This window comes from Sycon ciliatum, chromosome 1, assembly GCF_964019385.1.
Source record: "Sycon ciliatum chromosome 1, ocSycCili1.1, whole genome shotgun sequence".
Classification (NCBI taxonomy): Eukaryota; Metazoa; Porifera; class Calcarea; order Leucosolenida; family Sycettidae; genus Sycon; species Sycon ciliatum.
This window is the reverse complement of record NC_088643.1, coordinates 63,485,565-63,556,672: the sequence shown is the minus strand read 5'-3', so window position 1 is coordinate 63,556,672 and position 71,108 is coordinate 63,485,565. Positions and strand designations below refer to the sequence as shown.

Here is a 71,108-nt window from a genome sequence, read left to right as displayed (position 1 = left end):
TGACCGAGGGTCCTCGACGTCTGTCTCACCGTCCAGGAGCGACACTGACTCATGCTGCTATCTGGTGTTCACGAGGTGTTTGTCGCGCTGGAAACGGAGCGTCTCTGTAAGTGTGTATCCCTGGTGATGTTTGTGCCTGGAGAGCACTATATAAGTGGTGCTCTTCAGGCACAATCTGCCTCAGCCTACTCAAGCTCAACTGATGAGGGGTGAATTCCGAAACACTGTGTATTGAGCAGGGAGTGGTGCTTTCTTGCAGGTTTGCCGAGTCCAAGGTTCGATGGACTTCTCGTGTGCTCTGGATGGCAGTCGTGAGTCAGTCAAGTGTCAAGTAAAGTCGGCGGAATAGCGCGAGCTCCGGTGTGGGAAGCAAACCCTTTCTTACAAGTCGTCGCCGAAGTTGTTGTTGTTGTATTCTTTTATTTCAATTCGCTCAGGGCACAGGCAATACGGCCTTCTCACCGAAGAAAGGATTCTCCGATTCCTACCAAAACGAGAAATCTGCGATATGAATATGTATGAGAAAGATATGAGAAAAATGAATAATGTTGGATTACGATAGTTTACATGTTGTTGTTATGCGAGATTTCCCTGACGATTACAGATAAAGCGGAGGTAAATGTCCAGAAAGGATGCGAGAAACAAAAATGCAGCGTTCCGGAAGGTAATGGTGCACATACATAGAGCATACCTGTTAGGCAATAGTGCAGAGAAGAGGTGAGAACTTACCAACCAGGCAATCGTGCAGAAAAATATGGAACTGAAGAACTAGCGGTTCTAGAGGCTAAGACACAAAGAGGTAGGGACCAGCGACTCAATACAGTGTCAGATGGTGCTCTTGAATTCATCCTTTTGTGATACACATCTAACGTCAGCCGGCAGCTTATTCCAGAGAATGGCACCTTGGAAACGGATGGAGGACCGTCCAGCAGGACCCGGAAGAAAGGGGACACGTAAGAGCCATTTCACCTGTCCGCGAGTGGCCCTTCGGTCATGATCTTGAGAAGGTGCGGTTGGGGTGAAGAAAGACGAGAACAAGTGACTTGACAGAGAGTGCAGGCAACGGAATACAAACATGAGGAGCTTTCGCTGAAACAATCTGATGTCGCAACCACTACTTCCTTTGTATTATTATTCTTATATTTATACTTAAAGTATTACAAAATAATTGAGAGGCTTTGAATCGTTTTCATCAAAATCTAAATATTTGCCGGGTTGGAAGATGGGAACCACTCCCTGTTCAATACACAGTGTTTCGGGGCATTCGTCCCTCATCAGTTGAGCGTGAGTAGGCTGAGGAAGATTGTGCCTGAAGAGCACCACTTATATAGTGCTCTCCAGGCACAAACATCACCAGGGATACAAACTTACAGAGACGCTCCGTTTCCAGCGCGACAAACACCTCGTGAACACCAGATAGCAGCGTGAGTCAGTGTCGCTCCTGGACGGTGAGAAGAGAACAGACGTCGAGGACTCTCGCCCTGGGTCATTCACATCGCTGTCACCTCCAATTCCAAAACATGCAGCTAGTAGCAAGCTCGCGCTGGGCACAACAGTACGAAACAGTGGTCTTCGACGTTTGTTCTCACCGCCCAGGGGCGACACTGACTCACGCTGCTATCTGGTGTTCACGAGGTGTTTGTCGCGCTGGAAACGGAGCGTCTCTGTAAGTTTGTATCCCTGGTGATGTTTGTGCCTGGACAGCACTACTTGCAGGTATAAGTGGTGCTCTCCAGGCACAATCTTCCTCAGCCCACTCAAGCTCAATATTTGAGGGATGAATACCCCTAAACACTCTGTATTTAGCAGGGGTGGTGCTTCCTTGCAGGTTTGCCGAGTCGGAGGTTCGATGGACTTCTCGTCTCTGGATGACAGTCGTGAGTCAGTCAAGTGTTAAGTCAAGTAGGCGGAATAGCGCGAGCTCCAGCATGTGGGCAACAAACTAGCCCTCGGCGGATTATGCCGGCATAATATTTGGCATAATCTTGGGATTTCGTCAAAACATTATGCTCTGGCATAATATATTATACGGATTCCAACGTGTAAGGTCGGCATAATCTTTCGGTTTAGACAAAAAATATGCTTAGGGGCATAATACAGCTTTGTCAGAAAGCCTGCAGATGTTATTTTTTTAAATACCCCAGTTGCGACTCCTTGTCATAGCCCTTGGCGGATTATGCCGGCATAATATTTGGCATAATCTTGGGATTTCGTCAAAAAAATTATGCTCCGGCATAATATACGGGTTCCAACGTGTAAGGTCGGCATAATCTTTCGGTTTAGACAACATTAAATTTTATGCTTAGGGCATGGCCGTGTGTGTATGCGTGGTTTCTCAATCCTCTATGTACAGCGTGAATACATAGTGGAACCGAGCATAATTCAGCATAATTCCGCATATTTGTTGGCATAGTTGTGGCATAATCAAAAGCATAATTTGACGATTGGCCGAGCATAGTCCGCCAATGGCTACAACAAACCCATTCCTAAAAAATCATCCCCGAAGTCGCTGCCACTATTTCGTACTGTTGTGCCCAGCGCGGGCTTGCGACTAGTTGGTTTGGAGGTGACAGCGTTGTGAATGACCGAGGGGCCTCGACGTCTGTCTCACAGTCCAGGAACGACACTGCCTTGCGCTGCTATCTAGTGTTCAGGTTTTACAGTGCCGTTTCCATGGTTGTAGCCAATGAGCGACGTTCCCGCGGTGGCCTTGATGAGCCGATAAAGGCCCGCACGCTGTCAGCCTAGCTCTACACTACAGTGCAGGGGTCTGCGTCAGTTTTCCGTTGCCATCTCAGTTCATCTCAGGACCTTGCTTCCTTGCGTCCTTGGCTTTGGAGGAGAGTAGAGTACCGGGTAAGTACATGGTTGAAACCAGGTCTACAATCATGTAGATTGGGCGTGCCTGTAGACATGACCTCATGCCCAGTTCTGTTCATTGATGTAGACAATCATAGAGTTCTGGCAGGACTTTATGGCTGAATCAAGGCCGAGTGCATACGGCCAAGGGCGCAGGCCAAGGCGCGTAGCGCCGAGGCCTGCGCCCGCGGCCGTGCGCACGAGGCCTTGATGAAGGCGGAAAGTCCTGCCAGAACTCTATGATCGTGTTTCAGGTTTCCACTTACATCCTTTGAGCCGCGTAGACGGTATAACTATTAGCGCGATACCACATAGCCGGGTGGAGGTTGGGGACGTGGTGGCTAGACCTGTTGCCTTTTTTCTTTGCTCAATGCTCAAGAACAAGTAGGTATGGTTGGTCAGGGACGTGGTGGCTACACTATCACTCCTTTGCTGACACGCGATGATCTTATCAATTTTCGCTTACATCAGATGAAGGATGTAAGTGGAAACCTGAAACAGGATCATAGAGTTCTGGCAGGACTTTCCGCCTTCATCAAGGCCTCGTGCGCACGGCCGCGGGCGCAGGCCTCGGCGCTACGCGCCTTGGCCTGCGCCCTTGGCCGTATGCACTCGGCCTTGATTCAGCCATAAAGTCCTGCCAGAACTCTATGATTGTCTACTTCACGAGGTGTTTGTCGCGCTGGAAACGGAGCGTCTCTGTAAGTTTGTATCCATGGTGATGTTTGTGCCTGGAGAGCACTATGTACATGTACATGTAAGTGGTGCTCTTCAGACACAATCTTCCTCAGCCTACTCAACTACTCAAGCTCGACTGATGAGGGGTGAACACCCCAAAACACTGTGTATTGAACAGGGAGTGGTGCTTCTTGCAGGTTTGCCGTGTCGAAGGTTCGATGGACTTTCTGGATGGCAGTCGTGAGTCAGTCAAGTGTCAAGTCAAGTAGGCGGAATAGCGCGAGCTCCAGTGTGGGCAGCAAATCCATTCCTATCAAATCAACGCCCAAGTCGCTACCACTATTTCGTACTGTTGTGCCCAGCGCGGGCTTGCGACTAGCTGGTTTGGAGGTGACAGCGTTGTGAATGACCGAGGATCCTAGACGTCTGTTCAGTTCTCACCGTCCAGGAGCGACACTGACTCACACTGCTATCTGGTGTTCACGAGGTGTTTGTCGCGCTGGAAACGGAGCTACCGGCGTCTCTGTAAGTTTGTATCCATGGTGATGTGTGTGCCTGGAAAAGCATAATAATTATAACCCTCATTCCGGGTTGTGGGGTCCAAACGGACCCCAGGGATATGATTTTTGAAATATTTTTACTTTGCTGCATCACATATCCCTGAAACTTTATGTATTCCTCAACACCACAATAACGGAGATAAATAAATAGTCTGGGTTAGAGGTTCATGATGGATTTCACTTTTATTACGGAAAATATGGGCGGGATCCAAATGGACCCCAGTAACATAGACCACAGGGAAGTGCAACAATTGCGATAGTTTTGGTACTTATCTCCATGGTCACCGAATACATGATGACATCCACTGAAGTATGAGGCCCTACAAGAAAATGGTCTTCTACACTACTACAGCCATAATCCCTCATTCCATGTTGACCTTTTCCTACGTTCCCAGTATATTGGGGTCCTTTTGGACCCCAGGAACGTTTTGAGTGGTATTCTTCCAAAGTAACTTGTAAATAATCCCCACAAACTTCAGAGCTAGCTATCAACATAATAATGCAGTTTGGTCAAAGCATTGGTTTATGAGAAGGTAACACAGCAAGAAAGATTACATACCAGGGGCAGTCCTCAAACTCTGCTCTGACGTCTTGGCGCCGTCTGTCACTGGCCTGTTCAATGCCTTGCTGTCGTGCGGCAATGTGTCCTCAGCGTTCAAGCTAGCTAATGTCATCCCACTGCACAAATCTGGTGATCCATCGCTGCCAACTAACTTCCGCCCTCTATCCCTTCTACGCATACTCTCCAAGCTCCTAGGGAAGTTGGTTCAGAAGGAGCTCATCACCTTCCTGGACATAACAGCATCGTTATCAACAACGGTGAATTTTGGGGTACGATGGCGGGCGGGAGCAAATTTGTAGCTCCTGGCTCAGCAGCATCTGTTCTCTTCCCCAAGGATCCAGAGTGGCCCAAGGACCACGTTTTCTTCATTGAGGAACTATCCAAGAATGGAGTGAAGCCAGAGGAGTTGCTCCCGGTGGACTTACACGGAAAGCCAGGTTGGTGTGTGGCAACGTTGTCCTGCCCAGCTGTGAGAGATAGGATCGTGGCAAGTGGAGTCCGGATCGCCGGTAAGGATGTGCATGTTATTGTTGGAGGCAGCCAAGTCACTGTGGTGTCCTTGTTCGGCTGTCCCTTGCATTTACACGATGGAGCGTTAATCAATTCTTTGGAAGCACATGGGAAAGTTTTCGGTCAGCCGACAAGGAAAACGGTCAAGCATGGAGATTATGCTATCGAAACAGGAACCTGGCAAATTCGAATAAGCTTGCAGAAAGGAGTACCGAGTACGCTGGCTGCGTTTACACGACAACGCTGGGGGGCGAAAATCCTTTCGGATCCATGGTTCATTTACACGGTACGCGGAGCAAAACGTAAAAGTTGTACACCAAAACGGAAGAAAACCAAAACGCTGGCCAAGGTGGAAGAATTTGAAAACGGAAATGTTCTGCCGGATAAATTTGGGTGTGTAAACACTAAACAGTCGAAACGGTGTGCTGGCCTCGTTTTCCGTCACGTTTGTTTCGTTTTCGGCCGTTTACACGGATCCGACAATCCTAAAAATTTATTTTTACAATTTTCGTCATATGACGTGTGTTGTCGTGTGCCTGTTTTCAATCATTATTTTGAGTGTGATTGGTGCTTCCACGGCAACACTGGGCACATGACGAACTTTGGCGGATCCTTTGCTCTCGTGTAGCGTCCAGATATGCCCAAATGTCGTACCCTCGTCAGACAGCACTTCAGTATCTCCCAGTAAACAAAATCACAGTCACCACTTCCGCTGCATAGCTCGCTGAGCATCCCATTGCTTTGTAAGTTGTTAATCCCTTCCCACTCTGTGTACGTGCTCTTCATTTTCTTTTTTCTCTTCTTCCGTGGTTGGTCTCACCCTCTCTTCAATTCAATTGGCTGTCTTGACATGCCACGAGGTGCAGAAATAAATAAATAAATAAAATAAAAATAGTGCCTTTCCAGTGTTCTATTAGCACCCCTGGTTCTCAACCTATTGTTCTTCCTCTCCTTTGACTTGGAAAATCTCAGATTTTTGAGTTTTTTGCACACCATACTTAATAATTGTATTTTCATTATTTTATTGGTTTGGTGAGACTCCCATGATAGATATCCATTTACCTCTGGAGAATCCGTAAATAAACAAACAAACAAAAAACAACAACCCAGTTTGCATTCAGGCGTGGCCACTCTGTCGAAGACGCATTAGTCTAGACATGTCCAAAGCCTTCGATAAAGTCCAACATGTCAAGCTATTGCAGGATCTCCACAGTGTTGGGGTGTCCGGTACTGCCTTGGACTGGTTCGCCAGCTACCTATCCGGTTGCACTCAACGTGTCTGTCTTGGGTCGCGGACTAGCTCTATATCAGCTTGCACGAGTGGTGTCCCCCAAGGTTCGGTGCTGGGCCCCATTCTGTTCAGCCTTTACACCCGCGAGGTCCCCTCTGTAGTTGGCCAGTCCGAGTCAGTTCAATTCGCGGACGACATTGCGCTCGCGTGCAGCCGGCGAACAGCACAGGAGGTATCCGATGTCTTATCTGCTTCGGTTTCAATCCTTGCAGACTGGCTGAAGGATCGAGGCCTGATCCTCAATGCTGGCAAGAGCCAAGAACATATAGTGCCAATTCCTACCGGCCGTCAGCACACAGCTGATCTACAGGTCGTCTGCCATGCCACTTCACTGCCTAGTGCGCTAAGTCCTCGTTATCTTGGCGCCACAATCGATTCCGGCATGTCCTGGCACGCCCACATTGCCAAATGTTTTACACGCGTGTCGCAGAAGATCGAAGCACTCTGGCGAATGCGCCGCTGCCTGAATCACCAGTCACGCATGACCTACTTTAGATCGCTGATCATGTCTGACCTGCTGTATGCCTCAAACGCGTACTCTAGCTCACTGCAAAGAAGGTACCTTTCGCGTCTACAGTACAGGTCCTGCAGAACAGTGGGGCTCGTGCTGTCTTACTCTTACTCTTAGGCCGCCTTCCGTGGCCGTCTGCCCGCGACCTGTTGGACAGGCTGCGGTTCACAATGGACAATGGACTCCATACACTTAGACATAATGGGCAGTAGTGATATCGGTCGGTAGTTTCATGGGGCCTTTCTTGTGTACCGGTACGACGTTGGCAACTTTCCACATGGCAGGTTGATGACCACTGCAGAAGCACAGGGAAAACAGCTTGGATAGAGGCAGGGCCAGAGAGTCGGCACATTTTCTCAGTACTCTAGCGGGTACTGCACCCTGTGGTTTTACTTGCATTCAGGGCTCATGCCGGAATGTTGTTGAGTGGTTGTTGTAGCGCGATTTGAAGGTGTTGGCCGTCAGTCCAGTGTGTGTCTTGGTCGAGTATTTCTCATGCCGGAATGTTGTTGAGTGGTTGTTGTAGCGCGATTTGAAGGTGCTGGCCGTCAGTCCGGTGTGTGTCTTGGTCCAGTATCTCTCATGCCGGAATGTTGTTGAGTGGTTGTTGTAGCGAGATTTGAAGGTGCTGGCCGTCAGTCCCGTGTGTGTCTTGGTAGAGAATCTCTCATGCCGGAATGTTGTTGAGTGGTTGTTGTAGCGTGGTTTGAAGGTGTTGGCCGTCAGTCCGGTGTATGTCTTGGTAGAGTATCTCCCATGCCGGAATATTGTTGAGTGGTTGTTGTAGCGAGATTTGAAGGTGTTGGCCGTCAGTCCGGTGTGTGTCTTGGACTCTTGGTAGAGTATCTCTCATACCGGAATGTTGTTGAGTGGTTGTTTTAGCGCGATTTGAAGGTGTTGGCCGTCAGTCCGGTGTATGTCTTGGTAGAGCTTCTCCCATGCCGGAATATTGTTGAGTGGTTGTTGTAGCGCGATTTGAAGGTGTTGGCCGTCAGTTCCGGGACTCCGGTGTGTGTCTTGGTCGAGTATCTCTCATGCCGGAATGTTGTTGAGTGGTTGTTGTAGCGCGATTTGAAGGTGTTGGCCGTCAGATCGGTGTATGTCTTGGTAGAGTATCTCCCATGCCGGAATATTGTTGAGTGGTTGTTGTAGCGCGATTTGAAGGTGTTGGCCGTCAGTTCCGGGACTCCGGTGTGTGTCTTGGTAGAGTACCTCTCATGCCGGAATGTTGTTGAGTGGTTGTTGTAGCGAGATTTGAAGGCGTTGGCCGTCAGTCCGGTGTGTGTCTTGGACTCTTGGTAGAGTATCTCTCATACCGGAATGTTGTTGAGTGGTTGTTTTAGCGCGATTTGAAGGTGTTGGCCGTCAGTCCGGTGTATGTCTTGGTAGAGTATCTCCCATGCCGGAATATTGTTGAGTGGTTATTGTAGCGCGATTTGAAGGTGTTGGCCGTCAGTTCCGGGACTCCGGTGTGTGTCTTGGTAGAGTATCTCTCATGCCGGAATGTTGTTGTAGCGCGATTTGAAGGTGTTGGCCGTCAGTCCGGTGTGTGTCTTGGTAGAATATCTCTCATCCCGGAATGTTGTTGAGTGGTTGTTGTAGCCCGATTTGAAGGTGCTGGCCGTCAGTCCGGTGTGTGTCTTGTTAGAGTATCTCTCATGCCGGAATGTTGTTGAGTGGTTGTTGTAGCGCGATTTGAAGGTGTTGGCCGTCAATCCGGTGTATGTCTTGGTAGAGTATCTCCCATGCCGGAATATTGTTGAGTGGTTGTTGTAGCCAGATTTGAAGTTGTTGGCCGTCAGTCCCGGGACTCCGGTGTATGTCTTGGTAGAGTATCTCTCATGCCGGAATGTTGCTGAGTGGTTTTTGTAGCGCGGTTTGAAGGTGTTGGCCGTCAGTCCGGTGTATGTCATGGTAGAGTATCTCCCATGCCGGAATATTGTTGAGTAGTTTTTGTAGCGAGATTTGAAGATGGTGGCCGTCAGTCCGGTGTGTGTCTTGGACTCTTGGTAGAGTATCTCTCATACCGGAATGTTGTTGAGTGGTTGTTGTAGCGCGATTTGAAGGTGTTGGCCGTCAGTTCCGGGACTCCGGGGTGTGTCTTGGTAGAGTACCTCTCATGCCGGAATGTTGTTGAGTGGTTGTTGTAGCACGATTTGAAGGTGTTGGCCGTCAGTCCGGTGTGTGTCTTGGACTCTTGGTAGAGTATCTCTCATACCGGAATGTTGTTGAGTGGTTGTTTTAGCGCGATTTGAAGGTGTTGGCCATCAGTCCGGTGTATGTCTTGGTAGAGTATCTCCCATGCCGGAATTTTGTTGAGTGGTTGTTGTAGCGCGGTGTAAAGGTGTTGGCCGTCAGTTCCGGGACTCCAGTGTGTGTCTCGGTCGAGTATCTCTCATGCCGGAATATTGTTGAGTGGTTGGTGTAGCGTGATTTGAAGGTGCTGACCGTCAGTCCGGTGTGTGTCTTGGTAGAGTATCTCTCATGCCGGAATATTGTTGAGTGGTTGTTGCGCGATTTCAAGGTGCTGGCCGTCAGTCCGGTGTGTGTGTCTTGGTAGAGTATCTCTCATGCAGGAATGTTGTTGAGTGGTTGTTGTAGCGCGATTTGAAGGTGCTGGCCGTCAGTCCGGTGTTTGTCTTGGTAGAGTATCTCTCATACCGGAATGTTGTTGAGTGGTTGTTGTAGCGCGATTTGAAGGTGTTGGCCGTCTTTCCAGTGTGTGTCTTGGTAGAGTATCTCTCATAACGGAATGTTGAGTGGTTGTTGTAGCGCGATTTGAAGGTGTTGGCCGTCAGTCCGGTGTGTCTTGGTAGCCTATCTCTCATCCCGGAATGTTGTTGAGTGGTTGTTGTAGCGCGATTTGAAGGTGTTGGCCGTAAGTCCGGCGTGTGTCTTGGTAGACTATCTCTCATGCCGGAATGCTGTTGAGTGGTTGTTGTAGCGCGATTTGAAGGCGTTGGCCGTCAGTCCGGTGTATGTCTTGGTAGAGTATCTCCCATGCCGGAATATTGTTGAATGGTTGTTGTAGCGAGATTTGAAGGTGTTGGCCGTCAGTCCGGTGTGTGTCTTGGACTCTTGGTAGAGTATCTCTCATACCGGAATGTTGTTGAGTGGTTGTTTTAGCGCGATTTGAAGGTGTTGGCCGTCAGTCCGGTGTATGTCTTGGTAGAGCTTCTCCCATGCCGGAATATTGTTGAGTGGTTGTTGTAGCGCGATTTGAAGGTGTTGGCCGTCAGTTCCGGGACTCCGGTGTGTGTCTTGGTCGAGTATCTCTCATGCCGGAATGTTGTTGAGTGGTTGTTGTAGCGCGATTTGAAGGCGTTGGCCGTCAGTCCGGTGTGTGTCTTGGACTCTTGGTAGAGTATCTCTCATACCGGAATGTTGTTGAGTGGTTGTTTTAGCGCGATTTGAAGGTGTTGGCCGTCAGTCCGGTGTATGTCTTGGTAGAGTATCTCCCATGCCGGAATATTGTTGAGTGGTTATTGTAGCGCGATTTGAAGGTGTTGGCCGTCAGTTCCGGGACTCCGGTGTGTGTCTTGGTAGAGTATCTCTCATGCCGGAATGTTGTTGTAGCGCGATTTGAAGGTGTTGGCCGTCAGTCCGGTGTGTGTCTTGGTAGAATATCTCTCATCCCGGAATGTTGTTGAGTGGTTGTTGTAGCCCGATTTGAAGGTGCTGGCCGTCAGTCCGGTGTGTGTCTTGTTAGAGTATCTCTCATGCCGGAATGTTGTTGAGTGGTTGTTGTAGCGCGATTTGAAGGTGTTGGCCGTCAATCCGGTGTATGTCTTGGTAGAGTATCTCCCATGCCGGAATATTGTTGAGTGGTTGTTGTAGCCAGATTTGAAGTTGTTGGCCGTCAGTCCCGGGACTCCGGTGTATGTCTTGGTAGAGTATCTCTCATGCCGGAATGTTGCTGAGTGGTTTTTGTAGCGCGGTTTGAAGGTGTTGGCCGTCAGTCCGGTGTATGTCATGGTAGAGTATCTCCCATGCCGGAATATTGTTGAGTAGTTGTTGTAGCGAGATTTGAAGATGGTGGCCGTCAGTCCGGTGTGTGTCTTGGACTCTTGGTAGAGTATCTCTCATACCGGAATGTTGTTGAGTGGTTGTTGTAGCGCGATTTGAAGGTGTTGGCCGTCAGTTCCGCGACTCCGGGGTGTGTCTTGGTAGAGTACCTCTCATGCCGGAATGTTGTTGAGTGGTTGTTGTAGCACGATTTGAAGGTGTTGGCCGTCAGTCCGGTGTGTGTCTTGGACTCTTGGTAGAGTATCTCTCATACCGGAATGTTGTTGAGTGGTTGTTTTAGCGCGATTTGAAGGTGTTGGCCGTCAGTCCGGTGCATGTCTTGGTAGAGCTTCTCCCATGCCGGAATATTGTTGAGTGGTTGTTGTAGCGCGATTTGAAGGTGTTGGCCGTCAGTTCCGGGACTCCGGTGTGTGTCTTGGTCGAGTATCTCTCATGCCGGAATGTTGTTGAGTGGTTGTTGTAGCGCGATTTGAAGGCGTTGGCCGTCAGTCCGGTGTGTGTCTTGGACTCTTGGTAGAGTATCTCTCATACCGGAATGTTGTTGAGTGGTTGTTTTAGCGCGATTTGAAGGTGTTGGCCGTCAGTCCGGTGTATGTCTTGGTAGAGTATCTCCCATGCCGGAATATTGTTGAGTGGTTATTGTAGCGCGATTTGAAGGTGTTGGCCGTCAGTTCCGGGACTCCGGTGTGTGTCTTGGTAGAGTATCTCTCATGCCGGAATGTTGTTGTAGCGCGATTTGAAGGTGTTGGCCGTCAGTCCGGTGTGTGTCTTGGTAGAATATCTCTCATCCCGGAATGTTGTTGAGTGGTTGTTGTAGCCCGATTTGAAGGTGCTGGCCGTCAGTCCGGTGTGTGTCTTGTTAGAGTATCTCTCATGCCGGAATGTTGTTGAGTGGTTGTTGTAGCGCGATTTGAAGGTGTTGGCCGTCAATCCGGTGTATGTCTTGGTAGAGTATCTCCCATGCCGGAATATTGTTGAGTGGTTGTTGTAGCCAGATTTGAAGTTGTTGGCCGTCAGTCCCGGGACTCCGGTGTATGTCTTGGTAGAGTATCTCTCATGCCGGAATGTTGCTGAGTGGTTTTTGTAGCGCGGTTTGAAGGTGTTGGCCGTCAGTCCGGTGTATGTCATGGTAGAGTATCTCCCATGCCGGAATATTGTTGAGTAGTTGTTGTAGCGAGATTTGAAGATGGTGGCCGTCAGTCCGGTGTGTGTCTTGGACTCTTGGTAGAGTATCTCTCATACCGGAATGTTGTTGAGTGGTTGTTGTAGCGCGATTTGAAGGTGTTGGCCGTCAGTTCCGCGACTCCGGGGTGTGTCTTGGTAGAGTACCTCTCATGCCGGAATGTTGTTGAGTGGTTGTTGTAGCACGATTTGAAGGTGTTGGCCGTCAGTCCGGTGTGTGTCTTGGACTCTTGGTAGAGTATCTCTCATACCGGAATGTTGTTGAGTGGTTGTTTTAGCGCGATTTGAAGGTGTTGGCCATCAGTCCGGTGTATGTCTTGGTAGAGTATCTCCCATGCCGGAATATTGTTGAGTGGTTGTTGTAGCGCGGTGTAAAGGTGTTGGCCGTCAGTTCCGGGACTCCAGTGTGTGTCTCGGTCGAGTATCTCTCATGCCGGAATATTGTTGAGTGGTTGGTGTAGCGTGATTTGAAGGTGCTGACCGTCAGTCCGGTGTGTGTCTTGGTAGAGTATCTCTCATGCCGGAATATTGTTGAGTGGTTGTTGCGCGATTTCAAGGTGCTGGCCGTCAGTCCGGTGTGTGTGTCTTGGTAGAGTATCTCTCATGCAGGAATGTTGTTGAGTGGTTGTTGTAGCGCGATTTGAAGGTGCTGGCCGTCAGTCCGGTGTTTGTCTTGGTAGAGTATCTCTCATACCGGAATGTTGTTGAGTGGTTGTTGTAGCGCGATTTGAAGGTGTTGGCCGTCTTTCCAGTGTGTGTCTTGGTAGAGTATCTCTCATAACGGAATGTTGAGTGGTTGTTGTAGCGCGATTTGAAGGTGTTGGCCGTCAGTCCGGTGTGTCTTGGTAGCCTATCTCTCATCCCGGAATGTTGTTGAGTGGTTGTTGTAGCGCGATTTGAAGGTGTTGGCCGTAAGTCCGGTGTGTGTCTTGGTAGACTATCTCTCATGCCGGAATGCTGTTGAGTGGTTGTTGTAGCGCGATTTGAAGGCGTTGGCCGTCAGTCCGGTGTATGTCTTGGTAGAGTATCTCCCATGCCGGAATATTGTTGAATGGTTGTTGTAGCGAGATTTGAAGGTGTTGGCCGTCAGTCCCGGGACTCCGGTGTATGTCTTGGTAGAGTATCTCTCATGCCGGAATGTTGTTGAGTGGTTGTTGAAGCGCGGTTTGAAGGTGTTGGCCGTCAGTCCGGTGTATGTCTTGGTAGAGTATCTCCCATGCCGGAATATTGTTGAGTGGTTGTTGTAGCGAGATTTGAAGGTGTTGGCCGTCAGTCCGGTGTGTGTCTTGGACTCTTGGTAGAGTATCTCTCATACCGGAATGTTGTTGAGTGGTTGTTTTAGCGCGATTTGAAGGCGTTGGCCGTCAGTCCGGTGTATGTCTTGGTAGAGCATCTTCCATGCCGGAATATTGTTGAGTGGTTGTTGTAGCGCGATTTGAAGGTGTTGGCCGTCAGTTCCGGGACTCCGGTGTGTGTCTTGGTCGAGTATCTCTCATGCCGGAATGTTGTTGAGTGGTTGTTGTAGCGCGATTTGAAGGTGTTGGCCGTCAGTCCGGTGTATGTCTTGGTAGAGTATCTCCCATGCCAGAATATTGTTGAGTGGTTGTTGTAGCGCGATTTGAAGGTGTTGGCCGTCAGTTGCGGGACTCCGGTGTGTGTCTTGGTAGAGTACCTCTCATGCCGGAACGCTGTTGAGTGGTTGTTGTAGCACGATTTGAAGGCGTTGGCCGTCAGTCCGGTGTGTGTCTTGGACTCTTGGTAGAGTATCTCTCATACCGGAATGTTGTTGAGTGGTTGTTTTAGCGCGATTTGAAGGTGTTGGCCGTCAGTCCGGTGTATGTCTTGGTAGAGTATCTCCCATGCCGGAATATTGTTTAGTGGTTGTTGTAGCGCGATTTGAAGGTGTTAGCCGTCAGTTCCAGGACTCCGGTGTGTGTCTTGGTAGAGTATCTCTCATGCCGGAATGTTGTTGAGTGGTTGTTGTAGCGCGATTTGAAGGTGTTCGCCGTCAGTCCGGTGTGTGTCTTGGTAGAGTATCTCTCATGCCGGAATGTTGTTGAGTGGTTGTTGTAGCGCGATTTGAAGGTGTTGGCCGTCAGTCCGGTGTATGTCTTGGTAGAGTATCTCCCATGCCGGAATATTGTTGAGTGGTTGTTGTAGCCAGATTTGAAGTTGTTGGCCGTCAGTCCCGGGACTCCGGTGTATGTCTTGGTAGAGTATCTCTCATGCCGGAATGTTGCTGAGTGGTTTTTGTTGCGCGGTTTGAAGGTGTTGGCCGTCAGGCCGGTGTATGTCTTGGTAGAGTATCTCCCATTAAGGAATATTGTTGAGTGGTTGTTGTAGCGAGATTTGAAGGTGTTAGCCGTCAGTCCGGTGTGTGTCTTGGACTCTTGGTAGAGTATCTCTAATACCGGAATGTTGTTGAGTGGTTGTTGTAGCGCGATTTGAAGGTGTTGGCCGTCAGTTCCGGGACTCGGGGGTGTGTCTTGGTAGAGTATCTCTCATGCCAGAATGTTGTTGTAGCGCGATTTGAAGGTGTTGGCCGTCAGTCCGGTGTGTGTCTTGGTAGAATATCTCTCATCCCGGAATGTTGTTGAGTGGTTGTTGTAGCCCGATTTGAAGGTGCTGGCCGTCAGTCCGGTGTGTGTCTTGTTAGAGTATCTCTCATGCCGGAATGTTGTTGAGTGGTTGTTGTAGCGCGATTTGAAGGTGTTGGCCGTCAATCCGGTGTTTGTCTTGGTAGAGTATCTCCCATGCCGGAATATTGTTGAGTGGTTGTTGTAGCCAGATTTGAAGTTGTTGGCCGTCAGTCCCGGGACTCCGGTGTATGTCTTGGTAGAGTATCTCTCATGCCGGAATGTTGCTGAGTGGTTTTTGTAGCGCGGTTTGAAGGTGTTGGCCGTCAGTCCGGTGCATGTCTTGGTAGAGTATCTCCCATGCCGGAATATTGTTGAGTGGTTGTTGTAGCGAGATTTGAAGATGGTGGCCGTCAGTCCGGTGTGTGTCTTGGACTCTTGGTAGAGTATCTCTCATACCGGAATGTTGTTTAGTGGTTGTTGTAGCGCGATTTGAAGGTGTTCGCCGTCAGTTCCGGGACTCCGGGGTGTGTCTTGGTAGAGTACCTCTCATGCCGGAATGTTGTTGAGTGGTTGTTGTAGCACGATTTGAAGGTATTGGCCGTCAGTCCGGTGTGTGTCTTGGACTCTTGGTAGAGTCTCTCATACTGGAATGTTGCTGAGTGGTTGGTTTAGCGCGATTTAAAGGTGTTGGCCGTCAGTCCGGTGTATGTCTTGGTAGAGTATCTCCCATGCCGGAATATTGTTAAGTGGTTGTTGTAGCGCGGTGTGAAGGTGTTGGCCGTCAGTTCCGGGACTCCAGTGTGTGTCTCGGTCGAGTATCTCTCATGCCGGAATATTGTTGAGTGGTTGGTGTAGCGTGATTTGAAGGTGCTGACCGTCAGTCCGGTGTGTGTCTTCGTAGAGTATCTCTCATGCCGGAATATTGTTGAGTGGTTGTTGCGCGATTTCAAGGTGCTGGCCGTCAGTCCGGTGTGTGTCTTGGTAGAGTATCTCTCATGCAGGAATGTTGTTGAGTGGTTGTTGTAGCGCGATTTGAAGGTGCTGGCCGTCAGTCCGGTGTTTGTTTTGGTAGAGTATCTCTCATACCGGAATGATGTTGAGTGGTTGTTGTAGCGCGATTTGAAGGTGTTGGCCGTAGGTCCGGTGTGTGTCTTGGTAGAGTATCTCTCATAACGGAATGTTGAGCGGTTGTTGTAGCGCGATTTGAAGGTGTTGGCCGTCAGTCCGGTGTGTCTTGGTAGCCTATCTCTCATCCCGGAATGTTGTTGAGTGGTTGTTGTAGCGCGATTTGAAGGTGTTGGCCGTCAGTCCGGTGTGTGTCTTGGTAGAATATCTCTCATGCCGGAATGTTGTTGAGTGGTTGTTGTAGCGCGATTTGAAGGCGTTGGCCGTCAGTCCGGTGTATGTCTTGGTAGAGTATCTCCCATGCCGGAATATTGTTGAATGGTTGTTGTAGCGAGATTTGAAGGTGTTGGCCGTCAGTCCCGGGGCTCCGGTGTATGTCTTGGTAGAGTATCTCTCATGCCGGAATGTTGTTGAGTGGTTGTTGTAGCGCGGTTTGAAGGTGTTGGCCGTCAGTCCGGTGTATGTCTTGGTAGAGTATCTCCCATTAAGGAATATTGTTGAGTGGTTGTTGTAGCGAGATTTGAAGGTGTTGGCCGTCAGTCCGGTGTGTGTCTTGGACTCTTGGTAGAGTATCTCTCATACCGGAATGTTGTTGAGTGGTTGTTTTAGCGCGATTTGAAGGTGTTGGCCGTCAGTCCGGTGTATGTCTTGGTTGAGCATCTCCCATGCCGGAATATTGTTGAGTGGTTGTTGTAGCGCGCTTTGAAGGTGTTGGCCGTCAGTTCCGGGACTCCGGTGTATGTCTTGGTCGAGTATCTCTCATGCCGGAATGTTGTTGAGTGGTTGTTGTAGCGCGATTTGAAGGTGTTGGCCGTCAGTTCCGGGACTCCGGTGTGTGTCTTGGTAGAGTACCTCTCATGCCGGAATGTTGTTGAGTGGTTGTTGTAGCACGATTTGAAGGCGTTGGCCGTCAGTCTGGTGTGTGTCTTGGACTCTTGGTAGATTATCTCTCATACTGGAATGTTGTTGAGTGGTTGTTTTAGCGCGATTTGAAGGTGTTGGCCGTCAGTCCGGTGTATGTCTTGGTAGAGTATCTCCCATGCCGGAATATTGTTTAGTGGTTGTTGTAGCGCGATTTGAAGGTGTTGGCCATCAGTTCCGGGACTCCGGTGTGTGTCTTGGTCGAGCATCTCTCATGCCGGAATGTTGTTGAGTGGTTGTTGTAGCGCGATTTGAAGGTGTTGGCCGTCAGTCCGGTGTGTGTCTTGGACTCTTGGTAGAGTATCTCTCATACCGGAATGTTGTTGAGTGGTTGTTTTAGCGCGATATGAAGGTGTTGGCCGTCAGTCCGGTGTATGTCTTGGTAGAGTATCTCCCATGCCGGAATATTAGTGGTTGTTGTAGCCAAATTTGAAGTTGTTGGCCGTCAGTCCCGGGACTCCGGTGTATGTCTTGGTAGAGTAACTCTCATGCCGGAATGTTGCTGAGTGGTTTTTGTAGCGCGGTTTGAAGGTGTTGGCCGTCAGTCCGGTGTATGTCTCGGTAGAGTATCTCCCATGCCGGAATATTGTTGAGTGGTTGTTGTAGCGAGATTTGAAGGTGTTGGCCGTCAGTCCGGTGTGTGTCTTGGTAGAGCATCTCTCATGCCGGAATGTTGTTGAGTGGTTGTTGTAGCACGATTTGAAGGTGTTGGCCGTCAGTCCGGTGTGTGTCTTGGACTCTTGGTAGAGTATCTCTCATACCGGAATGTTGTTGAGTGGTTGTTTTAGCGCCATTTGAAGGTGTTGGCCGTCAGCCCGGTGTATGTATGTCTTGGTAGAGCATCTCCCATGCCGGAATATTGTTGAGTGGTTGTTGTAGCGCGGTGTGAAGGTGTTGGCCGTCAGTTCCGGGACTCCGGTGTGTGTCTCGGTCGAGTATCTCTCATGCCGGAATGTTGTCGAGTGGTTGTTGTAGCGCGATTTGAAGGTGTTGGCCGTCAGTTCCGGGACTCCAGTGTGTGTCTTGGTAGAGTATCTCTCATGCCGGAATGTTGTTGAGGAGTTGTTGTAGCGCGATTTGAAGGTGTTGGCCGTCAGTCCGGTGTATGTCTTGGTAGAGTATCTCCCATGCCGGAATATTGTTGAGTGGTTGTTGTAGCGAGATTTGAAGGTGTTGGCCGTCAGTCCGGTGTGTGACTTGGACTCTTGGTAGAGTATCTCTCATACCGGAATGTTGTTGAGTGGTTGTTGTAGCGCGATTTGAAGGTTTTGGCCGTCAGTTCCGGGACTCCGGGACGTGTCTTGGTAGAGTACCTGTCATGCCGGAATGTTGTTGAGTGGTTGTTGTAGCACGATTTGAAGGTGTTGGCCGTCAGTCCGGTGTGTGTCTTGGACTCTTGGTAGAGTATCTCTCATACCGGAATGTTGTTGAGTGGTTGTTTTAGCGCGATTTGAAGGTGTTGGCCGTCAGTCCGGTGTATGTCTTGGTAGAGCATCTCCCATGCCGGAATATTGTTGAGTGGTTGTTGTAGCGCGGTGTGAAGGTGTTGGCCGTCAGTTCCGGGACTCCTGTGTGTGTCTCGGTCGAGTATCTCTCATGCCGGAATGTTGTTGAGTGGTTGTTGTAGCGCGATTTGAAGGTGTTGGCCGTCAGTTCTGGGACTCCGGTGTGTGTCTTGGTAGAGTATCTCTCATGCCGGAATGTTGTTGAGTGGTTGTTGTAGCGCGATTTGAAGGTGTTGGCCGTCAGTCCGGTGTGTGTCTTGGTAGAATATCTCTCATGCTGGAATGTTGTTGAGTGGTTGTTTTAGCGCGATTTGAAGGTGTTGGCCGTCAGTCCGATGTATGTCTTGGTAGAGTATCTCCCATGCCGGAATATTGTTGAGTGGTTGTTGTAGCGAGATTTGAAGGTGTTGGCCATCAGTTTCGGGACTCCGGTGTGTGTCTTGGTAGAGTATCTCTCATGGCGGAATGTTGTTGAGTGGTTGTTGTAGCGCGATTTGAAGGTGCTGGCCGTCAGTCCGGTGTGTGTCTTGGTAGAGTTTCTCTCATGCCGGAATGTTGTTAAGTGGTTGTTGTGTCGCGCCGGACATACACAATACCGATCTCAAGGCTACAACATATACATTCGCATTGCCGTAGTAACCCCACCAGGTCATCAACCAATATAGTTGATCCAAGTATCCATTCAGCCACACACGCTCACCTTGGTCATTCGAATAAGGTTGAGAGTCACTATGATTCCAGCTCGATTCAAGAGTGAAGGTCGAAGGAAGGTTGGTACTTTTCATCAGAAGCAGCAGGGGTTACATGTATATCGAGAACAAAAAGGATTGAGTTACACAAAGGAGTAGCAAAGGCGGGAAAACCCAACCAATCAGACCATAGAGAGCTTGTTGCTATGCAGAATTGACCAATGGGAGAAGACAAGGAGAAATGCGTATTATTTATGAATTAACTAAACAGCAAGCGTATACGATAAGACAGTTAGCAGATACAACATCCCGCGGCCCATGCATTGATAAAAGTGACAAGTAGATACAAAAGACAACTGCCGTACAAACGCGCGCTCATGAGGGGAACACGTTCACCCAACATGTAAACTAGTACCGGCAGAGTAGTTAGTTCGTCGTACAACCCGGGGAAGTTCGTCGTACAGCCCGGGCCGATATGACATCTCCCCGGCCTTCTGGGAGATTGCGTCCCGCAATCATTAGTCGTACTCCAGTCGTTGGGGTGGTCTCCTTCTTCGAACTGGACGGTTGACACCAGCCGGTGCTACTGCAGCGTTAGCGGGAGGCAACGGTACTCCTTGAACTGGACGGTTGACATCAGCCAGTGCTACTGCAGCGTTAGCGGGAGGCAACGGTACTCCTTGAACTGGACGGTTGACATCAGCCGGTGCTACTGCAGCATCAATGGGAAGTAGCTCTACTCCTCCGAACTGCTCGTCACGGCCACCTGCTCTTTCCGCATACAACAAGTCTGTGGTATCAGGCGTGTAGGAGCTCGGTTGTGGTGACGCAGTTCTGATCGGGTTCCTTGTCGGAGATGAATTTGATGCTTCCTCGCGTACAACCGTAGCGAGATGTGTTGGGCGTACACGACACTTCTTCAAGCGATTCACGTGCACAACTTGACATGTAGCCGAGTCTGATCCCATATCACGGACGCGATACACAACATCAGACAACCGGTTCAAAACCTTGAACGGTCCCTTCCACAATTTCGCCAACTTGGTGCTGGTTCCAACCGGAACAGCGGGTACCAAGAGCCATACCAGACTTCCTTCCGCGAATTCCACCGACACAGCCCTATGATCATAGAGATGCGCCTGATGTCGATGCACTGCACCGAGCTTGTGCCTCACAATCGTGTGCACATCCGCCAAACGGGACCGCAATTGACGCACATACGTAGGTTCATCCAACTGTTCAGCTGGCGGTAAACCATACGCAACATCTTGCGGGAGACAGAACTCTCTGCCGAAGAGGAGATACGCCGGCGTGTACCCTGTGCTGGCTTGGGTGGTAGCCCGATACGCCATTAATGCTGCGGGTAATTGGACATCCCAATCACGCTGGTCTCTCTGAACATAGTGTGAGAGCAATCGCTCTAACGTCTGGTTAAACCTCTCTACCAATCCGTCACCCGACGGATGGTAAGCCGTTGTCCGCGTTTTCTTGATACCAAGCAAGCCGCAAACGTTCTTGAACAGTTTCGAATCAAAGTTTGCACCTTGATCCGTATGCAAGCTATCCGGTGCTCCAAATCTGGACACGAATTCGCTCACAAATACCGATGCAACAGTCGCTGCATCCATCCGTTTCAACGGATACGCCTCTACCCACTTCGTGAAGTAGTCCACAACGACCAAAATGTGACGATTTCCACCTGAAGTCTCAGGCAGTCCTGGAATCAAATCCATAGCCACACGTTCGAAGGGATACCCCGCCCAGGACACCTGTAAGGGTGCCCCTTGTCCTCGACCAACCGGTCGGGAGCGTCGACAACATGACGTGCACGTGCCGATCCAATCTTCAACGTCACGACTCATTCCATGCCAATAGAACCGAGTGCGAAGCTGGGCAATCGTCCGCTTCATACCCACATGACCAAGGAAATCGTGATACTCCTTCAAGATTTCAGTCCGCAGATCAACTGGGATCAAAATCTGAAAACGGTTGGGCGCTGAAATCTCAGGCTCAACCCATTCCCTTCCAATCACTCCGCCCTTCACAGAAAGATGCTGGCGTCCCCGCCAGTACTTCCTCAAAGTCGGACTGATTCCGGTCAAGTCAGCCGACTCGCCGTCATCCATTAGCCACTCAAAAAGCTGCCTGAGGTCAGGATCAGCTTGCTGGGCAATCGCCCAGGTCCCATATGTCCAGTCCCTTCGCTGAACCAAGGGTCCAGGAACGGTAGGAGCCACTTCTGTAACATTCATCACAGGTTTGGTCTTCTGTCTGGACAAGCCATCTGCGTTCGAATGAGCCTTGCCCTTTCGATATTGCAGATCATACTCGAATTGACTTTGGAACTCCAACCACCTGGCGACAATCGGCGCTGGTTCTTTGAAGTTGTCCAAATGCTGCAATGCTTTGTGATCCGAGCGGACCAAGAAGCGCTTGCCGAGCAGGTAACACCTGAAGTGATTAAACGCCCAAACTACACCCAGCAATTCGCTTTTGGTAGAAGCGTACCTGCGTTCCGATGCAGATGTCAATCGACTAGCAAAGGCAATGGGTCGTTCGACCCCCTTCTCATCTTGCTGTGACAAAACAGCACCCAATCCCGTACCACTGGCGTCAACATCCAGAATGAACCTCGGAGCATCAGGTCCATATTGTGGATATGCCAGGGTTGGTGAAGAAGTCAACCGACTCTTCAACGTAGCAAATGCCTCTTCACACTCCTCGGTCCATAAGAACGCATGGCCTTGTTTAGTCAACTGAGTGAGGGGTTTAGCAACATCCGAGAAGTTCGGTACGAACCTTCGATAGTAGCCACAGAACCCCAAAAATGCCCGAATTTCCGCTACATTCGTAGGGTGCTCCCACGTAGCCACGCGGTGAGTCTTTGCCTCATCAGTGCTCACACCCTCTTCCGAGACCACATGGCCCAGAAAATCCACCCTCGTACGCAGCAAGAAGCATTTGGATGGTTTTAGACGCAACCCTGCGTCCAATAGCCGTTCAAACACCGCCTCGAGCCGCTCTAAGTGTTCATCAAAAGTCTTTGCAAACACAATCACATCATCGAGGTACACGAGGCAAATCTGCCACTGTAACCCACGCAAGACAACACTCATAAGTCTCTGGAACGAGCTTGGACCGTTACACACACCGAACGGCATGACTGTAAACTGGTAGTGCCCATCTGGAGTGGAGAAACCCGTTTTCTCCTTGTCTTCTTCTGCCATAGGCAGCTGATGATAGCCGGAACACAAATCCAAGGTGGAAAAGTACTTCGCGCCACTCAGCGCGTCCAACGTATCATCAATCCGTGGGAGAGGATATGGATCCCGCTCCGTAACGGCATTCAATTTGCGATAATCAACGCAAAATCGAGTTGAGCCATCCTTCTTCTTAACCAGCACTATTGGCGAAGACCAAGGACTAGTAGAATCCTCTACTACCCCTTGTTCCTTCATGCCCTTCACTAGTTCGCGGGTGGCTTCCCTTGAATTCCAAGGCAATCGCCTAGGAGCCTGGAAGATAGGACTTCTTCCCTTGGTGTTAATGTTGTGGTGTTGCACAGTCGTGCGACCCAATTCAGCAGAGTTCATCGCGAATACCCTCCGGTAGCGACAGACGAGATCACGCAAGCGTGCCAATTCCTCATTCCCAATTGACCCTTGCCCACCAGGCTGAACACGAGACGTCTCCCGGTTCGCCTCCGCTGTGCCCTCACCAGGTTCATAACCGAGCTGCAGCTCGTCATCCCCCGACACAGACTTCCCACTCACAGGACCTTCTAGTCCAATGTTGAGCGCCGACCATAAGTCTTCGGAACTTCCCGAATCCCCCGTGGATTCCATTCCTATATGATCGCAATCATCCTCGTCTTCGCCCATGACACTCATCACGGCTGAAATAGGTAGCAGCTGTCCCACTCGGGCACCTCTTCCTAAAGATACTGACTCCTCTGAGCAGTTCAATACCCGAACGGGTACACCCTCATCTGTTGGACAAACAACCGCTCGTGCCAACAAAACATCCCCACCATCGATCAGACAGCCGTCTGGTTCGGTGATGCCACATGAAGGAACATCCTCCTTGTTCTCGATAACGGCAGCCACCGTCATCTCACAGTATGGAGGTATAACTACCCTATTCTTCAATCGAAGATTATGGCAGCGTTGTGATGTTCCCACCGTTGAAACTTCAGCCTTATCAGCCTTGAAGTTCAATTTCCCATCATTCGACGTGATCTCGCAAGGTATCTGCGATAGTACATCCCTCCCAATCAGGCAATGATACCGCAACCCTCGAATCACCTTCATCTCATGGACACAAATAGCATCCTGTATTGCCAAACATGCAGCGACCGTGCCACACACATGCAACCTCTGACCATCCGCACCGCAGAAGCCAGTCGACTTCTCTGGTGGTTCCAGGTCGCCCAACATGTAGCCCAACTGCTGCGAGAGGGTCTCAGAAATTAGACTTACTGAGGAACCCGTATCTACCAGTAACTCTACTGGCAGCCCATTAATCCTTCCCTCAATCATCATACCTCCGTGGCTTTCTGCTGCCCTGCTCAAGGCAGCGACCACTTCAGAGTCATTCTCTAGAGCATCCGAGACAATCGCCTCAGTTTCTGGACCCAGCACAGTTTCTTGATCGCAGACGCGGCCCGCCGTCTCGATCAATGCCCGTTTCCCGCCGGTCGGCGAGATTGGTACTCCCTTCCAGGTTTCATCAAGTCTGGACAGTCTGCCCTTCTGTGTCCCATTCGGCCACAGAACCAGCAAGTCAAACCCCTCGATTGTTCAGGCCTATAGTGGTCAACTCTGTCCACTTGGTCCCCTCTCCTGAATTGTTGGTTCGGCCTAGGAGGGTGGGCAATCCTGTCCACCTGATCACTAAGCTTCTCCACCAACTTTGCCAACGACTCCAACGTAGGGAGCTCTGACGGTGCAACCGCAGCCGTCACCAACTGACGTGGTACGCCATACGCATCGTCCATTCGGCCGTGCGTGCCCTCGTTCCCCCACACCCTCTCCAGATGGTTAGCCATCTCGATCGTTTCCTGCACCGTTCGTGGTGCATTTTCCTGTAAGCGCAATCGCAACCTGTCAGGAGTCATGGAATCAATGAGCTGATCCCGCACCAACTCTTCTTGTACGTCTCCACCCATGGTCGGGTAAGCCCTGTGTACAAGACTACGCAAGTCGTCAGCCAATCGACTGACGTCTTCCTCAGGCTTGCGCCTTCGCGTTCTAAATTGCGACTTATATTGGCGGGCTGTCTCTGGTGGTGCGAACCTCCTCGACAAGTCCTCTACGACCTGAGGCCACTCCACTCGGCGGGCTTCAGGTACAGTCGCAACAAATTTTTGTGCAGCCCCTCTTAGCCGTACGGCTAAGAATTGAGCCTTTTGCACGTCATTCCACTCGTTCACACGAGCACATTGGTTGAAGTACTGCAAGTACTCCACCCAATCCCCCACGCCATCATATGCTTCAGGCATCACTGCCGGCCGTACCACCATCGCCCCACCATTGGCACCCCCTACAGCAGCGTTCGCTGCTGCATCCGGAGCCTGATTGTGAGCCATGATAATCAGAATCGAGTGCGTTCGCTCTCAACAGGATATCTTTGTCTTTTGCAATCGCAAGACTGTGATACCTTTTCCTTGCCCAGTTGCGCCTTATATTCCCCATTTGCTACTTCGTACGGTAGTCCTCCGACCAATGAGAGCTGTTCAGGTCACAAGTACTGCACAGTACATACGTTCGTATGTACTACAGTCGTCATCGGATCACACCATTCGCGTACGGGTCAGCAAAAATCATGGTCAAACTGGTCTGTAGTACGGTATGGTGTTCAACCGATCACCAGTCCGCGCCAGTTCAACCCTCCTCATCATCAAACTACAAATCTGTAGTACGATACGGTGTTCAACCGATCACCAGTCCGCGCGCCAGTCCAACCCGCATGCGCGAGAGTGTTGGCAGTTCTGTCAACACTCTCGCCTAGCCACATCCTCTCCAAAATAGGCAACTCTGCCTTCAACAAAGAGCAATCGCTCTACATTACGATCATTGTTTGCTGCCCGGCCGTCAAATCATTCGATCTGTTCGGTTTTTAGACAACATACAACCATTATGATAATTATCCACCCCAACATTCCAGCACCCCCGTCAAGTCTGTAGCATGCAAGAAACCCATCACCAGATCACTCAGAACACAAGAATTTCGATACCAACGACCATCCGGTCTTGTTTATTGAAGATCGAAATTGAAAATGTTCACAAATCATCCATGAGCAGCTCTTGTTCAAGTTCCCTCATCTGTTCGTCGAGCTCGGCAGACCACCCGGCCGCCTGTGCTTGACGAGTTTCGTGTGCCTCTTCCCGCTGCCGCTGACGCTCCACTCCGAGTTCGGCAGATTCTTCGGACGCAGTCGCGCCCTTAGAATCCGCCCTCGGAGCTGCACCGGCGGATGAAGAAGAGTCGGAATTTCCCTCAGTTCTCTTGGGGCTCGCCGGCACCGAGGAGACCGAGGAGGTCGCGGAGGATGCGGACGCACCCCCCACTTTCTCCTTAGTCGCCTCGGCAGCACGACGACCTTTTCGCTCTTTCCATTTCCGACCCTTCTTTGCCGACCGTTCGGCCGGCGTCATCCCCAGTGCTTGGAGGTCGTTGGCGTGCCGAAGCAACGGACTCAAATGTTGCGGGACTCGGCGGAGATGGCGCGCTTGCTCATGCTCCCCAAGGGCTTCCAGGGCTGCTGCCCCGCGTTCGGCGGCCTTCATCATGTTGTCGACGCTGACAGTTGTCGGAGGCATCTGTAAGCAATCGCATACAGAAGAATAGAACTTGGATCCTGGTCACAGCACCAAATATGTCGCGCCGGACATACACAATACCGATCTCAAGGCTACAACATATACATTCGCATTGCCGTAGTAACCCCACCAGGTCATCAACCAATATAGTTGATCCAAGTATCCATTCAGCCACACACGCTCACCTTGGTCATTCGAATAAGGTTGAGAGTCACTATGATTCCAGCTCGATTCAAGAGTGAAGGTCGAAGGAAGGTTGGTACTTTTCATCAGAAGCAGCAGGGGTTACATGTATATCGAGAACAAAAAGGATTGAGTTACACAAAGGAGTAGCAAAGGCGGGAAAACCCAACCAATCAGACCATAGAGAGCTTGTTGCTATGCAGAATTGACCAATGGGAGAAGACAAGGAGAAATGCGTATTATTTATGAATTAACTAAACAGCAAGCGTATACGATAAGACAGTTAGCAGATACAACATCCCGCGGCCCATGCATTGATAAAAGTGACAAGTAGATACAAAAGACAACTGCCGTACAAACGCGCGCTCATGAGGGGAACACGTTCACCCAACATGTAAACTAGTACCGGCAGAGTAGTTAGTTCGTCGTACAACCCGGGGAAGTTCGTCGTACAGCCCGGGAGAACCCGTCAGCTGCCGAGGCCGATATGACAGTTGTACCGCGATTTGAAGGTGTTGGCATTCAATCCGGTGTAATATTTGGTTGTCTGATGATTGGTTCAGCCATGAAACTCCGAGTCACAACGGAATTAATTTGCCAAGGTTTTCATGTTGTGCCTTTGTGTATCTCTCATACCGGAATGTTGTTGAGTGGTTGTTGTAGCGCGATTTGGAGGTGTTGGCCGTCAGTCCGGTGTATGTCTTGGTAGAGTTTCTCCCATGCCGGATTGTTTTTGAGTGGTTGTTGGAGTGAGATTTGAAGGTGTTGGCCGTCAGTCCGCGGACTCCGGTGTGTGTCTTGGTAGAGTATCTCTCATGCCAGAATGTTGTTGAGTGGTTGTTGTATGGCGATTTGAAGGTGTTGGCTGTCAGTCCCAGGACTTCGGTGTGTGTCTTGGTAGAGTATCTTTCATGCCGGAATGTTGTTGAGTGGCTGTTGTAGCGCGATTTGAAGGTGTTGGCCGTCAGTCCGGTGTGTGTCTTGGAAGAGTATCTCTCATGCCAGAATGTTGTTGAGTGGTTGTTGTAGCGCGATTTGAAGGTGTTGGCAGTCAGCAGTCCGGTGTATGTCTTGGTAGAGTATCTCTCATGCTGGAATGTTGTTGAGTGGTTGTTGTAGCGCGATTTGAAGGTGTTGGCGGTCAGTCCGGTGTATGTCTTGGTGGAGTATCTCTCATACCTGAATGTTGTTGAGTGGTTGTTGTAGCGCGATTTGAAGGTGCTGGCCGTCAGTCCTGTGTGTGTCTTGGTGGAGTATCTCTTATCCCGGAATGTTGTTGAGTGGTTTTTGTAGCGCGATTTGAAGGTGCTGGCCGTCAGTGCGGTGTGTGTCTTGGTAGAGTATCTCTCATACCGGAATGTTGTTGAGTGGTTGTTGTAGCGCGATTTGAAGGTGTTGGCCGTCAGTCCGGTGTGTGTCTTGGTCGAGTATTTCTCATGCCGGAATGTTGTTGAGTGGTTGTTGTAGCGCGATTTGAAGGTGTTGGCCGTCAGTCCGGTGTATGTCTTGGTGGAGTATCTCTCATGCCGGAATGTGGTTGAGTGGTTGTTGTAGCGCGATTCGAAGGTGCTGGCCGTCAGTCCGGTGTGTGTCTTGGTAGAGTATCTCTCATGCCGGAATGTTGTTGAGTGGTTGTTGTAGCGTGGTTTGAAGGTGTTTGCCGTCAGTCCGGTGTGTGTCTTGGTAGAGTATCTCCCATGCCGGAATGTTGTTGAGTGGTTGTTGTAGCGCGATTTGAAGGTGTTGGCCGTCAGTCCGGTGTGTGTCTTGGTACTGAGTAGCTCTCATACTGGAATGTTGTTGAGTGGCTGTTGTAGCGCGATTTGAAGGTGTTGGCAGTCAGTCCGGTGTATGTCTTGGTAGAGTATCTCTCATACCGGAATGTTGTTGAGTGGTTGTTGCAGCGCGATTTGAAGCTGTGCTGGATCTCATTCTGTAATAGCGCCCTTGGTTTTTGTACTGGGCCTGTGCAAAGATCCCTCGGTCTTTCTGTAATAATATGATACACGGTTACTATTGGTATTAGCCAAGCGTGGATGCTTGTTGTAAGGTCACTGTTTCCGAAGACGGTGTCCTCCACCTACTTTCATGCTGTCAAGTGTCAAACCAACAACAAGATGATACATGTTTTGTAGTGCTTTACATTGGATATGGCTATGACCAAGCGAGGGCAGAGTGTACCACACAAAGACAAAACCACAGGCCACGGCTTTACAGTGTCTGCTCCAGCGCCGGGTGAGCCGGGTAATCCACCCGGTTGGGCGGCGCTTGGATCCGGTTGAAAATATAGTACCGGGTCACCTGTGACCCGGTTGGTACTGTCGAACTTTGAAAGGACTGACTACATGGCTTGTATGTGTCAGATACTTCTTCTTCTTTCGTAATTTTCTAATTCCTGTCCTCTCTTTTCTTTTATAAACGGGAACTAGGCCCAATGATATAAAGGCGATTCGCCTTTATATCATTGGGCCTAGTTCCCGTTTATTGTCCGAATTAAAATAAACCAACCAACCAGTTAAAACATGTGACTCGGCTGGTGAGACAGCGCCAGGTACATGTGTACCCGGCTCCGACCCGGTTGAAATGGTTGCGCCAGGTACACGTGTACCCGGCTGTCCTACAAACCTAGAGCAGACACTGGGCTACCATGGCTACATGTACATGTACTGGGGCTAGCGTGGTGACAGATATACAGTGTATGTACATGTACTGGGTCAAATACTTTTAATACTGTTAATAGTGTAGCGGCTCTTTACATTTTACCTTCTGTCGCGCCATGTCCGCGAGACAACGTTTGCGCGCGACGTTCTGGGCGCCTGGTATGACCTTGCGACTTGTCACTAACGAAATGGTCTCTAGCTCTATTATTATTATTATTATTATTATTAATAAGCTTCCGTGGAGATAAAAATGTAATCAACGCAATAAATAGAGTAAGCTGCGCACTCAGTACAAACACCATTAGCAAAACTTGTTTTCATGTAAATAAAGAAGCTTGTTCCTAAACGTTTTCGTCGCCATCTCATCAGAGGATTACTGGCAAATCAACAAAAGCTCTTAACTCAATATATATACGCACAATTCAAGTAATAATTTAGACCCTAACTAGTGCGATAAAATGAGAGCTGAAAGAAACATTACACCATTCAACGATATCAGGTGACAACAGATGCGATAAATTCACCACTAGAAAGTTACCATGCAACCACAAACGAGAACTACTGATCTAAATTCACAAACAATTTCAACGTAAACAAATTCTTTTTCTGCCTACACAAAATCGGCTTGGTGGTAAAAATGTAAATAGACTCCAATACACGCAAATACCTTTGACTACGTGAACGAGACCAAACAGAAAAGCAATCATCAGCATAACTAGAACGACAATCACTATTCTGAACAAGATGGTTGGCGAAAACGTTTAGGAACAAGCTTCTTTATTTACATGAAAACAAGTTTTGCTTATGGTGTTTGTACTGATTGCGCAGCTTACTCTATTTATTGCGTTGATTATTATTAATATTTGTATATTAAAACTGTGTCTGTGATTGGCCTGTCACGTATGGTAACACCGTTGGCAGCTTTAGCTGATCGAACTGGGGATGATACCAGTGCACAGACAGTACGCGGGCTGAATCGTCAGCTTCTGTCCCGTGATCATTGACATTGTGACAGCGTGCTGATAGTGTTACGTCTATGACTATGAGAAAGCGTTCACGGACGGCATCAGGATCAAATTTCAGGAAGCCAACATGATCTCTGTAAACATTTAGTGCGAGGCTTGGACAGCGTGCGTATTGCCTATACACATGTACGTGACATTCTTGAAACTGCACAGATACTTTACAGATACTTTACAGATACTTTACAGTATGCTGTCAGCTGGCATGGCCATGACGACTTGGCGAGGACTTCTGATGCCAAACGTCAGTCTCCTCCTGTCATCTTGACAAAGGGACAGGGAAGAGGCCAGAGCCTCGGGAAGAGAGAAGTGTGGTTTCTTCCCAGATCGTCGAAGGACTTAGATTTTAGGTGCCCCCAAGCATGAACGAAGGTACGTCAACAACAGCTTATGACGCTTGGTGTCATGGCAACGTCTTCCCGGGGCTATGTCAACTGTCCTCCACTCCACTCTCCAGGCTCCACTCTAGATCTAGTATAAAGATCCAGGTGCCCAGCCCAGCATGGCCATGGGCCCAGCGTATCATGTTTTCAGAAAGTGACACGCAGCTGCAGCTGGCTGCTCGATTTTTTTCTTTGGAAATGGGTAGAAGATGGAAATTTTGACATTGTGGCTCAAATTAGCAGGCTCGAAGTAAGATCGGCGATCCCGCACCAGGATCTCGGCGTCCGTGCTGCGGCACGAGTGAGTGTTAGCTAGCGTCGCAGAGCCAGCAGCACCGATTGCTAGGAATGCGGACGGGAACGAATGGGCCGTGACAGCAGGTGAGCCCGTGTACCGGTGGTGTACGCGACCCTCGCCGGCAGCGCTGCCAATACCAGTAATAACATGTCCCTCAACCCATCAAAGGACAAGTCGCTCTTTACATTTCGGGCTGAGCGTATTCAGCCTGCAAACGCACCTGGCAATGATACTGGGACTGGTATCGGTGACCAGACGGAAGCAGCTAGCGGCGAAGCTGATGCGGTGTTCGCAAATTCTCCATCTCCTCGCATACGTCGCCATGGGGTAGCGTTCGCAAAGCAGGACGTGTCTCCGGTGGTTCTATCCGATGCCACAGGGAGAGGCCAAGCCGTAATCTATGGGCAGAGCAACAAGCGTTTACCGATGCTGGCCGACACCCGCATGCCGTCAGTGACACCGGACACCGGTCGTGAGAGACCTGAGGGGTTGCCTTTGCAGTCACCGGCTCAGGCTGCACTGGCCTCGTCTTCAAGTAAATCCATATCGTCATCACGCGGTCCCATTGTACAGGATGCTCCTCTGGATGCCAGAACAGGACGGGTGCTCGCCTCGGTGCAGTCTGGAGATGTGCCAACGAAACAGAGCCTGCCTGGACAGGTCTCCAGCACCAGCCTCATGCGATTCTCGTCGTCGTCATCGTCACCAGCATCCCCGGCAAGGGCGTCTGCCATGCAAGATAGAGAGAGGCGACGCTCGCATTTGCAAAGCTGGAAGTCCGATTCGGCCGATCATCTGATCGTACCGCCAACGCTGAAGCATGGTCCCAGTGCGGGTACGAAGGACAGCGTTACATCAGACGCGAGTGGACGCACATTGGCACCACTGGCAGAGCATCCACGCGGCCACTTGTCCTTTAGTCTTAGCGAAGAGGATGAGACGATGCCAACAGCCGAGCTGGATACAAAGAGCATAAAGTCGCGGCAGACTAGCAAGTCTACACTGCAAGTACCCAGAGTGGTGGTGAACTCCATACCGGCGCATACGGCTCTTGGCGAAGAGCTGTTTAGCCGCAACACTGACGCCCAGCGAGACGAGGAGGAGATCAAGAAGGCGTCGTGTTACATCGAGGACGCGCTGGAAGGACGGTGAGTGCGCGGGGGCGGTGTACAATGCTAGTCTGTGTGAACTGATGATTCCCAGCTAAACTTGGGACTGCATGTGTGTTGCACCATTCATTCAAATTTGGCATGCACAGCAGTAGTACACTGACTTGGTATGAAACTGTGCTCAGACAAGTGTCCGGTAGTTATGTTGCCATGGAAAGTCTTTTCAGATTGGATACAGTAGGCCTTGCCTGTGTGTGTCGTGTAAGATTCCTACTGATCGCTTGCTTCATTCATTCGGGTTGATCACGCCACCTTATGGCCGACTTGCAGCACATCTCGAGAACTTGCTGGATAGTTGAGCTGGCTAGGTGACCTGACCAAGAGGCGCTCACAATGGTTACGCTCTCCACGAAAACGTCCGTGGAGAGTCGTGCTGTTCCTTCATGGCTCGGCCATGCTGTGTATTGTCTTGGCTTGCTTGAAAGCAGGCAAACAAATCATGTGGTGATGTTAACTTAATCAGTGATTAGACAACAGTACTCCAGCTAAGCAGTATGTACACACACTGATCACACTGAGTATGTACATACACTGCTCACACTGAGTACGTACATACACTGCTCACACTGAGTACGTACATACACTGCTCACACTGAGTGTGTACATACCCTGATCACACTGAGTACGTACATACACTGCTCACACTGAGTACGTACATACACTGCTCACACTGAGTATGTACATACACTGCTCAAACTGAGTATGCACATACACTGCTCACACTGAGTACGTACATACACTGCTCACACTGAGTATGCACATACACTGATCACAGTGAAAGCCGCATGCTGGCGGAGTTCTTTGCCATTCGTGTTATCCAGATAACGACAGAAGGCGCACTGTTTACTTCAGTGTTTAACCCTTTGGAGTCCGTAACTTTTTTGCTTCCGCAGAATTTGTGGCAGTCACGAAAATGCGCACTCCATTTCCAACATAACTTAGGTTCTACTTCACCGATTTTGAAGATCTTGGGCTCGTTGGAAAGCTCTTGATGAGAGAAATACAATGAGCCCAAACTCGCCAAGAGCACTATTCATTTTCCGCCACAACGCGCCCCAAACGCGTGTCCAGCTCCAGATCTGAGACGAAATCGGTCTCGTGTAGCCATTTCACTGAATCTAGCTCGTAACTGTTCAAATTTTTTCGAGTAGAAGCTTACCTTGCCGTGACTGCGCCGCGCCGGTCCTGGCACGTGCCGCCTGTCATGAAGCTGGGAAAATCCCTTTTTTTCACGCACTGCTGACTCGCAGAACGCAGCACAGAAAATTCGAAATGTTTGATCGCTCACCGCTCACTCAAACTTCATCGGCGAGACTTCGGACCTGTTCGAGGCGATAGCTGAGAGTTTTCTCTACCATGTAGACTCTTCGATTGTTGAATTTGGTCAAGATTTGGCCGAGAACCGAAAGTTTGACTGCGCCCACATGCATACAAAATGCCCATGGTTCGAAATCGAACCATGGACTCCAAAGGCAAAGGGTTAAGCACTACTGACTTCAACTGCTGTCCTTCTGTCCATTTGTGTACATGTGTATGTGTGGTCGTGTCTGCTGTTATTGATGTGATGCTTCAAACAGGTATAAACATGGCAAAGGAAATCTATTATCGCAGCCACCATGGAAGAAGAAGTAAGTGTTTGAATGATAACCCATGATCCTGTCGATCTCATTCTATGCCCAGCGTGGCATGTCTGTGTCTCTCAGGTGTGTGTATATGCCTAGTGTGTGTATGTGTGTGTGTGTGTGTGTGTGCGCGCTTCTGGACCATCGTGTGACACCCGCCAGCGGCTCGCCCTACCTTGCTGCAGAGCCCACTGCAGCAAATGCGATCGTTATTGCAAGTCAACCCGAGGATTCCAGATACACAATTGCAACAAATGGATCAATGAAATGGCTAGGAAAGCTCGCTAGGTCGTTGATGCGACACAGCGCCTCAGCCCAACTCTCCATGTCTGTCGGCCCCTCACACGAGGGGACATGTAACCGGAAACGGCAATGTTCAGGACAGGACAGGACAGGTGTGTGTGTGTGTGTGTGTGTGCCACTCCTGTCTTTGACCTGCGCACGTCGTTCCAGCCATCCACAAGGCATCCCTAGGCATTGCTGCACATCCTGTCGCTCGCACAAAAAACAAACAAACAAACAATAAAACAGCTTGTTCAAGTGCCGCCGGACCTGCAGTACCTCATGCCACATCCCGAAGTCAGTGCTCCTTCAAGTGTGTTTGTGTTTGGGGACACGTAGCTGGCAGTAAGCGAAAGAGTGGGAGGAGGTGTGTGTGGGGGGGGGGGGGTATGCGCAATATCGACACGGGTGGCTCCTTGTTTATATCAGTCTAACAATCCCAACCGATGATCAGGCTGGTGCAAGGTTTGGTAAAATAACACCTGCTCTCTTTTCTTCACCTGCCTGCTTCTGCTTTGCTGCCTTGCAGGTGCTTTGACGTGCAAACCAGTTTTGCATGGGCCGGCTTCATATACATCACAAACTGCATATTCATCGGACTGCTGATCGTTGAGCCACCTAGCATGTGCTCCACTCCACTGTGGGTACACGGCTTGATGGAGATTATGTGCTTGATGGTAAGACAGCGCTAGTAGCAATTCGCGTGCCTAACAAAGTTGATCGGTGGCAAACGCAGTACATGTGACACCACCATACATGTTCCATGTTGTGATATTTCCTTATCCAAGTAACTTCCTGGACGTTTGAGGGCCCGATGTTTCCCCCGCCATCCTGAGATGACCATTGGCTTATAGTTTTGTGTAGAGGGGTGGAGAATGGATTAGAGAATGTAGTACAGCTGCCACCCCGCCAAGGAAACAGTTGTTTCCGGCCTTACCAAACAACTGGACAGTCTTCAACTACTGCGCCATTCTATAACAATTCTATCGAGGAATTGAAAAGAGTTATGTTCATTCACCTTTCCTCAGCTGCAGGCTAGCTCAGTATGATCACCATGTGACCATGCCTCCAGTGTGTGTGTGTGGAACCCACATCTACTTGGCGAATCACGATATCCATCCATCCTTCGAGCCTGAAGATGTTCAGAACTAGTTAACCAAACTGTACCTCAATGTGTGCTGTTCGTTCTTCCGCTGTTGCAGATAATCTGTATCGACATAGGCCTGAAAGTGGCGTACATGGGCAAGACTGGGTATTTATCTAAGAAATGGCACAAGTAAGTTGGCGACGTTCCTTACTAGCATACCGTGTGCATGTAGTAACAGGGGCGTCGCACACGGTATGGTCCCAGATACACCGTGAATCAACAAAATACACTGATCTGGGATCTAAAATTCCAAAATTGTCGGCTATGAGAGAGAGAGAGAGAGAGAGAGAGAGAGAGAGAGAGAGAGAGAGAGAGAGGGAGAGGGAGAGGGAGAGGGAGGGAATGAGGGAGGGAGAGAGGATGCAGGGAGGGAGGTCTTATAATAGTACTACCGGTAATAACTGGTCATTTCAGAAAGGTTTGTCATCTGATCCATGCCAACTACATGTACCTGTATTACCGTAATATACATGTGCAAGTAGGTACTAGACAGTTTTTGACTTTTTGTTTCAAAAGACATTCACTTGTACTTGTGCATATCCCTTATGGCAGAGTCTACATCTACAGGACGTTTCATATTTTTTCTTACTCTTCTCTGTTCCTTTGAACTGTGGTGTGTGTGTGTGTGTGTGTGTGTGTGTGTGTGTGTGTGTGTGTGTGTGTGTGTGTGTGTGTCTGTGCATGTGTGTGTGTGTGTGTCTGTGTGTGTGTGTGTGTGTGTGTGTGTGTGTGTGTGTGTGTGTGTGTGTGTGTGTGTGTGTCTGTGCATGTGTGTGTGTCTGTGTGTACGTGTGTGTACATGTGTACGTGTGTGTACGCAGATTATCGTGTATTTTGATCTTCCTCTACTTTGCTGACCTGGTTGTGTTCTTGTCTCTGCAACGACCCTGCACAAGTATTGTAAGTCTATGCACAAGTACAATGTAGGTGTAATGTGGCATGAGAAGTCTGTGGGGATGTGGTTGGGTAACCCCAAGCACTGGATGTATGCATGCTGGAGGTGCGTTTGGTGACGGGTTATGTTGCTTCAATACACAACGCCAGATGTCTTGTATTACATTTTGCTATGATTTTAGTAGACTATGCAAAGTGTGAAATGCATGTGCATGGTGCGACAGACTCCTTCCTCTCTGTAAACACGCCAGATGGTCTACAGAAATTGCAATTATCCACCTTCGACTTTTGACGAGAGAACTTGCTAGAATTAAATACCAAGTTATATTGGGGCACCATGGAGCATTGCATGTGTGCGTGTGTGTCCACTAGATTCGCTTCGCACGACCACTACGTCCATGGCTGCTGCTGGCACGTAATCGCCGGCTGCGGCGTGTTGTTGACACGACGGTGCGCATGGCACTGCCACTGTTACGCATATTCTTTGCCATGGCCGTCTTCATCGGCGTGTTTGCCTGGATAGGTGTGGTAAGTTTTGTTATACAGACCTTCCTAGTTAGTTGCCATGCCAATCAGTCTGTTGCTATGGCTATACTCAACGTGTTTGAAGCCACAATATAATGGTATTTTGGTGGTTTCCAATAGAAAGTTCACTGGCTGAAATGCTTTATGTGCAGTGCTAACTTACTACAGAATTCTCTTGATCGGAACTCGAATGTTGGAAGGATAATCTTCTGCTTCTCTTGACATGCAAAAATATCGAAATCATTTCTTTCTAAATTACAATTCAAGGAGTTCAAGAGTTTGCTCTACACTTCCATATTAGAATAATCACAAAGCCTGTATTGCACATATTCCTGCATTCCGTATCTGTAGTTAATGCCCACCGGTCTGCTTTCAAATGTATGTACGTGAACATATGAGGTGTGCGAGCACGAGAGAAATCACTCAATTGTGCGTGCACAAAGAACAGTAGTGTCTGTTTCCTCTGTCATGCTTTAACACAGCATCTTTATCGCGATGTCTACCATGACAAGTACATCCCAACAGAGACATGTCAACTGGAGACATGTACGAATGGATCCAATCCAATGGTCAATATGTCATACCTCAACTCCAGCAGAGCAAACGCCTCTGCAGCTGGAGAGTTTCGTTCGCACAGTTTGTTCGCGCACACTTTCGACAACCCGCTGAACGCCTCTCTCCATCTATTCGTGCTGCTAACATCGGAAAACTATCCCTACATCATGGGTAAGATGTGTGTTTGTACCTGACGTTAGGTGTCACATCACAAATGCCAATACTTCAACAAAACAAGAAGTAGAATATGAAGTAGAATGTACTGCAAGACGTAATACAAGGTGCATAGGAACGTTCCAGCCAGGACGAAAGCTAGACTTTGTTACACCTGCTGTCGGCACAGATAGGCGGAGAACATGTAGAATAATACGGTGCAGTTCTGATGTGGAGTCTGACCTTGTGGTACACTTGTGGAACCTGAATGAACATCAGGCTAAATTGTTACAAATGATATTAATGATAAACCTGTGTCATATGTGTGGTCCTTTTCTATTTGGAAGTACGAAAATCATTTGCAGTTGTTCACCTTTATGAGTTGCATTTTGTAAAGGAGAGACTTGGATGACATGCAGCACTATGCGATGAGGATTTTCACATTGAATCCAGCTGCAATTGTGCTTCCATTCTTTGCTGCAGAACCTGCTCTGAATGCACACAGAGGGAACTTTGGTAAGTGATGCTCACGTACCAGCGTGTCTGATGCAAAGTCAGCCATGAATTGCAGTGTGATTCAATCAACCGGCCTACCTGGTATTAACGTTACAGACTGTCCAGTCCCGAGAGGAGACTGTGACCAACTGCCAGTATAATACTGAGAAAGCATCGAGAAAAGGAAGAAAGGAACTGGATAGCATTGTTTGCGACATGTACTAATGCTTTGTACCTACCTGTTCCTGCACAGCCTACTTCATCATCTACTTCGTCAGCTGCATCCAGATCACGGCTTTGAATCTTGCCGTCATTGTGCAGTTCTGGATGTGAGTACATTGGACAGGTAGTTTGACCCAGTCAGAGTCGTATTTTGCAGCCGCTGAGCTGCAATGCATACACGATGATATTGCACCATTGCCCGTGACACACGTCATGCACTGTGAGAGTGAAGGCATTGAACTGACAGTTGCCAGTATCACTCAGGCATGTCTACAAAGCCTAATCGAGTGGTCCACGAATCAGTGGCCCAGTGAAATGAAGTGTTTACTCTGTGTGTATTCCTTTCTGGTGCAGAGCACGCCTGACTTCAATCGGACGCGCCGAGAAAAAGAAGCAAAGATTGGGACTGGCCAAGGCGTTCATGCAGCTTGATCCGAAAGGTATTGTGACACGGTTGCTGTCGACATTTGGTCATACACTGGCAAAAATACATGAACATTAGTGGTAACAAGTCTCTCAAGTCACCAGGGAGGAGTATGTCCATAGCAGATCTGCAGTAGCTTCTTTAAAAGATAAAATGCAGAAATCTTCCTTATCCTGTGTTTCTGGCATGTTTTGCTGGCTGTAGGAAATGGTTACATAACAGAGGATAGATGGTGTAAAGTTGTCCATCATCTACGCAGTGACATGGACCGACTCAAGGTAGGTGCTCTGAACTCCGGCTGTCTGTTCATTTTCGATTCAAACTGGCTGTGTTTGATACTTACATTAGCAGTAGTTGTGTTCACACTGCATAGTACTTCAGTAAAGGGAAGAAAATCCAAATTCCATGTCTCACATGAGAATAAGCTCAAAGGCTAACTATTATGGGAAGGGGTAGTAGTGTATAATGGAATAAGCCATGGCATAACAAAAAGTAGGTAGCTTAGCACTACTGCTCCAGTGGTGCTCTGACATTACCACGAGGAAGTGCTGCTCAAAGAGTGCTGAAAACCATGAAGAAGAGCTGCTTAACCCTTTGTGTACGGACTGTACAACTTTCGATCCCCTGGGATCGAAACTTTTCAAAATTACAATCGATCGTAACTCAGTCATTTCTGGGCTATTCCCAAAAACTAAAATATGTAGATCGAAGAGAAAACTCCCAGCTGTCCAATGAAACAATCGCTGAAGCGCTCCGATGTGCGGTTCCAGAGTTACGAAGCTCGAAAGTTGAATCGCGGAAAATGTCGCGAAATAGTCGCTTGCGCAGATTTGAATGAGCGATTTCTCCATCATTCTGGACATGCAGTGACGTAGAAACACGTTCAAAATGGCAAACGGACGCGTGGAAGTTTGTAAATTTTTTTGAAGTAACAGTTTAGTTGTTACGAGCAAGGAAAGCGAAATGGCTGATACAAGACGACTTCTGTCGGAATATTGGCGTTGCAGCTAAGACGCTGGGCTGTAGCGCTGGCGTTTTGACCTTCGTGGTGGCAAGCGTGGGCTCAGTGTGTCCCTCTTGCGACGGGCTTTCCAGGAAGCCCAAGATTGAAAAATCGTCAAAAGGAGACTGAAGTTATGGCCCAGAGAAGTATGGAATTTGAGGTGAGCCGAAATCAAATTCAGGCTGTGTACATTTTTTCCGTACATAAAGGGTTAAAGGGCGCTCATTACCATGAGCAAGAGTTGCACAATGGGTGCTCGATACCAGTCATGAGGCAGAGTTTCTTCACACATCCCCGAGAGAAAGATCTTTGCTATAGGCCATGGTATGATCCTGGATCATAGCTGACTTCGGGTGAGTGTAATCCCACGCCATGCGTGCTTGCTTCCGACTGTTTCAGGCGAAATTTGTATTCGACCTGCTGGACTTTGAGCAGAAGGGCTGTTTGGATGTGCTGGACTTTCTCAACATCTCCGAGCTCTTCAACATCAACATCAAACAACTTGACTGTAAGTACTCGAGTAGTGTGTACCTTGCTCAGTTTAGAATATCGTGCATAATGTCGGCCAGGAGCAAACGTGCTGGTGCACAAAAACGCCATTGTCTTAAGCAGGCGGTGGACTTTGTGCGAGTGCGAATGGTGGGAGAAAATGGAGCATGCTGTGGCTGTAGAACTGGGCCGAATATTTCACATAGAGATCATTGCAATGATTTGCTTCCTGTATCTCGTGCTGCAGTGGAGGAGATTCAGACACCAATTCCATACTGGAAAGCCACACTTCGGTGAGTAGTGATTTAGAAGTCATGGATAGTGTTAGTACGGACCAACTGGCACATACATACATATCAAGGCTTATCGTATCATTATCACACATGAATGCTGACGGGGATCAAACGAATCGACAGCTGATCTTCCAAAGCCTGCTGAACTTGGAAAGCGGCATTCCATTTGGATATTCGTTTGTCGCATGCAACTATCATGACAAGCCACTCAATTTGACTTTTGAACCTTAAAAACATAATTACGTAATATTGCACAATAATAGACATTCAGACCACAGGGCAATGCATAGTTCGACTTGAAAGATGTAGAAATTTCCAGTGGCAAATTACAATGCCAAATGCTTGGCATGTTTCTTCTGTGCACTCCAGGAGCTTCCTGTACGCGCCGCTGTTCAAAGCGGGCACGCGTCGCTTCTACCTGAACAACTTTCTGCTGACTTTGGTCGTCATCCATTCACTGCTGATGAGCATCTTCTTCCGGGGCATGTCGACGTCACTGCAGGACAACCTACGCATCGCCTGTACTGTCATCACCGCGATATTTGTACTCGAGATCATTGTTAAGCTTGTTGCTGGCGGTAAGTCTGAACTGATGACTGCTTCTTGCTTTACACATAGAAAACATTGGCTGTCCTGAGTGGGCCACAGTACAAAGACGGAAATAGGTGGACAGACCAGATACAAACTGTGTGCACTGTTTACGGGGTACATTGTGCTCCACCGTGTCCAGGTATGATGCAGCACAGTATCTTGGATACACAATACTGCAGTGATTATCATGGCCATTGGAGGAATCTTGCACTGATATTCCACTGTTGAACATCATCCTTTGTAACCGCTGGATAGAAGAGAGCTAATCCCTACTGTGCTTCCTGGTGAGAAGCCCGGTGATTTATGTTCACTTCCGAGGGCTGGGTGACAAGATTTACGATGGGAAAGTTATGTAGAAAGAGTCAGCACGTTCGCTGTCTGATTAGGTGGGTGTTTCTGATGGGTATGTGCATATGTGGGTACGTGTGTGTGTGTGTGTGTGTGTGCGTGTGTGTGTGTGCGTGCGTGCGTGCGTGCGTGCGCGTGTGCATGTGTATGCATGTGCATGTGTGTGTGTGTACCTCTATGCCTGTGCTATCTCTTTGTCTGACCAATAGGCGAACACCGGATGGTGATTGCTGGAAATGCTGCACTCGTCGTGACAGCCACAGTCAGCATGGCCATATACTGGGCAATGTAAGCAGTAGTAGCTTGTTAACAGGTTCTGCTACAGTACCATTCTGCAACATTCACTTTTTGTGATCATTCCAATAAATTACTTGAAGTATTTCAGTAGGTCTAATGCTTCACAAAGTACAGACCTTTTGGTCAACATCCTGTTATGTAGTGCACAGCCCTCATCTTAGATTGCGGGTAAATCATGTAATACAATCATGCACATGCCGGCCTACGCCGTTCTATTCGTTAATATTCTCCTGTGAAGCCATTGGTAATTGTAGGGGGTTGAGGAAGGAGCCTTAGTATTGATTGGTAAGTAAGGCAGCTGACTATTAAACGTTAACAGAAATACCTTTGAAGAGGCGAACTCTACATTTGTTGCTATGATTGTGATATGAGTGCGCAGATAGTTCCATTCATTGCTTTAGAGAATTACTTCGAAGTACCTTTGCTTCATCTTGTCCTTCTCCACCAGCGGTCCAGTCAGAAACGACAAAGCAGATCTAATCTGGGGCTTGGCGGTCGGCTTCCGTGCTTTCGGCTTGTCACGGAATCTCCAGTTCATACTCGTCTATTTCGCCAGAGTGAGTATTGATGAATAGATATCTGATATCTGTGATGAACCATACAAAGGCATCCTGTCTACCCCAGTCAAAGAGAAACCTGGTCATGTTTTAGAAGTTGAGAAGAACTGTGGCTACTGCTACAACAACAAAAAGAAGAAGAAGAAGAGCTCCAACTGAGTCATACAACAGCAGACTGATATAACGTTGTCTGTATAGAGCATGTGCATGCTGGTGCAATGCAAGACCGGTGGAGACAAGAGAGATACGAGGTAAGAGAGACACTACAATGACAGTTACTATAACACATGCCAGTATTATACAACAGTTTGCCCAGCGTAATTATGCATACTGATACTCTGCGCTTATCCTTATTGCTGCTGAAATCCAGGTCAGTCGAGTCACATTCTGGCAAGTTGCAGTGACGGCAGGTTTCCTCTATACGATTGCTGACATTGGCATGCAGACCCTAGTGCGGAGAGATGGCATGTCAGGCACTACACTCGGCAATGTCACGGGAATGTCCTGTGCAGAGCGGTTGCTTGTTGTTCCCGAGGATCAGCGTGGCTTTGACCGGGAACCTTACAACTGTGCACTGGTGAGGCATTCCGAATGATGTATGATCAAGTGATATTGTGTGGCTAGCTGATCTGAGTGTTTGGGGCTCAGGCATATTTCAAGTGATTGCAATGGCATACTCCTCACCCCACACCTCATTGCACTTTTAATATGATTGTGTCAATGTGCAAATATTTCCTCATCAGCCTGATCGGCCGACTATCAAATCGGGTGCATGCTATACATCTCTAACTGCATTCCCATTGATTCCTATTGACTTTTCACACCATGGTTTATCTGCACTGTATATTGATACTGCACTGTGCACTGTGCGGCGCTGCAGGGATTCGACAATATCTACTGTGCCACGCAAACCGTGATGTTGATTATGTCCACCAACGACTGGCATGTGTTGATGTTTGATGCAGGCGAGGTAAGATGCACACACCTTGCGGCCTAGGCAATAGGCACAGGCCTGTGGCCGGGGTGATATGCACGCACTTTGCGGTCGGGTAATACTCGTTTACCCGCTCCTTGCAGCCGGGTTAATACACTTACCTTGCCGCAGTGCGGCCGGGGTATGTGTGTTGTGACCCCGTGCAGCCGGGGTAATATGCACGCACCCTGTGCCTGAGGCACATTTACATACTTTGCAGCCGAGGTAATATGCACACACTTTGCAGTCGGGTAATACTCGTATACCCGCTCCTTGCAGCCAGGGTAATACACTTACATTGCCGCAGTGCAGCCAGGGTATGTGTATGACCCCGTACAGCCAGGGTATGTGTGTGACCCCGTACAGCCAGGGTATGTGTGTGACCCCGTACAGCCAGGGTATGTGTGTGACCCCGTACAGCCAGGGTATGTGTATGACCCCGTGCAGCCGGGGTACTATGCACACCCTGGTCATCTACTTTTTAGAAGACACCAGCCAGTTTTCCCCAGCAACTAAGAGTTTTGGGAATATTTAGTAGACCTGGATCAAGTTGAAATGCGCGAAAACAGAATGTTGCAAGCATTTAATGTTGTGAATACATGCTGAAAGCCCAGCAGGGTCCATCTCCATAATCCTAGCAGCCTCCAGCACACTTAGAATACATGGGTGGTTTTCACGAATGATCCTTGGGCATGTAGGCATTCCTACGGATGCGGAAAACACGGCCTCCAGCTCTCACGCACCTGCATTGTAAATGTTATCTGTGCTGCCCATATCCGTATTATTGCAGGTTGTTGGCCAATGGGTCTACGCTTACTACACAGCAACGTATGTTATCATTCACTTCGTCTTCATCAACTTGCTGGTGGCCATAGCCATTGAGATGTTCCTTCTTGCCATCAAGACGAAGGTCAGTGTGTCGACGGGCATGCACTGCATCCTTGAACTTGTGTTCGATAAGCGCGGCCTGCATGGATCACCCGCTAAGAGTCACATGACCAGGCATGGATATGTGTGTGGTCAACTACGTACTTGTATGATCCACTCCAGGTCACGTGACAGGTTTTCAGTAAAGTGTACAGTCATGCAGAACCATAATCAACGATACACCCAATGCTGTAGACGGCAAGCTGTTTCGGCAATATAGGCCTCATCAATACAGCTACGAGCTTTAAGTAAGCCGAACTACCGGCCATGGTGCAAAGGAGGCACCACGGACATTAAGCTAGCTCGTTGCTCTAGCGCCAGAGTGCTCTAACTACGCCCGCCGAGAGTGCTCAACAAAAAAAAGACGAATGTCGAGGAGCGTAATGCCCAATCATACATGTGGTCATCACGAGATCAAGGAATAACCACTTTGGTTGAGTAGGACTTTTTTGGACTGTGTGAGTACTATGCTTCGGGTGAGTCAAGTCAGTACTGAACTACATGGTAGCTTCCGTAGGTGGCTGCATGTGGCAAAGCGGCACCCATTGCCATATGTGTAGACTGCCGGACTGACTAGTGGGTACAATGTTTCTGCACCTTCTGATTCTCTGCCAACAGTTCTTTTCAACTGTGGAATCACGGCTGGTCGAGACACACGTTGCAAACTTTGAAGTAATGGCTGAAGGGTCACACAGGGTGCTAAACTCTGTGAGGTAAGGTGTTGAACAGTCTGAACATTTGTGTTTCATAGCTGATAGAGGAAATGCACTGAGCTGACGAGCTGACATTGGAGGTGACCTTGTTGACATGTAGCTTTACAGAGTTCATCATAACAGATACTGCGTATAGTATTACTGAACACGGCCTTGCGTAAGGGAGGGGGAGTGGTGGCCACTGCTTATCATGCTGAAGATAGAACTGAAAGCATGTTTGCATGGCTTCCTGTGCTTTCATGCGCGTGTAGGAAACGAAGCAGCAGCATAGTCCGCGGCCATGTGCAGCCTGACAGCATACATGCGGAAACGACGCCAATCCACTCCTCTCTCGACCTGGACGACTATGCCGAGGCTCGGCAGCGTACCGTGGTACTGCAGGTCAGCAAGAAGAACAACTCGCTGGTGGAGGAATTCAAGTCATTTGTCGATGTAAGTCAGGGACACAACAATCATGAGCATACATTCATGCACGGAGAGCTGTTGCCCTGTCCGCACTTGCATGGAGTATTCGCACTGTGCCACCTGGATAAACCTGGTTCTGTAAAGTGAATTCTTCAACACCGTGCAATCTGATAACTCCAATGCATAGCGGGAGATGTACTTACAAATTGACTCATTGGTCTGACTTCATCCAAATATGAACCCACTGCCAGAAAATTGATCCGAAACGGTGGCGAAACCTCTAAGATTTTAACAAACAAAAAACCAACGACAATTGTACTGGATGTATTTGCATGTGCAGCAGTACAGTAAAAAAAATTAAAAAATCTGACGGGATTTAGCAGTACAGTGGCATGGTTGAATACATACAGGTACATCTTACCAGTTACCACACAAGAGACTGAACTGAGGATTTAGTGGGCATCTTGAGGAGGTGTCTGATTTTGGGTGACGATTTGTTGACATCACTGTATTTGTTGGTACAATGTTTGCTTGCGGGCGTGTTTCCATTGCCGTCCCTCTAGAGCGAAGATCTGGATGAGGATGAACTGAACTCCATTCAAGCACTGTACAACACCATGATGAAAAAGAAAAAGGATAAGACGTCAATTGCACAGGTAGGCCCGGCAAAGAGAAGGAATCATGCGGCTCTCGTCTTGGTATTTGGTTCTCAGCCATCGTCGGCTTCGAACAGCGCACGGCCGTATGCCGTCCTCTGAGCATGTGCGTCTCTCTGGTGTGTGGACTTGCTGCCACTGCATGTATGTGTAGTGAGTAATGCTCACGACACATCATGTTTCCACTGTAACCGGCATTGTAGCCTAGGCCATTTTTTTTACTAAAAACACAGCCCTACTAATAGTCAGGGGAAGAGGACAACTGAAATGACACTGGACAACAAGACAAAGGGGAGTAGGGGCGATGTGCCGATGTGGTTGGCAAGGCTCATCCATACCAATTCGCTAATGTTGTGTGTGTGTGTGCGCGCCGCGGTGCGTGCGTGCGTGTGTGGTCATATTTGTGTGATCTTCTTCCTCAGGGTTGCTTCGATGCTGTCGCGCTGCAGCGTGAGAAGAACCTGGCACGAGCTCGCCTGGAGCGGCCTGATCTCCTAATCTACGCACTGGTGGGTTATTGGGAGCACTCTGAGCCTGTGCTGAGCAGATGAATAGTGTCCTATTCGTACCGAATAAGCATGTTTGCGTTGGCATTTCAGGTAAAAGCAAAGCTGTTGCAATCGTGAGGGTGCTCCAGGACCAGGAAAAATAAGCTATTCGTGGTAGCTTGGGTACATTCTTGCGAGCTGCAGAACCAGGGGCGGATCCAGGATTTTTCCAAGGGGGGTTCAGTTTTCTTCCACCCTTACCAAAGTGTGTTAAAATGATGACATAAAAAAAGTAAAAAAAGTGCTTTTTGAAAATGAAATAGGCTGCCGACTGATCGCCTGCAAATGTACAGTGCCTATCAAGCGGTTAATCAAAAGTATTGTAGAATGGAGAGGATGACGACGACTGATGGAAAAGAAATTTGCAGGAATACAGTGGTTAACAGGGTGGTTGCTGTCCCGCCGACGGATAGGCATGTATGAGCAAACAGATTTTAGCACTTTTTCAGCTCAAAAAGCTCAAAAAGGGCGATATCACCAAAAAAACGCAATAAATGGCGAAAGAAACGGGCTTTTCCAAAAAGGGCGAAAAAGGGCGAAAAAGGGCGGGCACCTTTGGGAAAGGGCTAGAGGATAGGCGCTCTCATCCCATTATCGAGCGCTCGAGCGCAGGTAGTGCTTCAGCCGTTTCAAGGCAGTGTTGCTGCGCTCATTCTCCGCAGAGGTGACGGGTAGTTTTGAAGCAATCCGGAGGAGGACGTGGATGTTCGGGAAAACATCGGCATCGCAATGCACAACAGCTTCTTGTGGGGTAGCTGGAAGTGCACCAGACTTCTCTGCTGCGTCCTTCCATTTCCTGACCCACTTTCGGATGTCAGTTGATATACATGTAGTTGAAGAGCTTGGCAGATCATCAGAATACGTGTCGACCAAGCGTTGAATGTTGGCAAGTAGGCCTTTCCCATATCGGCCGGCCGAAAAATTCGCCGAAAAGTAGCTTTTTCAGAATATCGCCGATCTTTTCGCCGAATTCTGAGATTTTACCAAGAAATCGCCGAATATACATGACATTGTAATCTACGTGGAGATAATATTTTTAATATAGCTATCGATTCTGGGGTTTCAATCATATTTTTGTTATAAAATACACAGTAATACATGTCAAACAAGTAACGTAGTTGCGTGATGTCTGCGGCCTTCATCCTATTCATAGCTATTGAATATACATGTACATGTACATGTAATAATAATAATATCTTTATTAGGATGACCCAGAGGCTTGGCGCCTATCAATACCTTATTCCTTGGACTTTTGCTGACTTGGCTCCTAGACTACAAGTACAAGGGGTTCACCGCTTTGAAGGGTGTCCATGTATATGTATGAGCTAAAGTGAAAGTAGTACATCATACTACATGTACATGTTTTGCAGGGTCGTGGGCAACTGGGCATGACCGCTCGTGCGCGCCTGCGTCACGGCCCGTGGGCATTTCCCAAATCGGCTGGCCGAAACATTGGCCGAAAATAGTGGTTTTGAAGAAATCACCGATCTTTTAGCCGAATACGCAATTTTCGCACTGAATTTGCCGAAAATTGATGTTTTAGTGCCTCAATAGCATGCAAATACAATTTCTGTAGCCATTATCTGCGAAAGGTGGCTGCGACTTTAGAGCCGAATTTCCACCTTTTACAGAAATTTTCAGCCGATTCTGGCGATTTTTTCAGCCGATCGAACAGCCGAATAGGCCAAAATAAATGGCCGATTTGGGAAAGGCCTATTGGCAAAGTGTTCGTCTGAGGCTCATATCAATGTAACATCTGCATGATTCAGCTCGGGCTATAATTATATGCGCTACGGCAGGCCAGGATCCGAGGATCCTAGGAGCAATTCGCATGCCTGGCTTTTGTAAAAAAAAAATTTAAAAAATGCACCATGGTCGGAAAATTTCTAGGGGGTTCGTTCGAACCCCCCGAACCCCCCCCCCCCCCCTGGATCCGCCCCTGAGAACCGCCCATATAACTAGCTCCTACTACTAAATCTCCAATGTAATGTCCGGATATAAGGACATGCTTGCTGCGGCTTTAATCACCACTGTATTCAACTTAAAAGGTAGTGGTACGAAAGGCCTAGTCGAAACTGTATGGCTTCTGTGTTTCGTGTGCTGGTTTGCTTCCCTCCAATCAAGAATCTATTCAATCCCCAATGTCATGTAACAATTGAATGGGCGTTTCTGTTACCATCCGCGCCGTTTGGCTTATTCTTGTGTGCGGACACAGGCATCGATTCGAGGCAGAGGAGATGTGGTGAAGGCAAGCGGCTGTTTAGTGCTGGAAGTGGACGGTCATGCTAACGTTGCCTCGTTTAGCTGCACTGTCAAAGGCTTGACGTAAGCATGCACACAGCAGATTCTAGTTCTTTGCAGATGTAGAGTTTAATGCAGAAGTACACTTGCAATGTACTAAACAGAGCTGAGCATGCGTTGGACATGAACAGCAATCATACCAAGGGGACGACACACCACATAATCCACCAGAGTGTGCACATTCACATGTCTGAAGGTTTGAGGTTTTCAATAAAAAATATATATAAATAAAAAAGTACACAAGTGTCGATTCAGCTTGTTTTATTGATTGCGGCTATCTACCGGTAAATATAAAAGTCCATTCATAAAAAGATGGACTTCTAGCCTCTGGCCATAAATAGGTCAAATTTTGAGTTTTAGAAAAAATTGTGCAATCCTCCTATGGAATCTTCTTCCAATTATGTTTCTGAAATCCAAAGCAAGCACTAACAAGAATAGGATTTCGGCCAGGTTTTGCCCGAAAAGCACTGAATTTGGAAAAACCGTCAAAATCCAGGCCGTTTGACCCCGCCTGCAACAGTGCATTGTGCGGTTCGAACCCCAGTTCAGGTACCTTTTTGGACCCATTTCCAAATTTCAACTTTCGCTGCACTGCACTGTGTACAATAAAATCACGAAAAATCGCCAAATATGGGACCTCACCGGGGCCCATCTTTTTATGAATGGACTGTGCATTTTTAGCAGCAAGTGCCCATCAGGGATATATACAAATTTGTGATGTACATTCATATTTGGGAGCACTCTTGAACCTTTCGAGTTTTCCGGTGCACCTTGAGTGCTACATAGTATGTTGTGATGTGTGTGAATACAACCATAGGCTGATAAAAGGTTTACACAATCATGCTTGGACATGTATACAACGCACGCACTACAGTATGTAAGCTGGGGCTGCACACGGTATGGTATTTCGCATGCCACACATGTCCAGTGGAACCCCGATTTCCGAACAAGTCACCAATTCGACCACTTCAAGTTGCTCGGTCCCGAATATTCCTCCACAAGGGCTCGTCCGTATTTTTCGAAAAATTAAAAAATCCGTCCTCAGGCAAAAAGGGGGTGGGTGGTCAAGAGCGCTGGCGGTTTGATTTTTCGTTCTTTTTTTCTTTTTCTTTTTTCTTGCTCCAGTGACATTCATACACTTGTTGCACTGACTGTGTACGAGTCGTAGTGTACTGTAGGCGAGTGTAGGATGTCGCAAACACCTGTATCTACTATGATATACCGGTACGTGTAGGATGTCGCAAACACCTGTATCTACTATGATATACCGGTACGTGTAGGATGTCGCAAACACCTGTATCTACTATGATATACCGGTACGTGTAGGATGTCGCAAACACCTGTATCTACTATGATATACCGGTACGTGTAGGATGTCGCAAACACCTGTATCTACTATGATATACCGGTACGTGTAGGATGTCGCAAACACCTGTATCTACTATGATATACCGGTACGTGTAGGATGTCGCAAACACCTGTATCTACTATGATATACCGGTACGTGTAGGATGTCGCAAACACCTGTATCTACTATGATATACCGGTACGTGTAGGATGTCGCAAACACCTGTATCTACTATGATATACCGGTACGTGTAGGATGTCGCAAACACCTGTATCTACTATGATATACCGGTACGTGTAGGATGTCGCAAACACCTGTATCTACTATGATATACCGGTACGTGACTTTTCCTCTACATGTACATGTACAAATATTACACAGCAATGAAGCAATCAAATCTCTTTCCGCTGTTACTCGTACATGTAGTTGTAGGACGAGCATGGCCGTCGGTAGACCTACTACTCACTGTACTTAGCTACTAGCAGATCTACTCGGTAAAAATCAAAAAATTATTGGGAAAAAATGGGGGTGGGTGGGTGGGTCACAGACAATTTTGCACAAGGACGGATTTTTTAATTTTTCGAAAATTACGGACGACCCCTGAGCACGCATGCAGGGTGGCCATTTTCACGAATCAGACCACTTTGCCCGGTCCGAAAGATGGTCGGAAAAATAATCAAATTCCGAGGTTCCGCTGTACTCATAATTATTATGATAGCCTCGATAGGCATTCACCGGCCAAAGCTCTTCCGAATCCACATACGCAGTTGGCAGCATGTCACTGAAAGCTGCATTGCGCTTGGGTTTGCCTGATTGTGTTACCAGCCATGCATGCATTATGCATCACTTAGAAGAACTCTCCCTGATGGCTTGCTCAGGTAACGGGCACGTACATGAACATAGTATGTGTAGTACTGGCGGAAAGTGTGCCTCGGGCTCTACCCAGCTTGATAGCACTCTTAATATACCGGGTGTGGTGAACATTGCATTGTACAAGTATACAGTGGATGTGCTTTGGCTGCTAGGAAGACATGCATGATGGCACTGTACAAAATCCTTCCCTTTCCTTCTCTTTTCTAACCATGTGCCCGTAATAACATCACAAACAGCGACTACGTGACAGATTCGTTCATCCACACCAGCGACGAGACAACCCCTATGTTCATTCTACCGGAGTTCCAGTACGATCATGAGCGCTGCATCTACAGCAGTCATGGAGTCTGGAAGCTCAAACATATCGACCGGGCCATGTTGCTGGTAAGATTGACTTCTGCAGGCGTATACAGTAAAGCTCCCCAGATCCGGGCAGCTTGGGACCGAGCATCGCCCGTAACTAGGAATTGCCCATAACTCAAAACTTTCATACTTACTGCATGCAATTAAAAAATGCCAATCAATAGTTTTTAGGGCCGTTTCCCGTTGAAAAGCCAATTGTTGTGACCGTGTAGATGGGCCAGAAAGGTGCCCTGTAGACGGACGTGCCCGTATTAGGGACGTCCGGATCTGGGAAGTTTTACTGTACAATGTTGACAATATTTCTCAGACAGTAAGAGAGAATGATGATTGGCAAGGGTGGCGGGACTCTTCGCTCATTGCTTTGCTGTGTCTAGAGTCATATTCCAAATGGTCTTGAGCATCCTGGAGAGGGGGGTCATTGCTGATTTATGATTTGCAGTGATTGATAATTCATGTCTTACAACTTACCAGGGCCAGGAAGCCAGGCATTTTTTCTTAGGGATGAGAGTGATGTTTGTGTTGCTTATGCAGACCGAGTGATGTTTGTGTTGCCTGTGCACACAAAGTGATGATGTTTGTGTTGCCTGTTCATACAATGTGATTGTTGTGTTGCTTGTGTATCCAGAGTGAACGTAGCATAGTGACACTGTGCACTCAGAGGTATCCACAGGGCGAGTGTGGTGGCCTTATCAAGGTCGAGGTATGTAGTTCAGAGTAGTATTTTCGATTCTTTTTTTCTATCATTCAGCATGACTTTCGGAATTACTTTAAAATGCTTGTGTCTGGTGTTACATTGCTGCTCTGTGTGAAACTGTGAATGCAATGCACCTATCCTAGTGCTGTACACTAACTAACTCTGTTCACGTTATGATGTGATGATGATGATGATGATGTTTTCTGTCGCTTCTTCAGTACTTGTAATACTGTATAGGCACCTGCTACATGTTAACTAAAACCTGCCGTGCCATGTCTGCTATGACTGATGTGCTCAACTACAAGTCACGTGGCTGCTCTGTGTGAACATTTTTTCTCTTGGCTGCTGTGCAGGAGGAGATCACGCAGTGGCAGGAGAAGAAAGCAGAGCTCAAAGCCAAGTGTGAACAGTTCTCAAAGATATCTCCAATTCTCACAGTAAGTAGTTCACAAAGCCGAGTTCACTTTGTCCTTCACACATCCAAAGTCACCTTGTCCAGTTGATGAGGCACAGCAGAACACAAATTTTAGCAAGAGCAGAGACGACAGGGGAGGAAACATTTCTTCAAACATTTTGTTGATCCTATCCTGCAAGTGATCCAGTTCCTATTCTTACGGTGAGATGTGTGTGTATGGGGGGGGGGGGGGGTGTAAACGGCACTGCGCTGTGCTGTACTGCAGCTCGTAAGGTTTGGTAGAGTGCACTGCACACCTCAACAAAATACACTCTGCTTCTCTCTGCTGTGCTGTCACACAGATGTATGCACACCGCGTGGAGAAGCGCACGCTAGAGGACACGCTGATGAATCGGCAGGATGCCACGCTGGCAGAGCGGGGGGAGGCCGACACGCCGTACGCTGGCTCCTCGACTGCCAGGACTGAAGGTGATGGGCAGTCGTCACCATCAATGACTAGCTTGCTGACGGAGTGGAAGACAAGCACTCAGAGCATAGCTGAAGAAACAGAGGACGAAGAAGATGCCAGTTGTATTGTTCTACAGGCCATCTCCACCCTCGATGAGCCCGATACTGAAAATCCTCCCCTGCCACCGGTTGCTGAAGCATCCCAAGAGGAAATGCACAAGCCAAGCCCTGAGCAAATGTCTCAGCTGAGGAAAATTGCCGCTGCTGCAGCTGCTGCCGCTACTCCGCGCCGCAAGACCATCTCAACCAGCAGCTCTAGCCATCCAAAGTCAACATCATTCTCCGTCAGCTTTCCTGGAGGGGCCAGGAGCAAATCGTTCAAGTTTCTTCGCCGCCAGGTGCACTCCGAGACTTCTGTCCGGGAGCGGGTAAAGACGGCCGGGAATTCCTCTCCCTTGGCACAAGGGACAAAGGGAAAGTCCCAAGCTCGCACGCGCACAGCCTCGCGCTTTGGCATCATAGAGAATCTGGTCAACATTGAACACAAGCGCCGTCTCGTCTCCCATGGCTCCTTGTTCGTCAGTCAAGATGTGCAGAATATCGAGAGGATGGCCTCGATAAGGCGCAAATCCAATAGTACCAATGCAAGTGAGTGGCATGCATAGACACCAGAACAGACCAGGAAATGCATTTCTATGAATTTGCCCCCCCCCCCCCAAAAAACCGCCAAGCATCTAAGGCATACTAACAATCCGAAGACGACAAGGGAGAGAAGGTGAGCACTGCCCCTCGCTGTGTGCCAAGCTCATTGAAGGCTTGTGTGCTGTCCCTACAGTCAGTGTTGACTATGTCTATGGGCTACCTTTCTGCATACCCAACAACAGCAGCCACTCATCAACAAAGGGTTCCTGATTTTCCTCGGATGAAAGCACATAAATTGTTCATGTGTGAGTAATGCTTGTGAGTACGCTGGGATCAGGAATGCACTGTTCAACACATCAGACGACCATGCCCAGGTGGCTGTGAAGGGTGTTTATGGTACAAATTACGTCATCGCGCAATGGGTCCATGATCCATTGGCCAGACCCTGGCAGGAGTTTGTCCCATATTTGGCCAGTGCATGTATATGTAACTTACAAGTACAGTAGTGCACTTGTACTAGGTGAGCACCCGGATCCATACAATGCAGTACAAAGCTGGCGCACAGGAATCTGATCCGATACCGCCGATGTGCTTGTACACGTGTATGCCAAGCAGCAGTCGCTTTTGTAGTGCTACCTCAAACCCCTTCCTGTATAATATCATGTACAGTGCTGGTCAATGAAATCCAGTCGAGTTACTCAAGTACGCGCTGGGCGCTGCGCGAGTGACGTGACTGGGATTTCATTGAGCAGCGCTGCTCTACGTTATTAGTCTCTCTGTGTCCATGCCCTTCGCCTCATATCTGATCATGCCCTCGTGGCTGAACATTAGAAAGAAATCCATTTGCACAGGCATAGCCAAGGACTGGAGCAGACCGCAGCCTGTGAATATTTCTGCTTCCTGGTGCTTCGGAATTGTGTATATAATTAAATGTGTATGCATAATGTTACGCCTGTGTTAGGATCAGAAGCACGGAGGAAATGGCAGCGGCTGGCACAGCTGCGTGGAAACAAGGTCGGCATAGCACCCACCACTCAACAGCAGCGGATTGTCAACGAAGAGATCCAGAAGCCAGAGGACAAGGGCGAAGTTGTGCCGTAAGCGATGCAGTATGCATAGGGGACGCACGAGAACACACACACACACACACACACACACACACACACACACACACACTCTCTCTCTCTCTCTCTCTCTCTCTCTCTCTCGTCATTGTACAACTAATTCGAGAATTTTCAAACCTGGGGCCCAGAAGGTGTAATTGTGTGCACCCATAGTATCAGTACATACCATCCACTCATAGGTTTAGTGAACTGTTTGCATCCACTCACTCACTTACAAGAATCGGTAATGATCACACAGTCTACTTAGTACGTGTCTTCAAGTAAATATAAAAAATAAAAATATGTCTAAAATTGGACATAGCATGAAAAAGCACTGCACACACATGCACACACATACACACACACACACACACACATGCACACACATGCACACACACACACATACACACACACATGCACACACATACTGAAATTTCACAAATTTTCGGTGTACTTTTATTTTCGGTACTTTCGGTGCGTCTGTTTCATACCTAAAATTTCAATACACCGAACAAACACTAACACACATAATCCAATAGAGAACTGCTTCTCTGTACCAAAAAATCTGTTCACCTAACCTGGCCTGTTGCCCTCATACCGAAAATATTGAGCACCGAAAATTTCTCAAATTAGAGTACCCCTTTGTACAATCTAGACACTAGAGAGGTATGCATCCACACACATACACACATACACACACACACACACACACACACACACACACACACACACACACGTGTCTTTGACGTCCATTGCCAGATGCGATAACAGCGATACAACAGCAAAAGCCATAGTAACTTGTGCTGGAATTGCACCATTTAACAGATCACAAGCCTGAAGGATTGACCAACACTATTCCGCCTGGTCTACACCGCACAGCTTTTTGAAGTGCTTTTTCTGGCCTGGGAATCCCCACTTTTTGTGTGTGTGAGGGGGGGGGGGGATAATTGAATACCCAACCTCTGCCTTGGAAATCGACTGCACATACCACTGCACCATATGGGACGCGCATGCGCGTACACACACCTGCCCTGTCCTGTAGAGCCACTGCCACTAGGGTCACATGCCCCCCCCCGGAGGGGCAGCCGCGACAGAGAGAGAAAGAGCACGCCACCCGATGGCACTCCAGATGTGAGACTACTAGTAGTCGGAACCGGCGAGAGCAGGTACATATATGCGGGAACTTGTCCCGTTCTCTAGCTGTTGGACGATGCCAGTGCCTTGAACAGCGATGGCGGTTGCGTTCCTGGGTTGAGCGGAAATAACGATTGCTTGCAAAATTGCACACACACACACACACACACGTGCACGCACACACACACACACGCACTACGTGACACTAATTATAGTGTTCCTTTTGTACAGTCTAGACACCAGAAAGGTACTACAGCTAGTTACTACTACTAGTACTGCATGTACAACTATAAGATGCGCAGTCGTTCACACTGACTTGCATGGACCATGCTTTTGTTTGTTCACCAAGCAGCTGCTACTCTACGTACTGTATTCAAGGTAGAATTTGTGTTGCTTTCTACAGCTACTGATTGTCAAAGCTGCTCTGAGCCGCATATCTCATCAATATGCTTACCATGTCTTCAGTCTAACTTAACTTCACGTACTTCGTTCTTGCTTTTTGTTGCATTTGACTGCTCTGATTTGCAGAAAACCAACGCTGCAGCGAACTACATCAGTGGCCTCGAAGATGATCCGCACCCTGTCCACGTCGCTGCACCCCAAAGCCAGTACAGTTTCGGCCGCCAGCATGCGGCAACAGTTACGACGCAACTCCATTACGGATCGGCCCATGTCGGCCAAGAAAAGCATGGGAACGCACAGCGCCATACTCAACCCCGACCCGGTGGAACACGCGGAGACGAAAGGCACGGCCAAGCGGCCAAAGACGGCCGGCCAAGCCAGGTCGAAACGCGACAGCCTGCTGAAGGTAGAAGACCAGATGACGTCTGTTTCGGACTCGCAGCTCCATGCCACGGAAGATTCAGACACGGTGTGCCTGCTGCCCAAAACCAAACCCGCTAAACAGCAGGCCAATGCTGATCAAACTGTTACTGATCACGAATCAACTGTTTAGTCATTACAATTTTAAAGCCACAGCCTTCCCATACTAAAGGACTTGATAGTACAAGACTCAGATCAGGCTGTACTTTCTTACTGCGGCTCTGCACACTGTGGTGACTACCAACCTGTCCACATTGGTGGTACTCACTAATCACAGGCAAGACTTCATTCTAGACTGCTTGGCACGGCACGAAGCAAGAACGACATTACCGCGTGGAGTGCATGTACATGTAGGCGGTGATATTAGCTCTCCGATACACTTCCCGTAAAGGCTGAATTATCTGGATCTATTACATCAATCTGCTCTATGCTTGTTGTATTCATGACTGCACCTGTAATTGTCACACGTGTACATGCATTCATGTACATGCTGATGCATTAGCTCTTGAGAGAACATACTGGTCATAACAGTTACTACAAATGATATCATCTAAAGAGGGACAACAGCGTCTTGGTATTTTATTTTTATTCTTGAATACTCTTGAACCCTTAGAATTATCATCTGGAATAAGGTGGTTGCATTTTCACATGGCTTTCATTCGGATTACACAAAAGCAACTAAAACCATTGTTATTAGGCTAGGGCCTGTTTTGGACTTCCCACTCTAAATAAAGAATACAAACAACAAACAAATAACTCCGTCCTCGACCGCTACCAACTTTATGAGTTTATCGGACTTTATCCTGCCCAGTATTCATTTTCAATTTTATGGGACCAGTAGCTGTGTGTACGAGCACTTCAAAATTATGCCATGTACCATTGTACCACTACAGTCCATTTCAAAACTATAGACGCGTACCTAGGCAAAAACCGTTATGCCAGCATCTATACCACATAAAATCTGTAATCACTTTGTGCATAAATTTTTTCCAAATTGGGCGTCTGTTATCCAATCGTTTAGAAACTATATGAGAGTAATTGTGGAGCGGACCTGAGCAATATTCCGAAAAGTATTCTCAAAAAGTTCCAGCCAAATTTGAAATATTTCAAAAACCCTACGCGTCTATAGTTTTGAAATGGACTGTAGTGGTCAGTGAAGTGTGGAATCGCAATTGGGCAGTGCCTAGTGCCGCACTGCAGCCTAGTGAACGGTAAAGGTGGAAGAACAGTTGCGGCGTCATCATACCTGTGGATAGTGATTGCGTATCTCATCGACCACGACGGTAGCATGCATGGCATCTCTCAATCGCACTCACTGTCTCCGTCTCTATCTCTGTCTCTCGTTTCAAAATAGTGTTGGTGGTGGCGGTCGTGGTGGTCATTGTGGTTTTGTTGTTTGTGGCAATAATTCCATTGTAGGCTCAGCTATCCCTAATCTTAACCAAACATGGACTTACAGCGATTTGAGCGTGGTGGAATATCGCCAACCAGTTACTTTCCACGAATCGGATGAGCAGAAATGCTCACTCGGCGCAGACAGCCAGAGCTACTAGTACGTCAATGGCATGAGCCTTGCTTGATAGTTCGCAAGGTATGATGATGTCAGCAGATGATGACTTCACATCACATGGCGGAGAACGGACTGTATGGAAAACCAGGCTCTGCCGGTTGCGGTCAGGAACACTGTTTTGAAGTGTTTTCCATACAACACTGTGTCCACCGGCCACCGCGCCTTGTGATGTGCTGTCATCATCATCATGTAACGAGTCACGTCAATGTACAATGCACACATTGCACGCAATGCACACCACTTCTCTAACCGTCAGTGTTTCACGCACGACGGGAATCCTGAAAGAAACACTCCGAAAGCGGTCATGTCAGCTCAGCTGCTGAAATTCGAAATCCGCGCATGGGCTCAGTGTGTGCCAGTAACAATTACATTGCCCTTGACCTTCTTGTTGACAGCCACAGTGTACGGAGTGACCTGGTCACAGTTCAGATGTAATAGATGACTTATTGAACTTTACTAATGTCTACCTACAACACCAAGAGTCCATAAACTGTTCATGCACTCTTGACCACAATCAAAACAGTACAAGACATTGCTGACCTGCAAAATAACTCTGCAATGGCACTTGGCAGTAGGTTTTACAACAGCCACTCTGTCGACATACTTATGTACTAGAATTATGGTACGATTTCGAAAACCGCTGTTGCCACAAAGTGATCCCACCAACAGAAAAGGGAGGAAATAAAAGCAAAGATGTGAACTAACTACTCAGTACTTCGAACGCTGTACAACTGCTCTGCACGAGTTTCACATACGTACAACAACACAGTCATATGCCTGTAGATTCACTGTACTGACTACTGTAGAAGCTTGTAGAACACGCCAAAACGGGCGTGCCTTGCTTCTATGGCAACTGATGTGCGCATGCGCCAGGTCTATGATTTTGGTAGTGACGGGGAAGTGGCTTGTTTGTCGTCGCCGTTTTTGCTGGTTCGCAAACTTTTAACTTGGTCCATGTAGTGGTCGGGGCCTGAAAGATGGCCCAGCCAACCGTGGTGAAAGAGGGATGGCTGCAGAAGAGAGGTGAATACATCAAGAATTGGCGGCCTCGATGGTTTCAGCTGAGAAGCGATGGAACTTTCCATGGTTACAAAACGAAACCCGGCCCCGGAGATGAGCCTCTCAACAACTTCACTGTCGCAAAATGCCAGCTGATGAAGTCAGACAAGACGAAAAAGAATGCTTTCATTATTCGATGTCTGCAGTGGACCACGTTCGTGGAGCGGACGTTCTGTGTCGATACGCCTGATGAGCGTGACCTATGGATGGAATGTATAAAAAAAACTGCTGCTGCCATTACGGATTTGGAGGGAGATCAACCCCCACCGGTTGGTAAGGATATCGAGGGTGAGCGCACCATCGATGATTTCGAGATGCTGAAGGTCTTGGGTAAGGGTACGTTCGGCAAAGTCATGCTCGGCAAGGATAAGCATACTGGTGAAGTGTTTGCCATCAAGATCTTGAAGAAAGAAGTGATCGTCGCCAAGGATGAAGTAGCTCACACGATGACTGAGAATCGTGTCCTTCAGTCTGCCAGCCATCCGTTCCTGACGTCTCTAAGGTACTCGTTCCAGACCAAGGAACGACTGTGCTTCGTCATGGAGTATGTCAATGGTGGTGAGCTGTTCTTCCACTTGTCCAGAGAGCGAGTGTTTACTGAGGAGCGAACTCGATTTTATGGTGCTGAGATCACTCTGGCCATCAAGTACCTGCACGAGCTGGGCATCGTCTATCGTGACTTGAAACTGGAGAATCTTCTATTGGACAGCGAGGGCCATATCAAAATCACAGACTTTGGTCTGTGCAAGGAAGAGATCACGTATGGTGCCACCACGAAAACATTCTGCGGCACGCCTGAGTACCTAGCACCGGAAGTACTCGAGGACAACGACTACGGACGTGCTGTGGACTGGTGGGGTCTTGGTGTTGTTATGTACGAGATGATGTGCGGCCGATTGCCGTTCTACAACCGCGACCACGAGGTGCTGTTCGAGCTCATCCTGATGGAGGAGGTCAAGTTCCCGGCGCGCATCTCCGAGCTGGCACGCTCTTTACTCAGTGGTCTGCTCATCAAGGATCCCAACAACCGTCTTGGCGGCGGCAGCAAGGATGCCGAGGACATCATGTCGCATGAGTTCTACGGTGCAATCGACTTCAAACAGCTGTACGACCGCAAGGTCGACCCGCCTTTCAGGCCCAACATCACATCCGCAACAGATACACAGTACTTTGACGAGGACTTCACCAGTGAACCTGTCAACCTCACACCTCCCGAGACAACAGAGTCCAACGTACATTTCGAGGAGTTTAACCAGACAAATTATTGAACAGTCGCAACGCTGGAGACCATCATTCTTTTCTGCTTTTATTTTTCTTCACTTTTTTTGTTTGCATCAAGCTCGCATCCAAAACATAATTTATGCTCGTGTATTATTCAATTGTTAGTTCTGCCCTTGTATACGCTTGCTGATCACTTTGGTCATGTGTGTGTGTGCGTGCGTGAGTGTGTGTTCGTGTGTGTGGGTACATGAGCGCATGCATAAGAGAGTGCTGGCGTTTCCATCTCAGTGGATCTGTACCCACGCACTTGTGTTACCTCGTCTGAAAAATCACAAGAAAAGCGAACTCTTTTGGCTCTTTGTTTTGTGGCAAGTGTGGAGTGTTGAAATGCCAGCGTTTGTCAAGTTGAAGTAAGTGAACGGCCTGAGATTGTATGCATCTATGTTTGGTAGTTGACAGCATACGGCGATGGGGTGTCTTGCAGTTGCTTTGCACTCCTTTTTCTTGCAATTTGCTGTCAATGGGGTGTTCTTCAGCGGCTGTCAATGTCCCGGTTTCTTTATTCTGTGTTGCCTGGCACGTTCCACTACATGGGGTCATGCATCAAGTTTCAATTTTTAATAAATAGAGAGTCTGTAAATATCGATATTTTTTTCATTTCTCCCCAGAAATGAACATACACGTGTTTATGCAAAGGATCGATATTTTTTAATGAAGTTCAATTTCCTCATGAAACGTGACCAGCTGCAACTCTAATTTCACCATACACCTGCATGTACATGTAGGTTTATGTTGCCACGGTCGCACAACCTTGCCATGGCTATGCTCACGAGGTTGACTTTCACTTTGTGTAGGTCATAAACTACATGTTCGAATAGTGCCCGTCCATAGATAGAGTTCGATATAATTTTTCTCAAAGACGAGACGAACAGGGCCCAAACCCCTCCCCCCCCCCCTCCAAACGAACGAATATCTTCTCTAAAAAAAACATCGATATTTGTGGACGACCCCTCTGTATCGAATAACCATGATAACGAGCCAGACTACCGACGATGCTGTGTCATAATAAATCTCGATGTTCAGTACGGGATGCAACGATGAGTCCTAATGCATACCTGTGGTGTACTGTTTAGGGTTTTATTGTTGTTGTGTGACACTCGTCCTCAAGTATGCATAATAACACGATACATCACTTCTCTTCCCCTTTCTATGTACATGTGCCTGCAAGAGTACATCATGTACTCTTGGTACCTGCAAGTAAAGTACAGTACGAGGGTGTTCCCTATAAAAGTGGCACGGGGTGGTCGAGCCTTGGTACCCGGGAGTCGTAACAATTTCATTACTCTTATTAATTTCAGTACTCAATTTACTTATTACTATTTATTTATTACATTTTTAATAGGGCATTCCCACATTTGTACGACTCCCTGCATGCTTAGTACCTGATAAGGTTTAGGAGTACAGTAACTAATAAATGTGAATTAGGTGACATGCATTCCCTTCAAGTCTCACTTCCCTGTGCTAATTCAGCCGCATTTACCAGCTCTCCTCTGTTTTTGTCCTACAGCCTTTGGCTGCAACTTCCCCAGCATGTTAAGACATCAAAATGTCTTTCCAGCTTTAAAAATGCACTCCGATCGCATAATGTAGTACGATAGGATCTCATTGCTGTATTCTTGTCTATCCTTCTTTCTTCTCTTTTTCTATATTCTTTTCTTTTCTTTTCTTGCCGTGGTTGGCTATCACCCCTCTCTCGCACTTTGCGTGCCAATTGGTCATGAACCACGAGTTGAGTGAAATAAATATAAATATAAAAATATAAGTACATTGTTATTGCTGCTGTATTTGCGTACCGGTAATACTCCTGATTCAATCAAGTATGGTTATTTACCCCTGATGCTACACTCTCACATGTATGACTATAGTACATGTACCTTGATTTAGGTACCCGATGATCGCCTTTGGGTCATCCATCATATTCATAACAAGAGTGCATTCAACACGTCGTTATGTACTCTTAGGGGCCTTTGTGCAACTCCAGCCCGGGCTGGAGCGAGCGGGCCTGCCCGCCAAGGGTGTTTACATGTGCAAGGCCGGGCTGGTCGCCAGCCCGCAGTGAGTTATATGCGCTGAGCACACGCCAGCCCGTTGTGAGTATGCAGCAAACACACTACGACTGTAATGTGCTGCCCCGGGCTGAGACGCAGGGCTGCAAGCCATACTCAGGTTATAAACCTAAAAACTTTTTTTCTCACACAATGTATTCTTCTGCTGATTTCTTTTCGCGCTGTGACACATGTTTGGTGTGTTGTATCACCTCGTTTCTTTTTCCTGTTTTTCACATTTTTAGCTGTCCATATCAAAGTATTTTGCAAGTAGTACCCCTTCCATTTTAATGTAAATCATGATGCATGTCGACAAATAAACAGTGCTCATTGCACGTCCTTCTTGTTGCTGTACAAAAAGCTTCCTAGATTTTCAAGACAATATCGGGAATCCTCTTTATAACTTCCCTCAAGAGGTAAAAGCACCTATTTTGTAGTATGAACGCAGTGTCGATACCATAATAATACAACTCTGGCCCGGGCTGGTCTGTTTATATGTGCTTTTTCTGGCCCGCCTAGCCGGGATCCCGGGTGCCTCGAGGCGGGATCCCGCCTCGCCGGGCCAGCCCGCTTGCCATGTAAACGCACCACAGGTTTTGTGTGGATTTGTGTACAACCCCGAGATCCCGTCGGAGGCGGGCTGGCCCGCCTGTCGACCAGCCCGGGCTGGAGCTGCACATATAATCACCCCCTTAGTCTTGGCCATAATAATAACAAGAGGATATAACCCCCAAGGGATTATGGCGACATATGTCCTATTTGAAACACCCTCCCCTACTCTTGATAAATAATCAAGAGTCCATTATACAATCATGTACATGTAAACCCCTCTTGTGTCGTGGCAAATGAAATCCAGCTACATGTACTAGAAAATGAAGAAGACTGTACAGTGTGTACGATCAGTACGAGTCTACGACATGTCATTGGGTTACGTCACAACAGAGGCCGGATTTCATTTGGACAAAGCCTGAGGATTTGTAACCAAGGAAACGTAGCTGGGCTCGAGTTTACGAAGCGTGCGGGCAAAAATATTCTGTCTGTCGATATTTTTTTCAAAAACAGCATGATTGTTTTGATGAATGGACCGTATGCGTGTTAAAACAAAATGGCGTCACGATTTATTGAAAGTGGTATAGTTGGTGGTACGAGTGTTCAAAACCATTAATTTTGAACTTCATACTGTTCGTCTTCTTTTTGACATGCTCTCTTTCCATCGTCCTTAGCTTTTGTTTGTTGTGAGCTGTTTTGGCTTTCTCCTATACCTCTGGGGGATGCCAAGTGATGGTTTTGAGAGGCTGGTGATGGCTGTGAGCGAGAGTTTGCCGATCGGCGTCGTCCTCGCTATAGCGATGAAAATACTAGTTACTACGCACCTGGCAGATATCACAACACGTCGGAGCGTCCAGGAGCAAAGGAATCTTGGGTTTTCACTGGAATCTAGTTCCTCCAGCATCGTGTAGCCCACCGTCGGTGAATGGCCGTCCAGAAAGGTCGAACCTGGTCTTCTGCAGCATCTCGCAGTCCTGCGAGGCACACTGAATACGCCTGTCATGTATTCTCCAAATAAAAATCACGAAGTAGTGGACTTTATAGTGATGAGTCTATCCTGTATGCTGCAAAAGACGCAGGAAATGTGACTGGTGTCCGTACACTGGACGCCAATATCATCCCAGTCTTCTCCTGCAGGATCTGTTTGACATTGACATACCGGTATGCAGTGGGTCGACATTGGCCTGGTTTGGCAGCTATCTGCCTGGGTGGATGTAGCAGGTTTGCATTGGCGCGTCGTCCAGTCCGACATTTTCTTGTAACTGTGGAGTACCGGCAGGGTTTGAGTGGTTGCTCGTGCTGTGAACACATCTCTACTGCCTGTCTCGTCCTGGAAGTGCCGTCTCGCCGCTTCCTTGCTCTACAGTCACGCCGTTATTTCGCCGTTTGTTTCGTGGTGCAGCTCAAACCTGCCCAAACAACTGTGAGCTCGCAACATGTTATGGACAAATTGCACCACTCATGCTGGTTAACTAAAACCGGGATAGTCGAGTAAGCGAGTTCACTCCCTGGGCCATGGCAAGATCTGTTCAGCGCGGGCTATTCCAACCTCCAAGTGCATAGTCACCGATCGATCCATGCGATGGTGGTTGACCTACAAAGAGCCAAGGTCTACGAGTACTACTATTGGATGCTGTCTACATGCAGTCAACAAAATCAAAGTACCTCAGTATGCCCCAGAATAGGGCATGTGCATCTATAGCATGACACAACAGGGGTTCTGGCGGCACCTGTCAAACAAGCAGTAGCGACTAGTGCCAGCTACCTATTGGAGGCTAGCCGCTACAGTCTGTCACTGGAGATAATTATTATGTTCACTGTTTAGACTGAGCACAATCAATGATGCCCAATCAATCTGCCCAATGTGTGTTCTGTTCCACCTAATTATAACGTCCCATCGCATCAACCCTACTACACGCACATGTCGTCACTCTAGCATGACTTGTGTTATTATTGTTTATTTTGATTCGCACGGTAAATAGAGCACAATAAACGTTAACTTGACCGAAGGATAAAGGCGACTGCAGATAGAGGAACACATCGAGGTACAGGTACCGGCATCAATACAGTATCAGAGAGAAACAAACAAAAATGAGAGATACGCAGAAAAAACTCTCGTAAGCCCAAGGGGAAGTGGTTGATGAGGGATGAATGCACTCTCCACGCTCATCTACACTGTTCGTGGAAATGCACACATACATACAATAATATACAACATAGCAATAGCATGCACAGAACCGAACAATTTCATGTTCACACATGCATGCACAGACCTGAACATTAGTACCAAAAGCCGATACAGACAATATCCCCCATACACACAGACGCACACACACACACAATGTCCCATGTATGCGCCCATGGCGAGAAAAGCACGCAAATCTACAAATGCACTGGATGTGAACCCACAGATTTTCTCTTATAGCAACGATAGCGGATCTGATTCTAAATGAAACACACACACACACACACACACACACACACACACAATATATAATCATTGAATGCCCATCCGCAGATGATGGCAGGTCATGAAAGAACAGGCAGTGTTCCAGTAATGGGGAACAGAACTTCGAGTGGCGAGTGAGGTATACACACACACACACGTGCGTGCGCGGGCACACACTAAAGTATTCAGAAATAGAATCGACATTGTAGTATTCATTGGTTGGGGAATGGAAAGGAAAATAAAACATTGCTGTAGGTTATTGTTGTAAGGACACTGGGAGCACAACAGAAAGGTGAGCAACTTGCTTTGAAGCAAAGAAAGTTATTATTCCACGGATCTCAGAAGGAAGGAACGTTCCAGAATGCTGCACTGGCAACAGGCGGCCTGCATGTGCGCGGCCCCTGCAGTCGGTCCAGCTGCCGGCCTTGCAGTGCTGAAAAGAATGTGCAGTACAGCATGTCACATAGTATCGCAGCCTGGACAAATAGGCGCTGGGAAGTCCTAGTTATGTGCTCACCTACACCACGATGCACCAATCTTCTGAGCTACTTTGGCAACAACTTTGTCCACTTGAGACTCCCATGGGCTGAGCCAGTTGTTGAGGGCTGCACCAAGGTGGACGGCAATGACCGCTGATGGCAAGGCAATCCATGACACACAGTCACTAGGGCATCGTCAATATGGCGCTGAGGCTGGATCGATAAAATCAACCTTTAGGCTGTCGCGGGGTTGACAACGAGGCTGCTGTCTCGAAGCTAGTCAGTCAGCCTGGTCACCGCCATTGACGAACCAGTCGCCACCGCCAGCAGTGGCGGTAGGTTGTGACAAGTGTGGTGCAATATTGTCAGCAAATTCAGTACTTAGGATAAGATGACTCATCTTGGGGACGTTGTGTTTGATAATATTGAAGTGAACAGGGATGATCACAAACCCTGCGCGTACTCCACCGTGAGTTACAAGAAAATTCCGGACTGGACGACGAGCAAACGCCAACCTGCTACATCCAACCAGGCAGATACTATTACGATAGCTGCCAAACCAGGTCAATGCCGACCTACTGCATAATGTCAATGTCAAATAGATCCTGCAGGAGAAGACTGGGGTGTTGGCGTCCAGTCACTGAGTGTACAGACACCAGTCACATTTCCTGTGTCTTTTGCAGCATACAGGCTGAGACTCATCACTGTAGAGTCCACTACTGCATGAGTTTTATTTGTACAATACATGGCAGGCGTACACGGTGTGCCTCGCAGGACTGCGAGGTGCTGCAGAAGACCAGGTTCGACCTTTCTGGACCGCCATTCTCCGACGGTGGGCTACACGATGCTGGAGGAACTAGATTCCAGTGAAAACCCAAGATTCCTTTGCTCCTGGACGCTCCGACGTGTTGTGATATCTGCCAGGTGCGTAGTAACTAGTATTTTCATCGCTACAGCGAGGACGACGCCGATCGGCAAACTCTCGCTCACAGCCATCACCAGCCTCTCAAAACCATCACTTGGCATCCCCCAGAGGTACAGGAGAAAGCCAAAACAGCTCACAACAAACAAAAGCTAAGGACGATGGAAAGAGAGCATGTCAAAAAGAAGACGAACAGTATGAAGTTCAAATGGTTTTGAACACTCGTACCACCAACTGCACTTTCAATAAATCGTGACGCCATTTTGTTTTAACATGAATATCGCGGATTGAAAAATCGAAGAAGGCAGAAGCATTACAATAAGGATGTTTAGCAACGCGAAAGTTCGAAAGAAAATTCGAGTCTGGGAATGAGTACAGAAACAAAGGTCGAAACTAACTTCGAAAACTTGGACGCGAAGTAACAGTTGCAGTGATTTGCGAAAGTAACTTTCTCTTTTCTCGGTACGCATTTCACTACAGGGAGTAGTAATTTTATAGCCTCCTGCTTGAGACTGAGCTGCATATACGGTACGGTACTACAACTGTATAAGATTCAAATAGCTTCGAGAAAAAGTCGTTTCGCATTGCTAAACCTCGCAAGTTTTCTTTTTCGAAATAGATTTTCGCGAAATATCGCCACCACCAAAAGTTCGAATTTTCGCATTGCTAAACGTCCCTAATGACTGTGTTTTGTCATTTGCTGCCCGAATAAGAGTAGATGCTGTGCTGAGATTGTACAATATCAGGTCATCTTCTTCTTTCTTGAGCCCTAAAGAATAAAAAGGGAAGAATCTCGTTCTTTATAATCCTGCCTTGATCCCGACGCGTGGTGAGAATGCTATGATGGACCGTCTACGCAAGATTTCAGAGAATCTGTTGACCAGCTCGACTAAATCAGACAATATTGTGGAGATACTGAAGCTCAGTGAGGTATGTAGTGTTACATGTTTATCCTGACACTGTGACAGGAGAACCAATTTTCTGTAATGGAACACGTTCCCTAGGACTTCCAAACTCCCCACCACATGCATACTCCGGCCCACGTCGTTCCCCACACTGACAACATAGTTCCTATTACACGTACTATCATACTCGCGCAATAGTAAGACCAACACAGTGATACCCACCCCAGCTGATCGTTTCTACCACCTCTTATCACTTCACTTACTTTCCTTCGCAATAAAATTATAACAAGAACCCATTTCCCCCAATTTGACTTTGCCTGGTGGTAACGTTAGCGTAAACTTGAGTTGCAACGAACCCTCGCTCTACCGGTGACTTGCCACTTCAGCGCCTGACTTCACAGCGCCAGGAATATCAGCGCGGTAAAGTACAGCGCTAGCAACTCAGTGCAAAAAAAAGTAAGGCGCTGTGATTTTCAGGGCAAAAAAAGTACGGCCCGATAAACTGTATTCAGAGCCATTTTTGCCTCCTTTCTTCTTGTTGTATAATTACTATCCGGCTAGTATTTACCGCCATATTGCCAGGTGCGTGTTACTGTTTACTTATGGAAAAAAACTACAGCGCGATAAAGTACAGTGTGATGTACAGTGCGGTAAAGTACAGCGTGATAAACTACAGCGCGAAGTCAATACTTGTACAGTTGTTGTTGTTGTTGCGTATTTATTTAAAGGATTCTCCAAAAGCAAATGGATGCTTATCAATAGTTATCATAGACGTCTCCTACATAAATTATAGCAAAAAAATGGGGGACTGTAGAGGGGAGGAGATGAAGCATGGGAAAAGGAAACAAGTAGCTGCATAATAGACTGGGATGGAGAGCCAAGGATGATTTTATAGGAAAGAAAAAGTACAGCGTAACTTGTAGTGATGAAGAGGGCTGCCCAAACAACTCTCTCAAAAACAGTATCTGGCTCTGCATGAGGTTTGTGGAGTGAGTCTGCTGCTGCTGCATCATCAATCCACTGAGGAATGTCTGCGTGCTCTGTTGCTGCTCCCTATGAATGCTGCCAATGCCAGCAATCAAAGTGTCAGCGACAGGACTGGACTGGTCTCCGGCTGTGTGCTTCTTCTTCCTACGCTTGTTCGTGGCCTGCCCAACAGCCTGCGTAGGATCTAGAGCAGCAGCAGAATCATTGTCCTCGCTGTCGTTCTCGTCACCTGCATGCTCCAATGCTGATGCTGTAACATGCGATGATGGCCGCTTGTTCCGTCGAGCATGTGTGCATGTGTACGTTACAGGAGTACTGTCGGCAGATACCGTCCCTGCGGTGGATGGTGTCGCAGGACACAGTGGCGAGCTTGAGTGACTAGCTAGAAGAAGAGCATCAAGACTGTCATCGTCACAGTCATCAGCTCTCAGTGGTGGCCGGGTCACTGTTGACGCGCTGGCAGTAGTTGAGCCAGGTGTGCTGGAGCTGGGTGGTGAAGATGACGACGTTCTAGGGATGGCAGCGCTGCTACTGTGTGTTGTTGTCGCAGGATCAGAGTTGGAAGCGGCCTGGAGAGAAGCTGTGTTTATCGAAACAAGTGGACTGTATCCAGGCATCTGCCCGAACAGGGAGTGCCACGTCCGGAAATTTCCCCAGCAAACGTAGGCCATCTCCAGGTCGTAAGCATCGTCACTGCCCGGATCTGGGGCAGCGGAACCAGTCTCCTGCGACTTCTTATACTTTTTATAGAATTTGCGCGCCTTGGATTTTAAATTGTCAACTTTGTTGTGTACGTTTTTTGGTTTAAAAAAAACATTCACACCCTCACCGTAGAGCTCCTTGGCATACACGTTCAAGGTCTCGGTCATCTCCTTCTCCCTGATGCTCCATTTCGTCATTTGGCCCTGTTTTGTCTTCTGATGCGCTGCCCAAAGCTCCATGAGTGTCTTTTCTAGATCGTCAGTGAAATGGTTGCGTGGCATCTCGGAATCAGCAGCAGGCAACAGGAGTGTCCGGAAATTATACTGAACGCACTGGCAGATGAAATCCCAAACACTACAAACTGGCAAGGAACTGACAAGGAAGCCGTCTACTACCGACACAGACTCAGTGCAAGCCTCAACAAGAAACATCTACCCGTATGAAGAACCGAAACCCAAGGAAAAGGCGAAAAGTTGCTTTCTACAGGGATACCAGGATTGCTGAAAAGAAATGCAGCACGTGTTGCGTTTCGCGCGCGTTTCCTTGACGACATAAGCAGAAAAGTTGCGTTTACGCAGTTTTGTACCTAGTGTGGTTGCAGCCTAAGGCGAGCATATTTTCATTGTTAACCCTTAGGGCCGGGTTCCACTGCGGCTCCGCTGCTCGTCTTTCGCGGCTTGAAACGTCATCATTACCATAGTGACCGCGGCTCGAGCTGGAGCAGCGAGTCCGCAGCTCACCGCGAGCTTTTGCTACGATTCTTGACCAAAAACTGCGAGCCGCGGTCGCGGCTCGACCTGTTTCCCGTACTTTGCATTGTTTTGTACGCCAGAATTTTAAAATTCAAATTTTAATTCGTTGCGCAGGCCAGAACACGAAGATTTTTTTGATTTCGCGCGCGCGCACAGGCAGGTGAAACGTCATCAAAAAGTGTGGAGCACGACCGCGGTATCGCGAATGGCGAGTGTCCGTGGAACCGCGCTGCTCCGCTGCATGCAGCCAAGTGCCACGGAGCAGCAGAGCCGCGGAGCCGCAGTGGAACCCGGCCCTTATCCAGTCGCTAAAGTTGCCCAATAAGGAAAGGTGGGTGTTCACTGCTTCCTTTGACACCAAAATAGTGTAAATTGCAGGCAAAATGATTGGGTTGCAATCTGGTAAACCTGTCAACCTATTAGGAAGGTTCCGGAGTACGTTTTTTCGTGCCAAAATCCGTAGAGGCGCTACGGATTTTCATACGTCGTTTTCGAGCAGTGAAATGTTCCGGAGTACGAAAAAAATGTGTTTGCCGTCATTGCCTAGGTTACGATCGCAAACACGTCACATTCCCGCGCTATGCCTTTTTATTTTGAAAATTTGTACCAAAATCAAAACTTCCCGCGGAAAATCGATGTTTCTCGTACCAAATTTGTACGCGAAAAATCTTTCTGCACCCGATGACGCAAAATCTCCATATGAAACATGGTTCGTATGAAAGCCAGTCCACACGGATTCTCCGTGGCGAAAAATCGTATGGAGCACGCCTGGAAAAAATCCGTAGCGCCCATACGGATTTTGGCACGGAAAATCGTACCCCGGAACCTCTCTATTATGGTCGATTTTTTTAATGGCTGGCTGTCTGGATAAGGGCTAAGTACGGTCTCCACTGTTGATCCTCCTGATTTTGCTTTGGCTCTGAACTCTTGCTCTTGGTTTCCATGTGATGGCTACAGAGCGAGGATTGTGAAGTGGTCCAGTGCAGCGTGACCTGTCTGCGTGATGTGTTCAGCCACTTGTTGACACTGACCACGGGCCCTGGCAGCAAGGTGTATCTGAGAGCGGACGACTCTATCAGCGGTAGGTCACATCATGTGTAGTCTACTCCAGTGCGTGAGCAGTAGCATTGTCCGACTAGCAGTGTTTTGCTTTGTGTAGCTCTGACTCTGTATTGTTGGGGGGGGGGGGGGAGGGTAGATGCTGATCTACTAGTACCCCATTTCTCCTCTTGTTCTTACAGTTTGTGTTGTGGTGGTGTGTCTGTAGAGTCTTCGCTAACTGCGGAAGAAAAGAATGCTGCACGTTTAAGGCAGCTTTACTCAACCGGGCTGGACAGGCTCCAACGGCTGATGCTGCATGAGAATGATGACGTGCAGGTGAGGCTGAAATAGTGTGGACTGTGGAGTTGTGTGTCGCCTTCACGGCAGTGTTCCGGACCTCTTCCGCACAGGTTATTGTGTATGCTAGTACATGTATGTGTTTGCATCGGTGTGTGCGTGTGCACGTAATTTTATACGTGTGTACACGTGTATATAGGAGAACGTGGGTGGGATTGTTTGTGGCTATTCTATATTGATGATTGTAATTCGGTGGGCATTGGAATCAGGATATA

General features: G+C 48.2%; 3 protein-coding genes across 3 annotated transcripts in view; all 3 read left to right on the top strand.

Annotated features, from left to right (window-relative positions):
• Positions 1-30,278: 30,278 nt before the first annotated feature.
• On the top strand, positions 30,279-56,679 carry LOC135804798 (uncharacterized). Its single transcript, XM_065318755.1, has 30 exons — positions 30,279-31,513; positions 33,112-33,162; positions 33,968-34,115; positions 34,641-34,714; positions 35,407-35,485; positions 35,852-36,007; positions 36,487-36,730; positions 37,196-37,228; positions 37,461-37,536; positions 37,784-37,869; positions 38,058-38,131; positions 39,256-39,364; positions 39,593-39,638; positions 40,008-40,216; positions 40,787-40,865; positions 41,323-41,431; positions 41,802-42,008; positions 42,312-42,401; positions 43,195-43,314; positions 43,950-44,044; positions 44,296-44,476; positions 45,013-45,105; positions 45,528-45,614; positions 47,869-47,978; positions 50,412-50,559; positions 51,164-51,238; positions 51,586-51,669; positions 51,989-52,742; positions 53,698-53,833; positions 55,502-56,679. The coding sequence occupies exons 1-30, from the start codon at positions 30,513-30,515 to the stop codon at positions 55,926-55,928; spliced, it is 5,181 nt and encodes a 1,726-aa protein (XP_065174827.1). The 5' UTR covers positions 30,279-30,512; the 3' UTR covers positions 55,929-56,679.
• Positions 56,680-58,250: 1,571 nt separating this feature from the next.
• LOC135804808 (RAC-gamma serine/threonine-protein kinase-like) lies at positions 58,251-59,990 on the top strand. Its single transcript, XM_065318768.1, has one exon. It carries the CDS (start codon positions 58,343-58,345, stop codon positions 59,690-59,692), a length of 1,350 nt encoding a protein of 449 aa, XP_065174840.1. The 5' UTR covers positions 58,251-58,342; the 3' UTR covers positions 59,693-59,990.
• Positions 59,991-66,817: 6,827 nt separating this feature from the next.
• LOC135804805 (nucleolar complex protein 4 homolog) overlaps positions 66,818-71,108 on the top strand; it is a 13,628-nt gene continuing 9,337 nt past the window's right edge. Inside the window, exons 1-3 of the mRNA XM_065318762.1 lie at positions 66,818-67,079; positions 70,453-70,576; positions 70,763-70,872. Coding sequence (XP_065174834.1) covers positions 66,990-67,079; positions 70,453-70,576; positions 70,763-70,872 — 324 coding nt within the window. The 5' untranslated portion in view covers positions 66,818-66,989. The remainder of the gene's footprint in view (positions 67,080-70,452; positions 70,577-70,762; positions 70,873-71,108) is intronic.

What these genes read in the sequence shown, in the direction of transcription:
- LOC135804798 (XM_065318755.1), top strand. Translation starts at nt 30,513, where the DNA reads ATGTCCCTCAACCCATCAAAGGACAAGTCGCTCTTTACATTTCGGGCT. An exon ending in TGTTTGCCTGGATAGGTGTG is followed by an intron (nt 36,008 to 36,486) that starts GTAAGTTTTGTT and finishes GCTTTAACACAG; the next exon opens with CATCTTTATCGCGATGTCTA. An exon ending in TGCACACAGAGGGAACTTTG is followed by an intron (nt 37,229 to 37,460) that starts GTAAGTGATGCT and finishes GTTCCTGCACAG; the next exon opens with CCTACTTCATCATCTACTTC.
- LOC135804808 (XM_065318768.1), top strand. Translation starts at nt 58,343, where the DNA reads ATGGCCCAGCCAACCGTGGTGAAAGAGGGATGGCTGCAGAAGAGAGGT.